This window comes from Ptychodera flava, chromosome 22 (genome assembly GCF_041260155.1).
Source record: "Ptychodera flava strain L36383 chromosome 22, AS_Pfla_20210202, whole genome shotgun sequence".
In the NCBI taxonomy this organism is placed as follows: Eukaryota; Metazoa; Hemichordata; class Enteropneusta; family Ptychoderidae; genus Ptychodera; species Ptychodera flava.
Window position 1 is genome coordinate 13917259 of NC_091949.1, and position 72089 is coordinate 13989347.

At 37.7% G+C, this 72089-nt stretch overlaps 2 protein-coding genes across 3 annotated transcripts; both read left to right on the plus strand.

Moving 5' to 3' along the window:
* The first annotated feature begins 2751 nt into the window (after window positions 1–2751).
* On the plus strand, window positions 2752–24958 carry LOC139122739 (uncharacterized). Of its 2 annotated transcripts, XM_070688417.1 has the most exons (3): window positions 2752–2863; window positions 3155–3246; window positions 17570–24958. In XM_070688417.1, the coding sequence occupies exon 3, from the start codon at window positions 17638–17640 to the stop codon at window positions 20848–20850; it is 3213 nt and encodes a 1070-aa protein (XP_070544518.1). In that variant the 5' UTR covers window positions 2752–2863; window positions 3155–3246; window positions 17570–17637; the 3' UTR covers window positions 20851–24958. The 2 variants fall into 2 exon arrangements, with proteins under 2 accessions (XP_070544518.1, XP_070544516.1); XM_070688415.1 differs by lacking the exons at window positions 2752–2863; window positions 3155–3246 and adding an exon at window positions 10734–10821.
* Window positions 24959–28626: 3668 nt separating this feature from the next.
* On the plus strand, window positions 28627–39565 carry LOC139122749 (anaphase-promoting complex subunit 16-like). Its single transcript, XM_070688432.1, has 3 exons — window positions 28627–28748; window positions 37149–37220; window positions 37887–39565. The coding sequence occupies exons 1-3, from the start codon at window positions 28649–28651 to the stop codon at window positions 37985–37987; spliced, it is 273 nt and encodes a 90-aa protein (XP_070544533.1). The 5' UTR covers window positions 28627–28648; the 3' UTR covers window positions 37988–39565.
* Window positions 39566–72089: the final 32524 nt, after the last annotated feature.

A 72089-nucleotide genomic window follows, 5' to 3' on the forward strand; every position in this document is an offset into this window, starting at 1 on the left:
ATCCCTCGCGTAAAAAACAGTAAATTATTACTTTTATTGTTGACATCAAGAAGCAAGGCATTTATTGGATCTGCCGTGTTTTGATTACGTGCGCCAATCATGAGTTCATGTTTATTTCAGATCAAAAGTTTTCCAGAACTGAAAGATTCATAATGGAGCAGGAAATAAAGTTGACGGAGTGAATGTGTGAATGAAGAAATGAATTTGTGAATGAATAAGTGAATGAATGAATGGATGGATGGATGGATGAATGAATAACAAAGTTATGCACAATTCATCTTCGAAAAACAGGTATATCGTAGTTTCGGTTTCTTTCATTAATATTCAATTAAGAGTGAATATAAGATGTCATATTTGTACGTGTCTAACACTTTGTTGCGTTGAAAAAATACCATGAATGAATGAATGAATGAATTTATTTGGCAATTAAAATAAAATATATAAAATGTACATTTGACAGTACTGCCGAGGATAACACAAGAAAGCAATTGATGCTTATTTCCATTGTGGTTCTCGATGTTAAAAAATACAAAATGACGGATTTGATTTGACAAGACGGCAATTGCTCTGCTTGATGTATTGGAATACTTTGGGAAAATGTCATGACAATCATGTTTTATAAAGTGTAGATAGATATATATCATTCATTAAAATCAGAGAAACATTCTTGACATTAAGTGTTCTTTTACTCTTTTTTGAACACACCGATTGACTCACATTGTCTTAGTGACAAAGGTAAACTATTCCAAAGTACGGAACCTGTATAATTAAAGGAATTAATGCCACAACCTTTTACCCTTGGAATCTTGAAAGATGCAACACTATTTTTTGACTTGTAACAGCTTATGTATCTTTGTACTTGATTTCTCATGTAATCGGGAGCATTGTCTTAGTGCATGGTCATTGAAGATATTATACTTATGATTGAGTTTAAGTTGGTTTACTCTGTGTTCAACAGGTAACATACCTACTTGACGGAATTCGCCCGGCCCAATGTGAGCTCTAGGCGGGACATTCAACAGAAATCTGATAACTTTATTTTGAGCCACTTGTAGCCGTGATTTAGATCGTTTTGTAAGCCCAATGGCGTCACAACTATGTATAATGGTCTTGCGATAACCGACTCGGGAATATTTGTTTTCCTGACAAATTTACATTAAAGTAAATGTATTCGTAACATTGCAAGCATTTTGTTCGTAGTAAACTTTAAGATATTAACAAAAAAATTAAAAAACGACAAAATACGGCAAAATAGTCTTACAGAATGTCAAATATGTACTATAGTTATCAACACTGTGAGTCTGATAAAAGAATGGTATAAAAGGCGAAATATAACAGCAAGATACGTCATCAGGTCATGGCGAATTGTTGCATCGATGATCGAATGAAATTTGATGTCCTTGCATCGATTGTTCTAGCCGAAGTGCGATTTGTATCGAGTTCTACCCAGCAGGTATAAGAAATAACAGTGTATTGGATAGGGAGTAAAACGTTTTTGAACGCTTCTAGGCATCCATTTGCCGTATTTTACGGTGTTTTTTGCGTTTTTGTAAAGTGCATAGTATTGTTTATGAAAAAAAATAATGCATACAATGCGCGTGCCATCGCCCGCCGCTAGACGACCTACCCGCTGTGGGGAGCAAGTTCTGTTTTATTTTATGAGACAGCAAATTGGGCCTACTTGAATGAAATTTCTAGCTCTACAGTGGTAATTGTGGCTGCTGTTTTTATTTATTGAATTATTTAACTGATGAAAATACAATTTCCGATCAACTGAATGTTAGGGTTGCCTGAGGTGGGAGTGCGATTTGAAACCCTATATCTCATCTGAACCCCCGGTGTATCTGTGTTGCACTCTTGACTTTTGGAGACAAGTCTGTTGATCACGCAACTTGGTTACACTGGGCGAATTAAATTTTACATGAACCGTGTATATTGCGCTCATTCTGATTAGAGTTTACAGTTTAACCGAAAAAAAACGACAAAAAACGACGGCGTTAACCTTTGAAGTTTGTTTGACAATCTCTTAGGTAGATAAACCTTTGAAATGCGACCTGCCAATAGTTCGATCGAAGGTCAAGGTGCAACGAGAATGTTGAAACTGGGCCACCGCGGGTCAATCGGTACCCCGGGGTAAAATCGTGAGCGATGGGGCCAACACACAAAAGTAAAAGACGGCGCCATAAATATTGAGGTGCTTTTGACAACCTGAAAAGACCGAGAGGAAATTCGGAGGATATTTGAAATATGTGGCGTATATTCAGTTGCTTTATTTGAATTATCTAGTAGAAATGTGAATGTGATGTGGCTTGTTGCAATCAGTGAACCCGAGCTCGTTGTCAAGAGACCGTTTACAGTCCAGTGAACAGAACGCAAACAGAGCGTGAACATGGTTTTGGAAATTGTAGCTTATTTTCTCTTCGAAAACTATTATTTCAGGTAGCGTTTTAATATTAACAGTATAAATTGTGTTAGTGTTCAGCGTGACTTACCGAAGTAAGCCGTTTCTATGGCAACGGCTATTATGAAACACAGTCTTGACCTGGACACAGTCTTTGTCTACGACTGAGACTTTCGTGTTATTTTTTATGGGAGTAGAAAAAAAAATCTTGCCATGACGCATTGGAAATCGCACCAGTAGCATTAATCACTTCCTCGTTTCGTGATATTTCAAGCTGGCATCGACGCACAAAGGTGTAAAAGTTCATGACTTATCGACAGAGTTCAAATGTTGACCTGTTAGTTGGGCACGAAATTTCTAGTAAGCTAGGTAGTCTGCGTACAAAGCCAAAGCCATTATTTCAACATGGCGCTACTGTCCTAAATCGTCCACATCTAAAGCCCTCCGTGAAATTTGACTCAGGTGAGAAACACTTTCCTTTCTGGTTTCAAGAAACCTTGATAATACCTAAGTGTATCATAAAGTAGCTTTTGGCAGCTCGTTTCTGTATTTTCCACCGTTTAAAATGCGGCAAATGTCGCGAAATATTAGCCTCCGACCTTAACTTGTGCAACATTAATGACCTTACGTGACCTTTTGTCTAGACAAACGAGCCGTGGTTTGCGCTTCTCGAAACTTTATGCGCCGAACGTGCCATAAATACAAACCATTTGACGCTTATGACGATGACTGACGCACCGTTCTTTTTTCCAGGTGATATTTGAAGAAGTAAAACCGGCGCGCAACGAGTGTCTGTGTCCGTGAAGCTCAGCGGGTCATGAAAACAACGACAAGCTGCATGCAAGGTAGGTGTCACAACCTCACGGCATAAAGCGGCGTTGGCCTGACCCAAATAAATACGAAATAATTTAGCCTCCAGGGCCTCTGAAACTGTCGAAAAATTAATTTTTACCTACTTTTTTCAAACTTACCTGGTTGCTAAACAATCAAAATACAAATTTCTTAGGCAGGCGCGCGAACATGAAAGAGCATTTTTTGTTTTATCGTCTGCAAGTATTATGAAACCATGCTGAAGAGTCATTTGGCGCCCTTTTTTCCGTTCTGAATTTATTTCCCATGATAAAATCACGGATGTTTTATTGACTTGTAGCGTCGCGTCGTCATTTAAACAACAGGTTAAACAGTTTCGGTCAAGTAGCTTTGTAATATTTTCTGTGCACATAACCAAACTGAGCCGTTTAACACAACTCGCAAACGCCTATTTCGACATTATCAAGAAATCGAGGTCCACATGCACAGCCAATGGGAAAAGCTGTCTAATGATTACATTTTGTCGCATCTTTTGATGAGACACTGGTATTCTGTCTTCTGTGAGTTACATAATCAAACTACAGGATATTTTAACGACTTCATTGACAACCTCAAAGGTTTCTGTACGCCAACGCGTAGCGAAACACGCGTGAAGAATCCTTCTGCTCCGAAACCTCAGAGGAGAACGTAGTGCTGAAGAGTGTGTTTCCCCGAAAATTTACAGTAATAAGGAGTTTAATATTTCTATGGTTTTGATATTAAAATATGAAAGCCAGTTTAAAGCTTTTAAAGGAAATATCCTTCATAAAGTTTTGAGGTGAGAGTGAATTTGGTTTTCATTTAAAAAGAAAGGAGTCTATTAACCTCAGGGTATTAATGTGTTCCCTCGAGTTTCTTGATAAAATTTGTAAAGTATGAAATATCAAGTGAAATATGAAAGAAAGTGCTTTTGGTTTTATTGTTACTAATCAGTAAAAATAAAATGTCAGGAAAAGGGAGAGTTGGTTGAGAGATAAAAAGTCTGAATCTTTCATTTTCTTATTGTGTTTGTCCCAATTGATTTATAACAATTATATCCCTTCATCAAAGTTGTAATAATTACATTTTTTAAGTTTTTAACTTTTCAAACTCCGTACAACAATTATCATGGAATCAATTATATGGCTGTGTACAGTTGTTGGTTTATTATTAAATATAGCTGAATGCACACGACATCGGACATTGCTGCCGGATATTAGGACATATTTTGTCTGACAGTGTTGTTGTTTGTGGTCTTAGCAGTTAATAAGTCTTTCCTAGTGCTCATCATATCATTGGAAATCACCTATAAAGTTATTTTTGTTTTTATTGCATCCATAATTTTCAAAAATGTAATTTGAATTTGCTGACAAATATTTATATTAGCATATTAATGAGAGAATGATGACTTCATTTGAAAACAGACTTATTGCGTCAGAACTGCAGGCTCAATACTTGATGAGTGAACTGAAACTGTGACAATGGGCTTCAAAAGTGAGGCAAAACGTGTGTGACTCACATCAGCTGGACATCATCAACTTAATCTTTTATGATGCAATATGAAGGCTAGGTGGGGTACCTATCTTTACAGTTGGTATCTCATGTGGAATATAGTTCTAAAAAAAACAATGTCAGCAGATTTGATATTATCAGTTGTTCTGATCACACTTCTGATGGGTTCAATTGGTTTTACTGATGAGTGTTTTCATCAGAAAAGCTGAAAAAAATACAAAGATTAGTGGCATCTTTTTAACTGGAGCACAGAAAAACCTTTATTCTGCAGCACATCCATCAATGTCCATCTCCTGGCTAAACATTGTTATCATAAAACCAGTCCTAAAAATAAGAGAAATATGTGTTACCCGGGTAATAATTTATCTATTGTTTGCAGAGATGGTTTATTTGGAGATCCTGCTGCTATGGACCTTGACCTCACAGAGTATCAGGGTCAAAGTTCAGCTAGTTTTGAATTTACTAAATATACCACTTCCATACATATTGCATATTTTTTACACACGAATTTTGTCAAATACTTTTGTCCTAATTTTAACAAGATATTCATTCATTTCATTAATTTCAAAAGGGGAGTTGTTGATAATGTCTTTTTTGAAGCATGAACTAGCTTTTCTCAGCAAAATAAATTGCATACTTTACTTCTTGTACACAGAATCTTTACAAATGTGACTTTTTACCTGCAGCGATACTACAGCATAAATCTCGCATTTGTTTGTGATACCATGTGCATTCATTCATACATTTTCCGTGCGTACATTCCTATCTGTCCATTCATCCCTGTAATTCTTTATCTTTCCTTGCCATGATCATCCATCTGCATGTCCATTCATTCATTCCTTCCATTCCATTTCCATTCCATCCATTCTGTCAACTCGCAGCATTAAACTTACAATGAAGTAAATTGACCAATCAAATAAGTTATCTACAAACCTGTACATGTGTAAGTGATTCTGTCACTGATCTTGACCGGTCATCTATCTCCCTGTCTGCAAAAACCACAAATACATCTGACTGTCATTCTTAATACTTCTCTTAAACTAAATTACATCCAAGTTTGGTTCATCCCTTTTTTGTCCTCAAAAACAAAATTTGACCTACCGTTGTGGGAATGAGGTGAAAAGGTTGTGGATACAAGAAGGGGTTTGATGGGGAGGGGCAGCCCTATCATAGAAAAGATGGATGGCTATATTTCAATGTGTCTTGTTCAATGCCACTTTGACAAAGAGGATTTGATAAATCGAGGTATCACTCAAGTGAGTGGTTCTGTTTCTACCCGCTTGTTTTTCAAAATGTGTGGTAAAATTACTGTGTACCGGATACAAGTAACCCGCATGTGAACTTAAAGACATTGATTTCAAAAAGAAAGTACGGTTCAGTAATTAAGAAAGAAGACAGCTGCTGAAAATTTAATGTACATGTATAACCCTCCTGGCCCAGTAAAGAATAGCATCATATGGGATTGTCCATAATGGAAATAAATTTACAACTTTCTGTGTTGTCAAAGAACAAAGATTCTTGCCTGTATTATATATGTATTGTACTATATAAATCAAATGACAAATAGCCTGTAAATGTTCAATGCTGGTATATAGTAATGACACAAAAGTTCTGCACAACAGAAATATGTAAGAAGATGAGGTGTAAATTGTAATCATGAAAATACACCATATATTTGCCAGTTTTCTTTTCTAAGGTTGATGATAAAATATCTGTTTGAACACATCTGTCTCAGCATCAACCAATTAATTGATATAACAGAGCTTGCCGTCTCTTCTTTTTGCCTCCATTTTTATCTTTCTTTCTGTGTCTTTTCCTGTCGTACACTTTCACTTTTCTCTGTGTTGGAAGTCTGATTGGCCGTTCTCTTAATTTTGTCAGAGAATGTATCTCTCAGTCAGCCTCAGCATAGTGTGAGTGAATACACTTTATGCACTGATGATGTGTGAGATACAGCAATGCATGGTAACATATTAACCCTTTGAGTGCCAAAGTCAATTTTTGTCACCTTTAGAAAATATACTCCAGTCAATTTTTTTCCAGATTTTTGTCAAAAGTTTGATAACAAACTGTAGCCAATGAAATGTGATGTCCATTTGGTCCAAAAGTATCACAAGATTACAGAAAAATTCATAAAAATTGGTAAAAATGTTTGACTAAAATTTTGGTGGGAACAATATTACAGCATTCCAAGGGTTAAAGGGTCAATGGCTGTAATTTTTGATGATTTTTTTCACCAATTTTGTTTTGAAAGGTCAACCATAGTTTCTTGTTCTAATCCCCACAGCATGTTGAGGTATACAGTGTTCTGACTGTCAACTCAGCCTGTACATTTGTGGACTGAATTGTTGTTGTTGACAAGTGAATTCTGGTCAGGACCAGAATTCAGATGTAAACAACAACAGTGCTAAGGTGCTGTGTGGACAAGCTAAACAGTAGGTGTTGGCGGGTAGAACAAAAACTTGTGATTGACATACAAAACAAAAATAGTGAAAAGGTCATCAAAATTTGCAGCTACTACACTGGCCCTTTAATATCAAAACAAATGAGTAATAGAATATTGTTAGATTTATTCTTCAAATTATGCAAAATAAAATGTACACTTGGAAGTATATGATGCCTAGGACAGACAAGAGATTGGCAATCAATTGTGTATTATTTTTGTTTTACATATAGTCACCTGTTGGCTGCCTGAAACACACATATTCTGATGTAAAATATGCTAATAAATCGATGCCTAGCATATTAAAGTGTGAAGCATCTTGTTTCTACTGCAAATACACATCCAGTCTTGCTTTGATTTCAATTTAAGTGTTTTAAAATATGTATTGTACAGAAAGTGGAATTTCACAGGAATTTAATTAAATGGAGGAAAAAACACGGTGATATATATTTTCCTTAAAATTACTGTCCGTATTGTTGTAATAAGACTAGACCAGGACTAGATTAATGTTTTTTTTTCTTTCAGAGCCGTAAATTAATATTGAGTACAAAAATATTCAGATTGTGAAAACAATGCAGTAAAGGATTTGCCCTTTACACACATCATAAACTACTTTAAATTATTCTACAAATCTAAAAAACATCCTGTTGTTGTTTGTCAGCTGAAAAGGACTGATGTCCTTTTAATTGAAAAAATTGGTTTGCATGATATTCTTTCCAGTATACATTCACAGAATAGTTTAGATTTGACAAGTCGTGACCTTCTGTCGACCTTATCACCTGACATGAATCTATTTGCCTTGTAATAATATTCTCAACTGTTTCATGGTTGGCTTGTCTTTCCCACAAGGGAATTCTGAGTTAATGCATATGCAGGAGATGCTACGACATAAGCTGTCATTTTCTAGAGAAACCATGAAGTTGTACTGATATTGATCAATCAATAAATATTTCCCCACTGAAATTTACAGCTGTACAACATGGATAGTGTCTAATGCAAAAATATCTTCCTACCTGCAAATGTTGTTGTTTGCCTTTTGATTTGTATCACTTTTCACTGAGATGTATGTTTTTCCTATTTTTATTAGTTTTTTGATCAAAGTTCATGTCTCTTCCTCTATATTGATAAAATTGTGTAAATTTTTTGGCACTGTTCTTGCGCTGTCAACATAGACGTTTTTGAAATCATGGTAAAAAATTAAAATTTGCAAAAACAAAAATATTGAAAGCAAAACATTTTGAGTAATACTTCCTTGAAGAGATGACAAGACTCTAAATTTAGAGCTGACTCACCGCTTTGTTGTACCATACAGCAGATGGATACAGGTATGGTATTTTAATAGGTAAACCTGTTGATATCATTTGATATTTTGAGAGTTAAGGAGTTAAACGCCCCTTATCAACAGCTCCACACCTGTCTGAGTTGTCTATCTGTACAAATTTAGGTCTGAATCAGTGGAATTTGGATGTGAATAAGATAGCCTTTGACTTGTGGATTTTGCTGACGTGACCCAAACACAACAATGGTAAAATGTCTCAAGGGGGAGTGGCATGGCATTTTTCACCCCTGTTACCGTAGTTGACGTCATTTTGTTATCAGGTAATCAGAAACGAAACTTGATAAATACAGCTACAGATTTATAGTTTTGTAAATACATGTCTCCTTTTCATGATATCTGATTGTTAAATTCTAATAGAATGTAATCCCATGAGTGATGATAGAACATATATCATTGATTTATTGTAAAATCCTAACTGAACCTACAAATTTGCAATTTTATAGATATATTTTTATTTGGAATATTTTATTCTTAAATCCCTACAGATTATAATCTTATGAGTCATCGGGAAGACTGTAGAGAAAGGGGGACATTTCTTTGTTATACAAAAACAAATTTGTATTCAAAACTAGTGAAATCAAGCTTATAGCGTTACAGGTCCAAATCACTCCCAAAAATACCATAATAATTTCTACAAAATGAGTTTTGAAATTTTGTGAACATCATTATGATAAGACAGTGAAATGAGAAATGAGAACACTCATAACAGTTGACCAGACTTAAAGATAATCAGCTGAATGGAAGACTTTGAAGAGTAACATTGCATTTTCTGTAGTTCCTGGTAAACCATTATGTTAATAATCTAATGTGTAGGATGCGAGACTAACCTCACATTGATTGCTTCACAGAATAATATAAAAGAGGTGACTCATTAATCATAGATTTATACCCTACTTCACTTGACAAATAAATTTCAGCTGTCCGTCTGAGTGTTCTGTTGTGGAGATGTTCGCAGAAAGCCTAATCTGCTTCAGTTTTTTCTCCTATTTTTGGAGTGAAGTTACTTTAAAACAGGTTTTTTACATCCATGCTTGATCTAAAAGAGGCAATACAGTGTATTATCTAGAGTGCTTGCGATACATTTTACATTATCAACACAATACTAAGAAAAAATTACGACAACTATGAAGAAAATATCATGTGCTTGAGATGATATCAATTTTTTTCCGTGTGCAACAACAACACTGTTTGTCTGTTTAACTTTTGTGCAAATTGCATCAGATATCTTTCTAATCTAAAAATGTGTTTGTTCAGTGTTTGCAAGAGGTGGCCAGTTTGCTGTTTGTACCACAAAGAGCAATGACACTTAAAAAAATTCAGGATGTGTATTGTTCTGTTCAAACTTTGACCATGCTTGTCGTCGTGAAAAAAGTTTTCGCTGACCCATGTCAGATGGCAGTAGGTTGTGACTTTTGTAAAGAAACTGAAGGGCAGCCCACATAGCTGGTGACTGTACACATTTGGAAAACATCCAACCATGGCAAACTGTATCCATGGGGACTGGGCAATTCGCGAAAACAGCACACACGGCAGATGGCCGCGCTGGAAACTCATACGCCATTTAGGTCGCTACGTCAGATATTCTTTCAGCTGGGTGATTGATTGGTGGGTAAACAGTCAGCGGTTAGGGTAAAAGGTCGTTGCATTTGTTGTTGGTCGTAACCTAGGGCAGTAGTGCTAGGAGTCGTTTGAATTGCTCACTTTGAGAATGCTTTGAAAGCTGCTGAGAACCTTTGACCCCGAATTCCAAATCTGTCAAACAAAGACCTGAAATTCACTTCTAAGGAGGATGAAAAATAAACAACCCGGATGTCTCTCTCAAATGACATGTGGTAAATTCAACCTCGAAAATTGGTTCATGTGTGTAATTCATGAATAAAAATATTTTACGAGTGCTCACAATACAGAAAAAAAATTATCAAAATACATTATTTTATCCAAACAAGCATTTCCAAGGTGTTTTTTATGCTGCAGACAAAAGTCAATTTTCCTATCAGTGTAAAACAAACAATAGACAAGAGGATAAAACAGAATTTCTTTGATTCTTGTCATTTTATGAGAACACGACCCAGATCCAGAGTGCGAATGAGGTTGCTGAGTTCGGGTCAGCCGAATCTCATCCATACAGTGTATGTAGAGGTCAAGGCCTGACCCCCGACCTTAGGGGAAATAAAAATAGGAATGTTGTCACGTACACAAAGCATGCCTCGCTTCTGACAATAAGGTAAATATTGCAAAGACCTTTTGCACTTCACAATGTATCCCTCTGTCAATCCACACGCATGCTGCATTCGTAAGGTTAGTACACTCTGTTTCTTGTTTAACTTAAATCTTTGTTTGTCAAAAATATTTCGTATTTGATATAAAATATTATATAAATGGATAACATCAAAGGATTAGGTGATAGAAGTTGACAGTTGACCTAGATTGATTATTTTTGTGCCGGTTAGATATATCTGAACTGGTTTCACAGTATGCCTTATCAGAACTTTTTTCATATTAGTAGCTTAGGCTTCTAATCAAACAGCAGCGATTCTTTTGTGATTTCAATTTCTGAAGATTTGTTCCCCCCGAGTTTTAGATTTTAGTACTTTTTGTGTCTCAATCTACAGTGACATGGTTACTCATACACTTTCAAAGCAGAAAAAAAGGATTGAAAGACAAAAAAAATCAATATTTGGACCATTACATCCCGGACATAATAGGAATGTCGTGATGTGGTGTTTATTTTTAGTGTAGGTGTGTGTCCTTTTGGTCACCTTCCATCATAGGTTTCTTGGTAGTGTGCCAATTTTAACATAAAATATCATTTTCCTTCCGAGACAAAACTCTTTGACAACATGTTCAGCATCTTTTTCTTTAACAATAGCTATTTTGGTTTTCTAATGTCTTTTAATTTCATGTGGTCGTTAATCAATAGAATATATAAGACAAATGAGAGATGATTATTCCACTTTCTCTAAATCTCAAAATTTGTAGTTGTTAAGAAAGGTTAGCGCTTTTTTCTCCACAATGCCCCCCTCTCTGTCTCTCAGATGTATTCATATGACTTAAAGACATAGAGAGAACCACACGAGTGCGTGCCATGAGTCAAACACCGGTCAATAGGGTGTGTGTTTACAATACTGCCTAGAACGGCTTCTGTCACCTCTGACCTATACCGCGTTAATAACAGCAGATGGCTGTTTCGACATAACCATTTTTGAAAATCAATTTGCTAAAATACTATCATGTCCGCCAGGTGTGAATCAGAATGGGTTAATATTTAAATATGGGAACTTTTGCCCAATTTTTCCTCCCTCTTCTGTTTAATTTTTGTAACATTATTTTTGTTTTTACAAAAAGTTTTTCGAGAATTCTTTATTGCTTCACATCTCATTGATTACACTGTTGAAGAGTTTTAAAACTTTCCTTTGATGAGAACGTTGTTCAAACTGACTCCTTTGATAACATGGTTGAATGGCTCTATCTGTAACAAGTTAGTGCTTGCCCGTTTTCAACATAAGTGAATCCACAAGACTTGGCTATCAAATGTTGCCGAAAGTCAAAGGTGCTTGCCATGTCAACCAAGCAGTATAAAGTTTGTCCCTCCCCTCAATATCTACTCTCATAAGAAATTTATTGCTTCAAAATGGCCATTTGAAAAATTCATGTCATTTATTTATCAGAGTGAGATTGACCTAAACATCGGGTCACGTCATCTGATCATTTTCCCCCATGTCTTATGCTATCCCTGTACAAAGGTCTGGCTTATACTTGTGTGAAGGGTTAAAATTTAGATCTGTGCTAAGGTGAAAAGGTAACGAGAATGCTACATGATAATATTGCAAAAACGTGCCTGATATTTTTGGCCGGAGGGTCATACATTAATGATTTATGAATGTATGTGCATTGTGTCATCGCCGTTTTGAAACTGTGAAATTATGACCAGTTTACTCTGCCTTCTTTTCAGTATTGAAACTTGAAACAGTCAAAACTGAAAATCTATTGACAGATCTTTTTTCGGAAGGTACAACTTTCCAAATCAAAAAATACCCCCATAAGCTAGAGATGCCTTTTACTGCAGTATTTAACTGTACATGTCCAGTCTCTTTTCTGGTCCAAACAATCTGCTGTTGGAGAATCTTTGAAATTTTCTGGAGTTTTGATTAAATAGTTCAAAATATCAGCAGTGTAGGGTTTTTTATTCTACTGGATTTAGTCTTCTGCCATGTGTCATAATTCATGACCATGCTTGAAAAATTAGATGATATTTCATTTAATATGACAAATGATGAAATTTTCATTTGAAAACATAAATCCCAGATGAAAAGTTCTAATTAAATATCTGGCCACGTGTGACTGTGCTTAATAGAAAATCAAGGCTCATTCCCAAGTCTGCGTCTCAGCAGACTCAGCCAACCACAGGAAACCAACGGCTGGGTCAAACCAAACCACAGGAAGGTATGGGGAGCAGAGGTTAAGGCTGTCAGGGGGCCTGTACCTCATTCAAACAAAAGATGTATGGATCCCAGCTGCCTGGATTTGCATGGAGTGACCATGACCTCAGCTGACATACCTTTCACATCAGGTGGTGATGAATTGTGGTTAACCAAAAAGTGGGAAGTGATCAAGGTCACCCAGATACATGGCGAACTTTTGTGAAAAATGAGCAACATGATAGAAATTTGTGTGTACTACATCCTTCCATAGTTTAAACTAACCATCGACAGGGAATAATATTTTAGACAGTTTTAACATATGTTACCCACAACTGAGCATCTATTCGTGGTAGTTATTTTTATTCCTTTGTCCCAGGAATTGTCCTAGATTATTCTTTGTGAACTTGCTCACATAACACCTGGCCCACTCTTTTATATGACACAGGGAGTAAATATTTACTTACATGTATTTTTTGAAGGAATTGTCTCCTCAATTATATATTTTCATACTTTAACCCTTTCACCACCTTTGTTTGGTCCAACTTCTCTGTTTTCTATGGTAAAGTTGGACCTCAACACAGGGAGATGGGGGTGACAGGGTTAAAGCAATGCTGTGACATATGGTATGGCATCAGATCATACGCAAGGAGTACAATGACCGCCAATCTCATATCATTATAAACACTTCATCTCAAACACTTACAAAAACATGAGATTGTACATGTATTTCAGAAAGGGGAAATGAGATTATAGACACGTACACACAGAGTTCCTCGGCCAACAAAGTTCACTTTCCTATCATATCAGTTGATCTATTGTATATCCTGAATTCACTCATACTTGTACTCCAGTAGCTGGCTTAACCTTTTAACAGTTCTCTGTATACAGTTCTGACCAACCCATCAAAGCAACACGATCAGTGTTAAGCTACTTTAGTCAGCTTTCCACATACAAAGCATGTTTTTCTTTGCATTTGGAAGAGAAAAGTTTGCTCAAAATTAATCACGTAGCAACCATCCCTCTGGTAAAATCCCTCAGGCACAACCTGTGAAAATAATAGACTGTTCCAGATTGTTGCCTTAGGTCACACTTCACATAAACTCAAGTTAACCTTTTTCCCTTTGGGTTGTTCTCATTTGCAAGGGATGAAAAATATCTTATTTTTTTAAGTGATGAATTTTTCAAAAGATGACATGAGTGGATGAAAACTCGATTGAAAATAATTTATAAGAGAAAAATGCATCATATCTGATAAAGAATTTGCTTTCTCACCACTTTCAAAATTGTTCTAGAAATGCTGTTAAAGATGATCTCATACTAGTATACCATGGAAACGGGTTATATTTTTTTCTAGTTTAGCAAGTTTATATACAAGAAAATCATACTGCAATTTGGCTTTCCTTCTTTGTATGTATACAGGGACTGACCCGAGTTGCCTTTGTCTGTTTTTGTACAGCGCGTAAACAACCTTTTGCCCGGTCACTCCAAAAATAGGCCACGTTCGAGTAGTTCGGTAAATATGCCCAGGGTTGGTCAGCTAATATCAAAAGAGGGCACAGATATACCACACCCAACTAGGTTACAACCGTTGTCAAAATAGTTCAGTTTCTACAAAAACACCTGTATAATCTGTCCTTCCCATCTTTTCTCACTGTTACACTCTTATGCCATTGGTGGGGATTAAAAGTCTTTTTACTCCCTAACGGATTTACAGCTCAAAAACTTAGGCCTTGCATTTAAGGAAAGAGAGTTAAAATGTTGAGACCATGGACATCTTGGTCTTGCCAACTTCTTTCTTCAAGAAGGAAAAGTACTCTTGTGGATTGGGAAGAAAGATCTGCATATCATACTGCAATGGTGAATCCTACTAGTTTTCTTTTTTTATTGTATGCAGAAAACAAATTTTCTGTACATTTTAAATCATTTGGGCAAATAGTTCATGAAATGTACTTTTGTTGTTATCTTGACAATCACTGATCCTGAACTGAGCTCCTACATTATTTTCACTCAAATTCAATGATAAAAATACTATCATGGTAGACTCGTAAAATCAATGAAAAATATACATTCTGTATTTGGTGAATTGCAGCCCCTAAATTAAATATACTTTGCACAAGTGTATGTGTAAACTAATGACTACATATGTATTTTTACTGAAGTGCAAACCATTGTGCTTCAGACATCTTTTAGCTTTCAACAATTTGTTTTTAACATTGTGTTGTGACTTAATTTTGCTTTATAATAATAATAATAATAATTTCTTATATAGCGCACATATCCACAAGTACATGTGCTCAAGGCGCTTTACAATTATTATTACCCCTGGTCACTGGACCTAATATGATACCACTCAACTCCCTGGGGAGCAAACTACAGCTCACATGTGCAGCCAATCAGCGCAGCAGAGCTATATGCACACATTACAACCACTGTCCTACCAGGTACCCATCACTCCTGGGTAGGGAGAAGCAATGAGGAATAAAGTGCCTTGCTCAAGGACACAGCACCATGGCCATGCCCCGGCTCGAACGCACCATCCTGTGATCGTGCGTCCACTGCTCTAGCCACTGGCCCATGATGCCTCCCTTTTGCTGTTATCCTTAAAAATAGCAACATCCTGCGTCAACACATGATTTGACCTCTACACACTGTCACCAACAGGTCTCTAATGAATTTTTGTACTGTTCATGTGAAATTTTTGTAACTTGGTGAATTTATCATGAAACACAACATTGTCAAGTTTTTCTATAGTTTTTTTTTTCAGTAAACTGTTAATAGCAGGATATGCAAAAATTTAAGGGTTGAGATCGTCAGATGTTTAAGCATTGTCAAAATGTACTCAATTGTATTTCCATGAAAATATTGATAAAAAATCTACTTCATCTATCTTATCCAATTTCAACCGATTCATTGAAAAAAGTATGATCTGACCTATGCACAAAGATATAAGGAGTGCTTTCAATTTGTAAAATCATGATGGCAATTCCTACGATGTACTCTATGCAAAACTAGCAAGTACAGTAATAATTGTATGTCACAGCAGTCCTTGGGGACAGTCTGTATGAAGTATTTTTTAATACTTTGCAAACTGAAGATTATACAGTGAGTTTTTTCATTTATTTTTTATTAGATACCATAAAGACTTGCTTAATAAAATGAAAATTTATGGTGACACAGAAAAATGTTTTACTTCGAGATATGTTTGGTTTAGCCTTCACATTAGGCACACGATAGATGTGATTGTCTATCATGATTATCGTTGGTGAATTTGACTGCAAAATCATGATTGTGCAAACTGAAGACACCCAAAGGATAGGGCCTGAAGGATATTTCAGCCATAACACTTTGGGTAGTCTGGACCTAGGAGTACAGTCTGCTTTCATGAGCTAATTTGAACCACCACTGACTCTGAGAGTGTCCTCTTTGACCGTAGTGAATTTTATATCGCATTTATTGGTACAGGGATGCATTAAATTCTTCAGTAGGCTCTAAGTGTTCACAAGTCTTAAAAGTAGAGAGAGAACACTGTGTGCATGTTCTGCAGTGCAGTGGTTGAAATAGCAGTAAAAACTAAAAACAAACAAACATATGAAAGGAGGCTTGTATTAGTATAAGCAAGCCAAGCTGAAAATTTCTTTGACCTATTGGTGAGATTGGCTCAGTATTTGTAGTACTCATTCGGTTATGGTTGCTAACAACATAACTGCATGTTGTGCATTCATGATCATTTATCAACGCAACCTACATGTACTCATTAGAGACAAAAGTTCACTTGGGGTCAATTCTAGCTTGGTATAGTTCCTCTTTTGATGTGGCATATAGTGGAAAACAACAGTTGATATCGGTACTATCATGACCATACCAGAAAAACAACTGCTTGCTAATAATAGGTAACTTGGGTTTGTTTTTAGAAATTTAATTGTTTTCATTCTGTTTGTATCAGTTTTAGTTGTCAGTTCAACTTTGACCACAGCTTATACTTAAATATGGATAAATTCACACTGTGCTTTTCAGACAGGTCTTACGGTGGTAATCATTTGATTTTGCTGGTATATGAGTTCTTATCTTTTTTTCAGTAACCAATGGTTATTGGTCTGTCAATTCAGCTCCATAAAATGATTATTTTTGTGTTGAATAAGTGTAGCATTATCTGAAATTTTTTTCACATGATTAATTATTTCCTCACAACTTTTCAAATACATTTTTTCAAACTCTGTTGTTTTCACCCTTTCTTTCAAGTGGTTAGAGTTCACAACTGCCTGGTTGAATTTGATCGGCAGCATGTGCAATGTTCATTGACCTTGCTGCCAAGAACATCCTACAAAATTCAATTTGATAAAAAGTCATTTCTTCTGTGCCAATCAACTCTACATGATCACATTTGTTGACATCGTTTGTTTTGGAAACATCAAAACCACAAGCACTATCATGATTTATTTTGAACTTGAATTTGTGTAATGTTTATAGATATGTAAAAGGCGTGATGTAACAGACATATGTAACGTTTTGTCAACAGAAAGTTGCAAAATTCAACCTGTTGGAAAAAAGGATTAAGATTTTGAAAATGACTGGTGGCGATGTCATTCTACAATTTACACTTTTTCCTTTTTGTTGTTGTATTGCAGGTGGAAGAGTTGACAGGATTTCCTATATAACACACAAGATATAACCATTACCACAAAAGTCATTTGCAATGGAGGTGGTAAACTCGGACACTGTACAAAGACCGGAGAAGACCACTGTAGAGATTCTTCACAGTGGCAGCGATGGACGAAGGGTATTGATGTCTGATGAAGTTTCCTCCCCAATTCAGTTAGGAGTGAACAGCCATGATGTTGCCATGGAAACAAGTGTCTCAGGTTACGGAATGAACAAAAAACGTGGTGGGAGAAGACAAAAGAGATTAAAGTCGATGAAGAGGTCAGGAGTGATGTCAGAGACTGGAATGATAGCCAGCCAGTCAGTGGACACTGGTAGCCTTGGGACTGGCCAATCACAGGACATGTTCAAATTCAGTCGTGCTCTGAAAGAGACAAGCCAGAAGAGACTAGTGGATAAGAAACCGGAAGATTCCGACAGCCAGATGGGATCATTTAGCAAAGCACTTGTGCATCTGGCAAATCTCACCACTTTTAAACAAATACTGTCGGGAATGAAAACCAGTGATGATATGTCAGCTGAGCTCATGAGTTCTAAAAATATTGAGTCAGCATTGAGTGGAATTGATAGAAAACCAGTGTCCAGGTATGACTTGTTGGACAACTTCTCTCCGCAGGGAAGTCAGAGAGCGGCTGATAAGTCAAGTGCTAGTGAGACCTCATCAATATGTAGTGATCATACCGAGGGTCAACCAGCAGAAGATCCTATTCGGGAAAGATTCCCCAGTGATACCCAGATGTCAGGAAGAGAGAGTCTGGAAATTAAGAGTGTCAGGGTCAGTGGAGGTCTTCCTCAGCACATGACCCACACGTCTGCCACCACTGTGTCAGATAGTAGGCCTGACGTCCAGAGAAGAAGTCCGGGTACAAGTAATATTCCAGTGGACAGAACAACAAGCAGCAGGGAGGCGAGAAGTTTGGGCAGTAAGGATGACCGTGCTGACGTTACAGCACTTAAGATTCCAACTTTACCATCGCCTCAGAGCACTATTGGTCACACCAGATTTGACCAAAATCTCAAAAAGGAATCCTCACAATCAATTTCAACAACCCAAAAGAAAATAAACAATTTTGACAATAGTATGCAAGAAAGATCAAATTTTCGTCACCATGCCAACAGTTACCACAGAGCTGAACCTAGCAGCCACAGTATGGCATCGCCAACTCCACAAAGTAATCTACAGAATCAAGCGTTAACACCAATAAATATTCATAGAGGTTTCCATGGTAACAGTAAAGAATCTGCTGATAGAGGTTTCCATGGCAACAATACAAGATCTGCCATGGAACAGCTTCCCAATGATCAATATTCCCAACAATCTAGAAGATCAAGTTTTGCATCGTCTCAAGGGACCTCACTTCATGCACTTCTCAGCACAAATTTATCAGACAGAAATACAGGTAAACCTACCAGGAAATTGTCAGCAAAGTTACCTGGAAGCCCAGGCGTACTCCCTAGCATGGCTAGAAAGTCAGCAGATGAAGACAGCAAAAAACTAACCACAGATCTACACTGGCATGAGTTCAAACGACTTTTGGAAGAGAAACGACAAAGTGAGGCAAATATGAGCCCAGGACCAGAAAACCTGTCATCTCCTAGGTCTGCTGCAGCCTCTCCTAATCTGGAAAGCCCAACGCTGCTCAAAGCACAGACGCCAGCCAGTGTTTTCCAGTGTTCGTCGTGTAACGTAAGTTTCCAACATCCCCAGGCACTTCACATGCACAGCATCCAACAGCATGTCAAGAAATCTCTGGAGTGCCCAGACTGCGGTAGAAAGTACCGGCTGTACTGTGGGCTTAAACGACATCAGCTGACCAACTGTCCCAGGAGGCCATTAAAGGGTCCCCCCAGTCCACACATTGGTCCAAGCTACCAGGAACCAGAAACTGTCTATGGTCCACAGAAACCCAGACATAACTGTCACAATGATGATAACTCAGAGTGCCAGGTGTGTGCAAGAAATATCAACATCATACATGGTGCTTCAACCAATCAGAAAAACCCAACACCATCAGCTGACCTCAGCCAGGGTCATTTCACATCCATGGCAACACCTCAGGCAGGGCAAGCAGTCACTGTAAACAAACCCACACCAGAAACAACACAGACAGATATCAAGCAACCAGGAAGTGAGCAGTCCAAAGCCAGTGGACAACTCCATGCACTGCTGAATAAAATCACTCCAGAAAGGGAAGGTCTTGTGCCAGGTGTAGTGAGTCCTAATAGAAGTTATGATCTTACAGGACACCAGCTGTGCCAGCAAAGATCAGAAAACCAACCTGTGCACCCCACTGCTGCTCTGCGGGAAGATGACCCAGACAGGACACTACATGACTTTGTGACCGTTGTACTTGATGCAAATGAGGTGCTGGAAGGTCAAAAGGTCAAGAGGCCATTGTCGCAAGAGGAAACGAACAACAGTGCAACAGACAAGCAAGACAGGACAGGGGAAGCTGAAGAGGCCACCAACAAACACACAGGCAGTAAACAAGAATACTGCATAGGTGGTGCTGTGCATTCCGTGGGTGTGTCTGATCCAAGGGTTTCCATTCTGGCAAAGAAGGTTGGGTCAGGTGAACACAGTGCTGAGAATGACCCTAAGGCATTACCTGGCCCTTGTAGAGACAACATGGACAGACAACCACCTGTAACCAATGCTGTGAAAATCACAGACAATCCTGCAGATTGCCACAGTGGCCAAGATCAACCAGCTGATAGAAGCACAACTCCTGCCAGTCAAGGGGGTGATTTGAATAAGGGGAGGGAAGGAGAGAAGCCCCCCAGTGCTGCTGGGGAGGGTAGCCCTGATAGTAACAGCAAGGTAGAGATGGAAGAAAGGTATATTGAAACCACATTGGAGCAGTTTGTGGCAACTGTGGTTTCCAAAGCCCTGACAGGGAGATTACCAGAACTTAACAGCTCTCTGAAGGAGTTATCTGATGAACGCCGCAGGTTGAAACGTAGCAGAAGTGGTAAAACAGAGCTGGGAGGTAGCAGCAGTGATAGCCATGCCGGAATACAGACAGATTGTGAAACATCAAGACTGGGAAGAGTCTGTGAAAAAGATTCAAGAAGAGGTGTGAATTCAGATGAGGTTTTACCAAAAAAGGCAAGACTGCGTACTTCATCTGAAGCAGGTGAAGCTGGAAAGAAAGGTGATAAGCGAATGTCATTAGGAGAAAGAAAAAGTAGAGTGTTTCTACGAATAATGAAGAAGACAGACATGGCGGTTCTTCACATGTTGTGAATTCAAGGGATGGAAATAATCAGAGCTTTCCGACAGGCAAGTCTGAACCTAATCGCCTGGATGGATGGATTGGTCGCATGTGTCAACAGACTCTCCTGTCTTCTTCGCCATCGCTACGGCAACCTGCCTCCCCTGGCAACCAGCATCACATGACTCGGGCAGTGCCACAGCAAGTGAGAAACCTGGATGCCGTGACAAGGCCGCTGAAACTGGGAACAGTTATCGATAATTACTTTGCTGAGGAACAGTTAGAACCTCTGGATCTGAGTGTGAACAAGACACACGTCCCTTCAGTCACACTACAGGGAAAATCAAACCACGGCCTGCAGTAATATGCTACCTTGAAATGTTTCCAGAAATTTGACTGGAACGAAATTACTTTGATGTAATGCAGCTGCAATTGTCTTTTTCAAATTGTATTTTTTAGAAAAAAAAATTAAGAATTTGTCAAAACACCTTGGGCAGTGTCCTGCTTTATTCTACCTCAGATAAATGCTAGGCAGATAGCAGTGTAATGCCAAACTTGTAACATTTTTGAAGCAAGTTATCATTTAATAGCAATCACTTTTTTTAAGAATTTTCCTTCCAAATTGTATTCAAGTTCTAATTATGGGAACCTAATTCCTTCCCCAAGCCTGTACATATTACTGGTTTCCTTATTGTGAAAAGTTTTGTGAATTTTTAATATTCTTAGTATTTTGATAAAATTTTCTCAGTGATTCAATCAAAAAAACAATGTGTAGTTTAAGATATTCATAAGTGGGCGCTATTATAATCGCTGATTAAACTGGGATTTAAAACTGTTTAATTTCAATAAATTTGAAATAGCACAAACTATATTTTGTTCTTCAGGGAGTTAAATGTTTATTTTGAGTCATGTGTCCTTTTCAGGAGCGTTTTTCTCGGGTGAATACTGGTATAATTTATACAATTCATTTATTTCTTTTTTCTTCTTAAATTTTAAGTGTTGAAAGATCACCCACTTTTACCATTGATTCAGTTTGAATAGCTTAGCAGTTTTGTAATTTTTTTTTATTCAGAAATGTAAATGTAGGCAGACATGCCACCATGCCACTTCCAAAGTGCTTTGTCTGCAGGTCCATACAAACTACAGATAACGCTTTGGATCAGATCAAATTTGGGTTGTGAAGGGGGTTTGACTTTGAAGCTTTTTTACTCCTGCCATCGTAAGTTTTGACAAATCATTAATATTTTGGGCTACATGTATTAGTATGGCTTTTTACAGAACATCCATTTCACATTTGTACTGGATTTTTTCATTCTCCAAATGTAAAAAAAACCATGATGTGTTAGTTTCATATCTTTTGTTTGAGTTTGCATATGATGTCCAAAGAGCTGACTTGTGGAAATGTTGACTACATCCATAATTTCCAAAAGCAGACGGTGTGTACCTTGAATTGAAACATCCCGGAGACCACACTGTTTGCCCCTTTTCAATATTATTAGCTAGACATAACAAGCATTTTGAAGAAAGAAATCGAACAAAAACTCTTATGTGCAGATACATGCACAAGAAAGAATGTCAGTAGTCATGCATATAAACACTATGCGCATATACACATGATGTGCACCCACACACGTACATGGACACTCAAATATGTAAATACGCTGACATATATATCTATGGTGTCAAAATTATTAGCGTTAGGTGTGAAACGCAATGACTCAACATTTCCTGTTACATTCATTTGTTCAGTGACCCCTTTCCTTGAAAAGCTCTACATGAATTGCAACTTCTTCCTGTTGTGAGTGATAGTTCCATGGGCCTCGCTCTCATTGCATCTCTGATCTGAAGAATCGAATTTTCAAATCAAAAATTTCTCTTCTGACGTTTTATTGAGACAAAATATCATGAGAATTAAGGTAGAATGCGCCTTGGGGACAGATATTCAGACTCAAATTTCACATTTCTTTCCTGAGCTACCATTTGTGGGGGCTCATTATAATGCTCTTGGAGCAAGAAAAATTTTCACCATCTTTGATTTTGAAAATTTAAAATTTTATTCCCCCATAGAGTTGAACACAGGGATGGCAGCCATTTTGAATTTCAAAGGTTAGGAAATTTGTTTCTCAAGTATCAAAATTCGCATGGTGGCCTCTGATTCTTTTTCCTGCTTTGTTTGGAGAATTGTTGAAACTCATTGAGGAGAGTTTTATGCAAAAGTTTAAGTCTTTCACTTTCGAGGTGCATACTACCTTACCATGATATTTTCCATTGTGAATATTAGGGGTACTTTTGTAGATGGATCTGTCCTGTGCCATATGAGTGTAGTTACATTCAAAACTACTGCTAATCTCCAATGTTAATGCCCCACATATCATACATATATATGTCAAATTGTCAACCATACCACTGAAAATCGTATTTAATCTGTTTATGTCAAATCACAAAGTCATGACAGTTTCACAGTGCTTCTTTTTTCACCAGTGAAAAAAAAACTAATGGATTTTTGTTACTGTTATATTTGACTTAATCTTTCCAGCACCTTTTAATTATATGTTTGTAAAGTCTAGCTTATTGAAGATCATGTCAACTCTCTGTTCTAGAATTCAAGATTTAGAGATCTGATTTGTGTTTCAGTTTTGTTTCCAAGTGTGTCCAAGTTTTGACTACCTCATTCACTGTTGGTTAATCAGGGTGTCGTCCTTGACGGTATAAGCAGCAATATCTCAGTTTTGTCATATTTGTTTTTCTGTAGTGGTAGTGTCAAGAATGTTGCTTCTTCTGTTTATTTCTATTTCTTTTTTTTTCCATTTCACTTTTCTGACATTTTGTCCATTATGTTGTAGATTGTCCTAAAATGACATGCAAACTGACCTGCAGTTTGCACATCATTCTGAAAAAGTTGTTTGGAATGTTAGCGATATTCTCTGTAGCAGTATTCTTGAATTGAAGACTGCTGTTCTTTATAAAGCTTAAAAAAAAACAGGTGAAAATATCTGTTCTACAAAGTTATTTGGCTATATTGAAATATATATTTAGAAGTAATATTTACTGAAAGAATGAATAACTATGTGAACTTTAACCCTTTGAGTGCCAAAGTCAGTTTTTTATACGGCCATTATAAAATGTGACCCAGACAGTTTAATTCAGATTTTTTCCAAAATTTTGATCAAAAACTGGAGCCAATGAAAAGTGATGTCTATTTGTTTCAAAATTGTCGTAAAAAATTACAAAAATTTTGTAAAAATTGGTAAAATTTTGCAGTGAGATTTTGGCGGGAAAATTTACAGCACTCAAAGGGTTAAGATTGCATCAGTGCAAATGCTTTAAATGCAACTAAAAACTCTTCCTGAACCACGGATTGCCAAACCCCAAAGTTTGAATTTGATGTAAGCTTTGCTTTTCATATTGTAACATTTCCACCATCATGGAAATTAGAGATCTCTATCAGACGTAAGTTATCAAAACATTGATTTAGTTGGAACAGGCCTGTTACATAGAGTGAATGCACTTAGCAACTTATTTTCAAAACAGTGAAAGTCTGTGAATTGTTCCTGGTATTTAAATATATGGCTATGCAAGCATTTTTGGAATTATCCTGAAAGAGCGGTGCTCAATTTTTCTTTCTGAAGGTTCAGAAGAATGCCTTAGTTTTTTCATATAATTTACTCAGTTTGTCAGCTATTTAGATTGGAGATACTTTTGAGGTTATTCAGTTTACCAATATAATATGTGGAATTTCACCCCATTCTTCACTAACTCTTGATATAAATGACAATGTAAAGTTGCCATCAGCAAAAAGTATGATCAAAATTTTCAGCTTTTATATTTGGATGCATACTTTATCAATGTAAAAAGTTTCAAAAAACCCCTACCAAATCACTGATTTTTAAACATGCTCACAAACCAAACAATTTATTCAGCTGTCATCTGTGGACTTTGTATGTGTGTTATATCACCTTGCAGTTTTAAGTTTTGTTTTCCATTTGCACAATTAATTCAGAGATTGTAAATGTAACAATACTTGTCAAAACGACAACACCTGAGTAAAGGTAGCCAGCCAACCAATCAGAATCAGGGATCTATATTTTCTGCAAATTTTATCAGATTTGTTGCCTTTAATAAAAAAAAAGATAAAAAGTTTATCACGTAATTATTTCTATTTATTTGTCATTTCTAGATGTTGTGATATGGGGTTGTATTTTTTTTAAGCCCATAGTTGTTTTGTAAGTGGTGAAAGATATTGCAGTTTTCTTTCTATACTGGTACAAGATGATTTTTATGTTTGTCGACACTTCAAACACTTCATTTTTCAAGCCAGTCTGCTAATATTGCTTGTTACTTGAGGGAGTCTCCATTTAGCAGGGAGGATTTTTTCTTGCTTTAGTGCAGTCTGAATGGTTGTGGATATTTTGCCTGACTTGAAAAATGTATGCAACCCTATACCTTCACATTGTGTCACGATTTTAGTCGTAAAATGTGCCTTTGGACAGGTTTTCACACTCAGATTTACACAATGCGTGGCTGTTCTACTGTTGTAGACTCAATTTGAAGCCTATGCAGCAAATTAAGTTTTCACTATCTTGCTTTTAGTGAAAGTTGAAAATTGATTTTTTTGTGCATAGAATTAACATGGAGCAATAGCGACCATGCATTTTGAGTTTCAAATTTTGTCAAATTTGAGGTAATTCCATTTTTATCAAAACTTACCTTGTGAATCTTAATGTATATTCTCGGTCATGACAGAGAATGTGGTTTACAGTTTCTAGAAGAAATTTGACCAAAATTTAGATTTTTAGTTTTTAGGCAAGTGATACACACAGCTGTGAAAAGCAGTTTATCCATAAGCCAAAATATCAACTGAAATTATCATATTTTATTCTTCTGTCCAATATCACAGTGTTCAATCACTCTTCCCCACTAAAAATGTTGGATTACTGTTCTTCACCCATCAAGCAAACTGACAAAGTTATTTTTTAAAACAAGCTGTGTATTCAAGTAAAGTGGTAATAAATGATATGATTGATAAGTGCCAGGTATTGTAACCTCCATGATCACACTATGCTCAGGCTTGTTAAACCCTGGCAGTTGCTAAGGGTACAGATTCCTCATCTATCAACATCAGTAAGGACAGGCTTGAAGCATTCATAGTCCAGTGCTCTTTCAGTGTTGTTTCCAGAACTCCATTTATGAAAATTTCCCTCTCAAATGACACAAAATGGACAAAAATAATGTATGAAAACTCTGACATTATCCCTTAGATGCCTTGTCCTTATTCCAAGACCAGCCGTTTCCAGTTACTTCATTGAGATTGAACAAAGCTGTATCAATAAAACTACCATTTATCTGCTTTATCTGAAAGCAAAGTGACAAACTTCATAAAAATTTCAATTTAAACAAAGGAATAGCACCATGTAATATGTCAATGTCAACAAGAACTAATGTGAGAACTAGGGATTCAGGACTGCTGCTTTAACCCTTTCACCCCCAGTTCCCTGTATACAGGTCCAACTTTACCATAGAAAACAATGGATTTGGGACAAACCATGGTAGTGAAAGGGTTAAAACCCTCTCCAGGACACCTGAACAACACTTGGCCATCTCTTCAGTATGAAAACAATTGACTTGTTAGGGGCCCTCCCATAGATTTTGAAATGGTTGATTCCCCCAGGATAATGTTTATTTGTAAAATTATTCAGTACTGGCACAGACGTCATTAGTCTTGCTATATCCCCCCCCCCCCCCCCACCAATTATTTCAATAGCATTGACAATATTTTCTCACATATATGTTTTTAATTTCTTGGATACTGTCTCAATCATGCTCATGATATTTTGCATTTTCGTGTCAAATCAAAGACTGATTCAATTTCTCATACCAAGTTTCAGATGTCTCTGAACTGTCTGAGGAATTATTTGCAGGTAAGGTAAATTTGATGGAAACCCTGACAGTTTGTGATATCCATGTGGAATGACTTACTCATGGAATGTTACTGTTGTACATGACAAAATTACAGTGACAGAGATACCCCCAGTAACAAGCACTTATTCAGAATGCTGGCAAAATTTTCGATTTCTGATTTGTATATAGTGCTTTTGTTGATTCTATGGTGTGTCACTTAGATATTTGTGGAAATTGTTTTTGTTGTAATTGTTGATGATTCTAAATTATTCATAAATGTTAATTAGAAATTATCAGATGCTGTTTGTCTGAAAGCCTGTCAATGAAAGTTGTGAGTGTGATAACAAATCACTTTCGGTGCAGTCCTTATATTTTACTGCCCAAAATTTTTATATGATTTTGTTTCTGATGGTACTGTATTTCAAACTATTGCTGATTTTTATTGATTTTCGTTTGAACTTTTAATCTGACAGTTAATTCAATAAACTTGCCATAGTGAAAATAAAATTGGTAAGATATGCATGTGATGGCTCTGAAAATGTCAGTTTTGTTGACCTGTGTGCTGAGGGCTGACACGGTTTTTCCGATGCCTGTGGAGATGATGGACGATGATAGAGGGCGCTGTTTGCCACCTTGCGTGTATACCTATTTTCCCTCGTGGGCAACTGGCACAACCAGTTTTACGTCCCTCCACTTGACAGTGGACTTGGCATGACTACTGCACGATCAAGGCTGTGTAAGAGTCAAATTTGATTAAAAACAGACGCAGAAATTTAATTGACTACGTCTTTTACCTCAGCATAATTCTTTCTTCGACTGAATATTTTTTATCAAGGACTTTTCTGAAATGATACACAAATCTACAGTTGTAACATATGTCCAGAATGAACCAGATGGATTGAAAGAACGACTCCTAAAAGAGAAAGTAGTACCATTGTAATAAATTAAGTGTTTTTAAACTGTTTTCAAGATTCGCATGAAAAGAAAGGGGAAGTGAAATACGTGGAGAATATGCCAACATATTAATGCATAAAATTCAAAATCCTTCAAAAAGGTAGATCATGACATTGCTGGTATGGCCTGTTAAAATTGTTAACAGTTTCAGTGGTGAATGAATATGTGACCTATATATGTTAAAACCACAACTCTTTACTTTGAAAAATGTGGCCAGCGAGTTTTATATAGAGAACATGATATTGATTTCAATAAATGTTATCCCCCACAATGTTTGCTTTTAGAGTTTAGAAACCGCCAAAACAGTTTATAATATTGGAAAAGGAGAGAAATATGGAAATTTTCCCTTTGGTGCTTTAAAAACTTTACTAACAACTTACACAAAGTTAAGCAACAAACATATTTTGATACTGTTCCCATTTCTGTTTTGGCAAAAAAAAAACAAAAAAAAAACAAAAAAAAACTGCTAGGCTGTTCCGATAACCCGATCTGCCCTATTTTTTACCTGCCGACCCTAAACTTTTTGGAGCTAAGTAAACACGGAAGTAAGAAAAAGGAAAGAAAAAACCCGTAAAATCACGCGTTCGTTACTAGGCATTTGATTTTTGCTTGAACGAGGATTTCTTTTGTTTTTTCCTTTTATGTATGATACATTTTTTCTGGAAATGTTGTGGCCAGTGTTAGACCACCCTGAACCCCTGAAAAATACATACTTAAAAATAAAAAATATTTTGGAAAAAAAATTCTTGCCGACCGACCTACCTACCTCTATTTTCGAAAACCATGTTATCGGAACAGCACAATTTATTTATTTATTTATTTATTTATTTATTTGGCCTTAATGTGTGGTTCTGTCTTCACATACTTTAATTCGGAAGATGTGCCTACACGCACATCGTTGAAATAAGACAGCGTTGAGGGCGCCTTCTGAGCGGCGAAAAAGAGGAAAGAAATACCAACACTTGATTTGTTATAAACATGGCGGCGAGAGGAACGTCGCGGACCTCTCCAGCGAGGAATGAGCCAAGGAAAGCTTTATTTCGCTCTCCAGCTCCCTTCGAAGACACACAGTCATCAGGTAGCTTAATTTTCATGCTGAAATATTATTCAAAGTAGTCTTCCAGGGTATGGTAGATCAAAACATTTTCAGCTCTTCACGCTTGCCGAGTGGAACATACTGTACACGTTTCCGTACCGTATGATATTCATCATTTCATGCACACTTTGTGTGGCTTACGACTCGATACACGGCGAGGACACCTGTAATCAATAGAAAGAGAGGCTTCTAAGGTCTGACAGGGACCCTTGCTGTGTGTATCGAAGCACAAAGCGACCGTAGTGGGTATACATTTACACACTGCGCGCATGTTGAGTTTTGAATCAAAATAGTCCACAACAAGCACTTTGCTGACAATATGACCACAACCTTTTTAGGCTAAATTTTTATGAACAGTAAACTGTGCCGTGTTTTATCCACTCAAAGTTTCTCAGGCGCTTTTAAAACGAGATTTGAGACCTCGTCCATGGATGTGTAGGAGCTTCTACCGTGGTGCTTCATCACATCACAAAGGTGACTTTAGGGAAGCCATACATAATAAGTTGGTCATGTGGTAGCGAATTAGCTGCAAAATTGTAGCTCTACGGTGAGGCGGTCGGTGAGTTTTGTTTTTTGTGACATCGCTCTCCAGTAGAGCTACAATGCCGAAGGCCCTGAAGCATACAAAATAAGCACGCTGCACATGGCGCGGCATTTTGATGTAAAATCCCATATATTTACTGCATTTGGTAAAACTGATTTATCACTACTGAAGATTAAACACTATACTACACTAACCTTGTCGTGTATGGGGTTTGGTATTTGTTCAAATACGTCGATCGCGTTCCAAAAACATTTCTTGGAGCCGCCATTACCAACTTCCGGTAATGGCGGCTCCCAGAAACACGCTCAATGTTTATGGAACGCGATCGACGTGTCTGTGCAAATACCAAACCCCATAAACGACAAGGTTAGTGTAGTAAAGTGTTTAGTCTTCAGCAGTGATAAATCGGTACGACCAAATGCCGTAAATATGTGGGATTTTACATGAAAATGCCGCGCCATGTGTGGTGCGCTTATTTTGTATGCTACAGGGCCTTCGGCATTGTAGCTCTACTGGTGAGCGAGGTCGCAAAAAACAAAACTCACCGACCGCCTCACCGTAGAGCTACAATTTTGCAGCTAGTAGCGAATACGTTGTTACTCCTATATAGGAAAAAGATTTTCACGTGTAGAAGGGAGAAGCAGCTTTCTGGTCAATTGGATCCCAAGTCAATTGGACCCTTTGATTAATCATAAGATTTTATGAAGTGAAAACCCCTTGTTGAACCAACCAAACATATTCTGTCATCGCTTCTAAGTTCTATTCAGCATTTGAGCTGCTATGAATTCACAAATTCCTCGATGACTGTAGTATCAGCTGTGAACTCCTACTTTAGTAACACAAACCGCTCCATGCAAACTTACCATACTTCCCTGTGCCATAGGCCACGCTTCCTTTTTCAGTAGGTAAAAATGTATCAAGCACTATTGAAATGAATTATGTTGCCAAGTTTTAAAGACATTTGGCAGCTTAACTTGAAATAAACAAAACTATACAATCTGCAATATCATTATATAGTTAGGGGCACAAAATCGACTGTGCAGATTTTTAAGTTGGTGTACTGAGATTGCAGTCTTTGATTGTAACATTTACATGGCGGGGGGCAGCAAAGCATTTATTTTTCTACTTAATCACTTCTGGTATTACACTTATCAACTTACCTCGCGCCAGTGCCATTACACTTATCATATGATCTAGCATTCGAGACATATAGTGTAACCACAGATCAATCAGTCGAACGGTAAACTAATGATACTTCAAGTATAGTTAGTCACCATAAACCAAATATAATTTCAAAATACCTAATACTGTGTTATGATAAATCATTGTGTTAAGGTTTCCAAGTGTTTCCTCAAGAATGCCAGATTTTGAACATTTGAGCTAAAAATGAGTGTTGTTAAAGTTTTCTCACCCCGAACCCTCCATATGATATACATGAAGCACTAGTTCAAACACATAATGATACCAACTATCATACATGATACAAAATCTCAATCAAAGCACTCATTGAAAGTTATTTAAATTTTTAAAAGTATATCTCTTATTTGAAAATGTGGTGGCCCTGAAAATGAAATATGCCATTTGGTTGGTGTTTTAAGGTCTTTAGTGTATGGATGGATTGCTACGCCTTCCAAATGGTTTGTCAATTGAGTTTACTGCATGTCCTCGGTAACTTTGAAGTGGATGTATCCATCTGTGTATACTTCTGCCACAGTCTGAACAGATGTCCTTGCAATGTTTTATACAATGTACGGTGATAACGGTGCAGTTTTCCCTTCATTACGAGCTTCAGGTTCAGTGAGGTGAGACCTGCTTTTTGGTGAAGGAGAGGGACCAACAAACAAAGCTGGAGTTTGCTGCAACCTGCTTTAGTGTTGATTCTTTGATGCCAGTCTTCTACATCATTATTTGTACGGATAGGACTCATGAATACACTCCATGATGAAGGTGGCCAGGTGCTGCTCTGAATCCAGTTTGATCTGAAGGACATTGTGAAAGGTTGAAGGTCCGGTGTTGCCCTCTCTGTATGGGTTTCAAATGTAGCTTATATGTGCTCATGTGGCAAGAAGGGTAAAGCCATCAGTTGTTTGATGAAGTTGTGTGTGGCACCATTCTCCATGAACAGAACTTGTAATCCAAGCTGTTACATCTTTCTTCACAGAGCTTGGGTCCAGTGAAAACAACAACCTTGGAAGCAAGTCTCTTCCACAAGCCAATCTCCAAATCCATTATAAACTTCTCAATCTGGCAGGCAGGCAGATAGTTGTCTCTTCATGGCTCGTAAAATCTTCTAGTAGTCCTGTTTCTCACGCCTTGACATAAGAGCAAACACCAAGGGTATTTGCTTTGTGTTACCATCTTGACCTGTGAGGAAATGGGTAGATAGAGAATATCTAATAAAATGGCTTGTTGAATATCTTAAAGATGGAATCCGTGTACCATGATTTTGCATGGCTCAGGACCTCCCTTTGCTCTGGTATAGAGAAAATAAGGTGATGGGCACAATGCATAACAATTTACTTCTTAAGGAAATCTGGAGGAATGAAGGAGTTGGCTTCTTCAAATTTTAGATCTTTGGGCTGAATTCACAAATATTGGTGATAGGGGTGGACCTGGAAGAATCTTTATTTAAATCTTATTTTTTCAGCTCTCCTCAATACTTGTGAAATTATTTAAATAATTTTGAATCCTCCATCTATATTATCAAAATTTGCAAGTCCCCAACCCCCCTATCATGTAACCAAATATTTATTAAGTATGTACGTACGTGGAAAAAAATTAAACCTGCCACTTATGCGTCTGTTCCAGCCTTTGACGTCATTGTTCGTGCAGACACTGATGTACACACTCCATGAAGACAGAGCCAGATGCTACCTTCAATCCAAGTTGAACGAGTGTAGGATACCAGAGGTTGGGTGTCGGGTGTACTTGCGTCTTTTAGTTGAATGAAGGCACCAGGTATATATTCATGTGGAAGGAACGGTGATGCTGTAACGTTTCTTTATGTACTCATAGGTTGCCCCATTTTCCATAAAGACAACTTAAAGACCAAGCTTCTATACCTTGTACCAGACTGCCTGTGTCCAGTAGAAGCAGCAGCCTTGCAGGGTCTTCTCTGAGAAAACAAAATGAATCACCTATGACAAACAGTCTTGAAGTTCATTACTAATATCTGAAGCCTTGTGGTTTATAAAGATCTGCTTATTGTCTTCAGATCTTTCTTGTAATAGTGTTTTCATTTTTAGCTACTATAGACTTTAGTCTATAGAAGCTATTGGGATGGGTATCGTCCGGCGTCCGTCGTCAGTTGTATGTATGTATGTATGTATGTCCGTTTGTGAGGCGTCCGTCCACTCAAATATCTTGAGAACCACAGTACTTACTGATTTGATATTTGTTGTGTAGATGAAAAATATGATTTTGAGAAACTATTTTTTTTAATTTTTGATATTGTTGAAAATAGGCAAATTAATGCCAAAAAAGGCGTTTTGGTAAAAAATCTTCTTCTTCATAACCGCTGGTCAGACAGCTTTTTTATTTCGTATACAGGTCCCTAGGGATAACCCAACTTAGATTTTTAAAATTGTGATGAAATATGCAAATGTGTATTTTTAAGGAATTTTTTGTCATTTTGGTCAAAATTTGACATACATTGTTTGTAATTCTTGTACTGTATAAACCCTATCAATTCACCAAGAAAAATTAATTAATGTGATTTTAAATAATTATATTAATTAGAAATCATCAAAGCCAAAATAATTTTAGTATAGAATTATCAGAAAGTTCAACTTTTTTGACAGTTCATAGTGAAATGCTTACCATCTTGGAGGATTAAGACATGTAAAGGCAACTTTCCTGAATCCCAACTTTGACATATTCTGAACCGTCATTTATTGTGCCCTGTATGTTATCAAATAGTTTGTCATGATAGGGTGGTCAAATAAATAGAGATATATAGAGAAAGTTCTAATTTCCATTTATGGTTGACCTGGTAAGGATAAAATAAAATTACTTTTTGAGGAAAAAAAATAGAGTGGTCACTTACATGTAAAAGAGTGGTCAAAGTGATAGGGTTTTTATGGTAAAGCTGGGCTGTAAGATTCCTCATGTCGCTATTTATAGCAATTATGCAATCTGTGTAAACAGCGCAATGAAAGTGTTACATGATTCCTTATAATGCTTTTGATGACCTTGAACTTCTTAAGTTACAAACATTTGTCTCTTCAGTGTGCTTTCTCTGAGTATGTACAGTCTTAACTTACTCAACAGAACTTACTTACAATGTTATTTGAAAGTTAAAATGTGCTTGGTAATAGGATGAAAATACTGATAAATATAAGCAGCTTAAGATTCTTTATAACCTGACAGATATGCTGTTTTTTCATGACGTAAATCATGATTTAAGCAAGAGAATGTAATTAACTCTCGTTTATTAGCTACTATAGACTAATATAGTCTATAGAAGCTATTGGGATGGGTATCCCCCCAGCGTCCACCGTCAGTCTGTATGTATGTATGTATGTCCGTTTGTGAGGCGTCCGTCCACTCAAATATCTTGAGAAACGCAGTACTTACTGATTTGATATCTGTTGTGTAGACACAGGCCTCATAAGTGCCTATTTAAGTCAATATTACAGCGTTTTTCTTTCTTTTTCAATGTTACAAATAATCCAGCTGAAGAGCACAACTTGTGTAGCTGTCTTTTGTGTAGCGTGTATTGGCATGTATAGTGAGTCCTCGTAAATGTGACCTTTAGTTCCGTGACCTCTAGGCCCGGCTCTAGCCATGCCTACTTCCTGCCCTGCCCTCGCTATGCTTACTGTACTAATGTACAGTAAACACAGAAGGCATGGCCAGAGGAATTGGCTAGAGGTCACGGAACTAAAGGTCGTATTTACATATGATCACATTCCCCATTGAGGGCGCACTATACATGCCAATACAAGCTACACAAAAGACAGCTACACAAATGTTGTGCTCTTCAGCTTTATTTGTAACATTGAAAAGAAAGAAAAAACGCTGTAATATTGACTTAAATAGGCACTTATGAGCCCCTGTGGTGTAGATGAAAAATATGATTTTGAGAAACTGTTTTTATTAGCTCATATTTGGTTTTATATATAAATACCAAAAAGAGCTTATATGATGAGTCTGAGTGGCGTCTGTGTCTGTATACTAGTATTTGTGGGTATGTGCGGATGTATGTCCGTCACACACAAAGGCTCCCATACCGCCAAAGCTACCATCTCAGTATTTGGTGTACAGGTAGATGTAGGGGTTGAGATGTGAATTTGTTCAAATTAACACATCAGTGTGAAAAATGTGCAAATGAGGTAAGAAAAAGGGAAATACTGCAAGTGTGCAGGAGTGGTGGCAGTGAACTGAATCAGCCCACACATCTGAATAAGAGGATTTTGACCTTTAACGTATTTGTATGCAGGGTACCTATTATGTTTGGGAGTGATAGCAGTAACTGAAACAGCTAATTTGTCATTTCCTGTCATTGTTTATGAACTGTGACATATATTAACAGATCTGCTGAAACCATATGGATGTCTATTTTTGTACATCCATGGTAGAAAGATTCTCTGCTATGCATGTTGCTAAAGTTGACCTTCAGTACCTAAAGTTTCAGACCTTATTTACTTTTGTCATTCTTAATTTTCTGGTTTAAATATTTCTTGTTGTTTTTCTGGTTGTATTTCTTGTTGTTTTTCTGGTTGTACTGTGCAGAAATTGTCATAAAATCAATGCATAATTATCTGCACTGAACAGATAGAAATAACACTTATTGTTGATCTTTGGTATGTACCAATTCTGATCAAATTTGAGCGACACCGTATAATTGCGGTATTTTTAATTTTTGATAACGTTGGAAATATGCAAATTAGCACCAAAAAAGGCGATTTTGATAAAAAATCTTCTTCTTCATAACCACTGGTCAGACAGCTTTGTTATTTGGTATACAGGTCCCTAGGGATAACCCAACTTATATTTGTTAAAATTGTGATGAAATATGCAAATCTGTATTTTTATGGAATTTTTTCCCCCATTTTTTTCAGGCCATCCTGAAATGAGCTATCAAAGATATCCACCTTCTTTATCAATACATGTGTCACAAAAAGTTATTCTCTACATAACACAGCAGAGCTCTGTCGACTGTTGAGTCGCTTGTTTTTTCAAAACCGCTGGTCAGACAGCTTTAATATTTGGTTTACAAGTCCCTAGGATGACCTTAGTGAGATAATTTCATACAGTCAGGAAATACTTAATTTTGTATCCATGTCTGTAGTAGCTTCAGGGACTTTGGCCCTATGTTTGAGACATCAAAACAAACACACTACAGGGACTTACTTGATGTTGTCATGGGCTTTCCTAAATGTGTGGATGGAGCATAGTTGATAGAATGGTTGATGGACGATCTTGTAATTTTCATCTATGTAAGAAGTATTTGCCAGATTAAGGACAGCTACAGTAGTTGTTCAGGAGTGTAGAGTATCAGGTGACATACTCCTGCCCCCTGCTCTGACTTCATCTTTCTGAAGGAACGAGGGAGAGGAAACTTGTGTGCAGGGTGGAATGCAGGTCTGTCAGCTCATCAGCGCACATGTTCTACTTAAGTCAGTTGGCTGTTTGGATCAGGTTTATGGGTTGCCAATGGTTTTGTAGCAATTGGTTTGGTGTGATACCTGTGATGAAGATGTATTCGACTACATTTGATGCGGACTGAAAGATATCACTTGTGGCTGTTTTCTTCACCTTAACATTGGTTTTTAGCTGGAAGGCAGTTCCTGGTTGTGGTTTGTGAATGTTGCAATTCACTCAGTTGCCATGTTGTCTTTGTATGCTTGTTGCTCCTAGCCTGGTTTATACATCCATTGCTGTCGACTAGCGAAGGTTTTCCACTTTGTGATGCACCTATGATCACATCATAAGTTATGTCCTGCTCTTCACAGTTAGGTAGTGAGCTGGGCATTGAATCTTCTGGCAGTGTATTTTCTTGCAGGGATTGGCATAGGGCAATTGGAATATCAGTGAATGAATTGCAAACAAAACAGACAGGGGCAAAAGAAATAGAGATGGCTTTCAGTGATAGGCGAGATGATAAGAAGTTTGTTGGAGGCGTCAACAGAAAGCACTTCAAGTTCAGACAAGGTTGGCTGCAGGGCAAGAGAACAATGGCTGCTTTCAATGATGTCCTGTCAAGCAATCAGGACAACAATGTAGGCATCAGCAGAAGGCAGTTTTTCAAGTTCGGACTGGACAGGCCATGAGGAAAGAGATAGATGACCAGTTTCAGTGACAGGCAGTTGAGACATCAGCCAAAGGCAGTTCTTTGAGTTTGGACAGGACATGCTGCGAGGAAAGAGATAGAGGACTAATTTTAGCAATTGGTGAACCACAACAAAGAGTATCTCTTCCCCAGAAGGGATGGGGCAATTTGAACAACACCATATATATATATATATATATATATATATATATATATATATATATATGAGAGAGAGAGAGAGAGAGAGAGAGAGAGAGAGAGAGAGAGAGAATTATGTAGTTATATAGTTATTTATTTATTTATTTGTTAATCTTTATCATGGTCAGTGTTTTTACAAAGGTTCTGGAACATAGGTAAATGATTCAGGAACACCTGTAACAATCTGCTGTCTCCTAAAATCTGATTTCATTGATATACCAAGGAGAACCCCGGTAAAATGACTTTGAAACCCCTGTAACATTTACCTGCTTACCATCCTTCACAAAAACATTGATTTTAGAGTTTTAAAGTTTATATCTGTCGGATGATATTCTTTCTAAGGTTGATGTGTTCTGTACTTTTCTAGGTATTGATCTGATCATAACATGCCTGTGTGTGGAGAGAGAGATGGATCAAGGCATTAAAAACACACAGAAAGGTAAGCATTGTGGTTGTGTTGAGTTTACTCTAGTTAAGCTGTCATAAGATGCAAGTTTTGAAATGACAAATTACCACAGGGGTAAGCAAGCACCTATCAGGAGTCTCACCAAGCAACAAACCACGTCATGCAACGAGTGTACCACAAGATTTTGGTCAGTTTACGACATCCACCCACGTGCAATGGTGAATGCTAGACAAGTGAACAGGTCAAAACAAGTGATATACCCAACACTGGAGTGGTTAATTGCTATTAATTATATTGTATTTCAACAGTGTGAAAAATTTAGAAATTTCTCTGACTGAAAGTTTAGATAAAATTTGTGTTGTTATTTGGACTTTTCAATACAAAAAAATTAGTTTTCTGTAGAGGTGCACTAGTGCCTGTGAGATGTACTCTCCTGCTGTAGACAACATCGCAAAGAACTCAAAAATTTCTTGTGCCATCTTGAAAAATAACTAGTTTTTAATTTTTAATCTCATTTTATTTATTAATGTAAGTAAATAAATAGTTTCTTTTTTTAATAACCTCAAATTTATTAATCAAGTATTGAAATTATAGAATATTAACATCAACTTACTAGCTTTTTTATGCAGTCTTACATATTGTGTTTTGACACCACAACAACCATGAATTACAATTTTTCCCCTCCTCCCTGTGTTTCAGAACTTCATAAACAGAGGCTGGTTCAGATGAAGGAACTCTTGGCAGGTCTGCAAGAAAATGAATGGAGATACAAGCCGATTGACAAACTCATAGGATTATGATAGTCTCCTTGAAACCAAGATTGTAATTTATTTGATCTCCGAAGAAAACTCATATTCTTTGAACTTTAGAACAAACTTGACTTTATTTGAAAGGCTAGGCAAGGTCACGACATGGACCACTTTGCTGCATACTTATGTTTATCAAGATTTTGCTTTACCTGGAATAAATGATGCCATGTATTCGAAGACGCTACTGCTATGACAACCAGTGTAGCCATGGTATCGTAAGCTTTGTGTATTTGTAAGCCTGAACAATTCTCAGTGACTGTAGTTGCCATTACAGATTTCAGTGCTATGAGTGTGTGAAATATTTCAAGATTGAAAAGTAGTCTGTGATGGCACCTTTCATTCTTCAAGCCATGCTTTTTCAAACCAATGATGTATTCGATAGCGGATGGATGGCATGTAGAATCAAATTCTAAAACGCACATAGCTTCGTATTTACCAACATTTTGTCAGTCTGTGTACTTTGAAGGCAGCATTTCACTTAAATTTTCTATATGGTGCATAAAAACTTTTCATTTTCATGACATGGATGACGTAGGAATGAAAAAAGATTTTCAAAATTTGCCAGTTTGATCTCAGCATCGCTAAATTTGCATGGCAGAGAGAGAACACAATATATGCCACAACAAGGATTTGTCTGTGTTCCTTGCTATGTCATTGTTTACTTCAATTGAAGTTGTTCCCCTATAGGCTATTCTATCATTCCTAGCTCTGTCAAATTATCAGGTTAACCAGATGAGTAAGTAATTTCAACTGCCATTCACCATAGCTCGTATTGCAGGCGTAATGACCAAATGTCTCAGACGCTCAACGGCAACATGGATACACACATTATTACTAGTACATGTATGTCAAAGGTTGTAGTGTCGTGATGTCACACTCAATTGTACAGTCATTTACTGAACATATATTCTTTATGAAGTGAAAAAAAACAATAGTGGAAAACTTTGACACTGCCAGAGCTATGATGTCAGTGTTACTGCCAGAATAATTTCAAAGAATTCATGAGATGCATTCAGCCACTCTGTGTGTACACTAACTCACCATGGCTTTACCCACAGTTACTTGACCATGCCTACTTTAAGAGTCTCCATACACAAATACTTTATAAGCCTTGGAGTATTTGTGATCAGTGATGTTAAAGGGGCACTGGTTTGTTATCAGATTTATGCATTAAAAGCTAACTGATAAACTGGACATGGCATTTATAAGGAGAACAGTTGACTGACATACACTGCACACAGTCAATGTCAACAAGCATCAATGAGAGAACCAGTGATTGGGGACTGCAGCTTTCAACAGTCTGTGTTAGGGGCTGTGGATAATTTAAACAAGCACATGACAAATGAAATTTATTGTGTATAGGGGAGGGAGTATTGAAACTTCAAACAACCCAATTAAGAAATGTATCCATGTTTGGCAAGAGTTCATATAATAATATTTTCATCTTATCGTCATACGGTACTTCCAGACTTTTGTTCAGAGGATGTGGGTCAAGGTCAAATGCAATGAATTTTGATTATCCATGGTTACATGATAGTTTCAGTTTTCTGAAAAAGATGAAGAAATGTTTTGAAATGTGCATTGCCTTTTTTTTTGTATGCCTGTGAAATATATGTTGATTTTTGGTGCAAATTTATATTTTTTATTATGATATTCAAAAGAAAAAGTAATTGAAGTTAAGTAAACCATCATTAATTGTGAGCTTTAAGATGATACTCATGTCTGTCCTGCTTGTGTATTTTTAGCTCACATTTGGTGTACCAATGTGAGGTTATCGTATAAGCTGAATCAGTTCATTTGCATCTGATTTGCATGTCTGTATGTCTGTATGTTTGTGCGTATGTGCAGATGTATGTCCGTCACACACAAAGGCTCCCATACCGCCAAAGCTACCATCTCAGTATTTGGTGTACAGGTAGATGCAGGGGTTGAGATGTGAATTTGTTCAAATGAACACATCAGTGTCAAAAATGTGCAAATGAGGTAAGAAAAAGTGAAATCCTGCAAATGTGCAGGAGGCATGCCAGTGAGAAACAGGCAAACTCCACTGATCTTGACTCATTTCCTGTCATTGTTTATGAACTGTTACATATTAACAGACCAGCTGCAACCATAGACAGTAGATGGGGGAAGACCGTTTATACTAAACTAAGAGGGGCTTGTTTCTGCTATGCATGTTGCTAAAGTTGACCTCCAGTACCTAAAGTTAGACCTTAATTACTTTTGTCATTCTTGTTTTTCTGGTTTAAATATTTCTTGTTGTTTTTCTGGTTGTACTGTGCAGAAATCATTGCCATAACATCAACGTAGAATTTTCCTCCACTGAACAGATAGAAACAACATTTATTGTTGATCATTGGTAACCCATACTGGTATATACCAATTCTGATCAAATTTGAGCGACATCGTATAATTGCGGTATTTTTTGAAAAATGCAAGAATTTCATTCCTCATTTGTCAATATTCAAATGGTATGTGCAATTTTTTCACTGATGTAAGTAAAAACCAATTGCTGGTCAACAGCTTAGGAACTGTTACCTGACTGGGTAATAGTTCGTACAACTGTTACCTGGATGAGTTGAAAAGCATCATCTTTCAATGAACACATCTTAGAATATGTAAATGAAGATGGTGGTGTTGTCTGTGACCAAGGTGAATGATGACAGCGAAATTTTCAGTGGGAAAATGGATGAAGTGTGTTACAAAACATCTTTGACTGGTCATATTCATATAACAGCGCAGGTTTGATTCTGTTCCGGTCCATGAATTGCCAAGACACTGGTTTTTCTGGGCAGTACACTCCTGGCCTGCCAATGAAAATACTTATTATCAGTTTGTTGTTCCACTGTCTGTGATACTGAGTTTTGTATTAGCTCTCTCCACTGTCATTGCATGTTAGTTAGTTCAGGATATCGGTATTATGGTAGACCATTTTGGAAATTGATTACTGTATAGGTAGAGCGGTTTTTAACTCATATTTTAACTCATATTTGGTATATATATAAATACCAAAAAGAGCTTATATGGCGAGTCTATGGCATCTGTATGTCTATGTGTATGTATGTATGTGCGAATGTATGTTTTGAAGTATTGTTAAAAATATTTTGTCATTAATCATACAGCAAAATATTAAAAAAATTATTAGCACTCAGCAGTGACTGTCTTTTGCCACTTATCCCCCTGTGGGTTTGATGAAGATGCATGTATAATGGCGCATCAGTAGGTAAGGATATTCTGACTTAGATAAGCTTTGTTTTTGTTTTATACAGATACTTGTGTGTACTGTACATCTCGTATACTTGACACACATGTGCCCTATAGGTAAAATACATGAAGACTTACCCCTGAACCACGGAAATTCCCTCTAATACAAGAAAATTGTACGTACTCGCATGTACAGGTATATGGCTGAAGCCCACACAATTTGACATACCCACATGTACAGGTGTATGGCTGAAGCCAAGAAAATTTTATGTGTTCACATGTACAGGGGTATGGCTGAAGCAAAGATGAATTTTACACATTCATATGTACAGATATATGGCTGAAGCCAAGAAAATTTCACATACATGTAAAGGTATACGGCTGAAGCAAAGAACATTTTCACATGTACAGGTATACGGCTGAACCGAAGAAAATTTTCACGTGTACAGGTATATGGCTGAAGGCAGAAAAATTTGTTGTATTTGTATGTACAGGCATATTGGTGAGGCAAAGAAATGTGCAGAAATTCTTGATACAAAGATTTTTTGAGTCCAAGGGCACCTGCATCTTTGACGTACAGGTCAATCTCCTTTCTGGCAATACATGAATTTTGCATGGTTTTCAAAACTTCTCTTTATAAAATACAATATGCCACATTTCCACTTCTCCAAGATGAACTTAATATACTACAGCTGGCCTAGTCCCCTATAAATTTACTTTGCCAAATTATGTGAAAACAGCAATCGACTGCCGTATTTCGGAAGAGACGCAGTGTGACCAGTGGCATTCCATGAAATTTGTTTGCGTGACAGGGATAACTTGCTAACTGTGCTACATCAGGCTTCAGCTAATTGCACGGTATAGAACAGTGCTGTTTGAGAGATTCTGTCTTTTTGTATCGTGTGTCATTGCAATAATTTTTTAGTTTCAAAGCAAAGTGAAAATTTCTTCGCGGTGCAATACTCACTGTTTAGTTCTGGACTCCGCAAGAGACCGTGATAACAGCCGACCACTGCTTCCCGTAGGGCGCCCCCATGAGGCAACAAACGATTATCTACTATACCTAGCTTGTCTGGCGTTGAGTATTATTGTTCGTGTCGCAGCCACGATTTCTTTCACCGTGCTGTCAGGATTCATACTCGAGGAAGCGTTCAAAAAACACTTGTTATAATTCAGTCTTTATCCATACTCCTCCATGACTGTGTGTCAAAACAATCTTAAGCAATCTTCATCATACTCTTCCATGACTGTGTGTCTGTGAACAATCTCCAGCATATACATTGACATTGTTTGCATTATTCATGTTGGTACACTGTATGAACTGCAATATTTTAATAGCCTACTCTCAGTATTCTTGCTTGGTACATGAACTACAATATTTAGCTCACTCCCGAATGAGATCTAGCATATCACAACTGGTGCGTCATACAAAACTTACAGATACCGAGGCCAACACATGTTTTGAGGACTGAACAAAATATTCTTCCGAACTTGAACTCTTCCCACGTTTAAGATTTAAGCATTAGCCGTAGCTTGCTGCATATGCATCGCTAATCTTGCGATTTCGTTTAATAATGTAGAATATTAATGTAAATTTGGAATGTGTAGAGATTATGTAAATTGAGTTTTTGGTGTGAGTTGGTCTATCATAAATTATGTATAATATTACAAGTGGACTCATCTCATATTACATTTCAAAATTATTTTGAGAGCACGATGCCTCGTCACATAGCAGCGACCACTGTGTGAAGGAACGATAGGAAAGCGCGAGTGACTCTCAACCATACAGAGTCAGGTTTAATAAAAAATATTTTACTTATTAATTTATTATTATTATCATTTTCTTGTTTCTTTGTTTCTTTGTTTGTTTAAATTAATTTGGCCATGGGTATCTCCACCAGACAGCTCGACGCAGTCTCTTGATGTTGTAAATTTACATAAATTATCGGTAATTTCACACTTTCCAAATCGCTGATTCTGTGAGAGGGGTTCTAAGAATACTAGTACTTTAATTGCATTATATTTAACTCGATAACATTAACTGTTGTTCCGACTTCTTACACAATGGTGTAGACACTCTAAAAAAGTTTTTGGAGAGAAGGAGACAAAAACCCATTTGCCAGGCTACTCTTTTATTGTGATTTGCCCCAAACTTTAATACCATACCAAAACTGTAGAGACCTGAGGTTGAAGACCATAAAGTAAAATTATGTATTTCAGCAAAGTTGCCATATCAGGAGGTTAAGAATAAGCTTAACTTCTGGGAAAGTTTCTATAATATGCGAATAAGCATTAATATTTAATTCAATGGACGATTTCAAGAAAACAACCCCAGATTAGAAAACAGTGGCGTGGTATATAGAGGCCTGTGTTGCAGCACTGCCCACAACTACTACAGCGCCCTCAATAGGGCAACACCTGGCACGTTCCCAATACACCTAGTACCGAACTCACTGCATACGAAATAAGAAGAGAAACATTCTCCTCGTTCGAGCAAGACTTGTTTCAAATTCAGTTTATGTCACGGATTTTCCCATTGGAATAAACTTTATTTCTTTGGAAGATAAAAATGTGTGTCATACAAGATTTAAGAAGACGATAAATGCTCCTTACGAACACGGACTGAAATTACATAGGGAAAAAGACAGGTTGTGTATGGGCAGATTTACGCAAACGACTTAAATCGCATAAACGCAAAGAAAATCTCTGTTAACAACAAGTCATAAAACGCATGGAGGGGACATCAAACCTACTGATCCGATACATCAAAGAGTCGGTGCTTTTCCAAATAGCCCAGCTGTCACAGCCATATTTTCCGTATTAATATTGATTATCTTCTTTATTGAAAGTGAAACATCGTTACGAATCATTTACGATATCTGCTAAAGCGCTCCAATTTTCTGTAAATTAAGTCATCTCGTATATATTAATTTTTGCCGCAAATCGCCTTCGACTGGCAATCTCTCCTGCTCAAGTTTTTTTTATTGGCGCCGATGATTGGGCGTTTTTACGTGTTGCCAGCGATTCTACGCGACAGGAGATGAGCTCGGTGTGTGCGTTTCAGCTCTCCGAGCGATTTTCAGTGATTAGTAAGAAATGCCGCCCGTCCGTTGCTTTCTTCTTGACTGCCATAGTCTTCTCTCATATCCGCTCACCGTTTCAGCCACCGTTTGAGAAGCACCGCCACCTCGATTAACAGATATTGCTCAAAGACCCCTTTTTCCTACGAGATGTAAGGCTTTTCACTACTTGCGGCATCAGCGCGCTATTTCGTCTCATTTTCGAGTAATTTGAGACGATGAAACTTTTCTCTTTTTTTCGCGACTACAGGTAAATCTTCCGATGCGTGAAGTCAAAGAAAGAGCGGCGCTGGTTGAATGGCGCTCACTCGCTGACAATCAAAGCCGATTCGTTAGGGGTCGTCTCCACAGGGAGCATTATTGTTCACGCGACAGGGGAACGAGGACATTAAAGAAGCCAAAACCCAGTTGGACAGATTTTCTAGATATTCACATTCCACCAGTTTACACTGTATCCTACCGCGATGCCTGTATGAAAAGTATGTCTACTTTTAACGATATAGACGTTCATGGTCACTGTGCGCCCCTCTTTTTCTTCAGACCACTCCTCAACACAGTCCAATGACGTCATTTTCATTTTTGTTTGCCTCTTCCCGATTGGCTCAGTAACTTTAAATCATTGCATTAAAGCTCTATAGGCTACAACTGTCGGCGTGTTTTACGCTATTTTTGTTCTGTTAGTTATACAGAGCCGTGCTGTACCAAGTGTTCAAATTCCCCGATACAACCCAGCACCGTGGAACGCCCATTATTGTTGACAACAGAATTTTAATGTACAATTGAGTCATTTGTAAACAATAGCATTGCAGATGTAACACACACAAGCCTTGTGCGTGCGCAGCTAAAACATGTATTTTGTATTTCAGAAAATTCCAGCGCGAAGATGAAAATATAAATATAAGAAAACATTTAAAAGTTACCGAAATTGTCTCTGTAAGAGCAAGACATAAAACGACCGCATTTTAGTCTCGTTTTCTGCTGAAATCTCAGAACTTTAGCAAACTTTAGAAAAATTCTAAATTTCCGCTCGAATCGGAGAGCTAGCCTCATCCAAATGCAGCGCTTCACCGCACCACGTATAGTTTGCCAGGCCAATAAAACCACGCAAATATGGTAAGAGAAACAATGCCAGAGAATTTATCACGATCTTTATATGATGTCTACACATTTTAAAGTATTATTTCAATAACAGATACCTTTGCATGGTAAAAGAAAACATGCATAGGGCGAGTCCAACCTCCCCTTTCGAAACAGTCTCCCCCTCTCGCTCCTCCTTCCGCCCTTTACTGCTGTTTTCAACTTCGTCTGTATTCTCGAACGAAATCCCTCCCACAAAACCTTCAAAGATATTCTGGTGCATAGATTATTTATTCCCAGGTCTGTTAATCTTGTCTATGCGCGTTATGTAGTGTTGCTAGATAGCAATACCGTCAGATCATGGAGGTACAGGGCTCCATGGTAAGATGCAGCAGAAATCTGTATACGCTCGATTTAAGACACGCTCGGAGCATGCGAACTTCCATCCTAGCCCCTTGGATAATTTTCAATAGTTGGGTATTCCTTTCATTTCCTGTCATTGTTCATTCGTTGTGAAGGGAATCCACTGTCGCTGCATCTTTAAAAAAAGGGGGTAATTTTCCATCAATCTGCAAAATGCCACCAAGAACGGGTCCTCGATGCTCTTCGCTAGACCACAAATGATTGTAAATTGCTCCGCTTAGCAGTGAGACGGTATCGAGAAAAAAAGCAAACTGTCTTTAATCTCGGTGTACTGTTTCAGAAAACCACTCATATGAAGATTACAATTGGTTCATTTCGTTCTGCCGGCGATGGTATATGATAACGCGCAGGCCCATTCGCTGGAACGGTGAAAGAGGATGAGAGAGTGGAGGGTGAGAGACGTATCTGATATCAAAAGAAGCCGACAGAAATAGAAACAGGGCCGAGCAAAAGAGAGCACGGCGCTGGTGATACCTCCAAGGATTATTCAATATTCAAGGAAAGAATATTATCCCGAAAAGGATGAAATTCCACTCCTATTTTTCGGCAGCCTTGACATCGTAGGCGATGAAAATATCAGTACAGCTTGTTGCAGATGACAATCAGTGCACATATTAATATTTTGCGGTTTGTCTCTTGTCGCGTAAATCAAAAGTTTCCATGTCAGCTACTTATATTTTGAAAATCATAGGAACTCGACGGCATCACACGAATCTGTGTGAAATTGCCTCCGTTCTTGTTAATTGTATTCCCTTTTTAAAGTTAGACTATGCCCCGGGGACAGATATTCGGACTCTCAAAACTGTACAATACAATTTTGGTCTACCACATGTAGGGGCTTATTTTGAACCTCGTGGAATATATAAAATATTCACCAGCTTATATTTGTGAAAATCGACATTTTCGTTTTTCGCCATATGGTTAACACGGGGATGGCGGCCATCTTGAATTTCGAGTGTTAAAATATTGGGTAATTTGTCTTTCTAGTAAAACATTTTGCACCGTGACCCCTATCTTTTGTTATTTCGAAACGTAACGAAGTGGTACAAAGATTCCGTACGAAAAGATTGAGCAAAAGTTTAAGTCGTTCAATTTCAAGGCGCGAACGTTTTTGTCACTTAGACATCGGCGGGTGGTGTTAACCTTTTCACTTTTCTGTCTGAGTGTCAGCTTTACAACGAAATTGTTTCGGTTTTTAACATCATTATCTGCCAATATGTTTCTTTATTCTGTGTTATACCGTGGGAGCATTTCCTGTGCGTTCTCTCGTGTGTGTTTGTAGGCTGGTGCGCACGCGCGGGCATGTATGCCTGGCACTTGAAAGTGTTGAAAACACGGCGGGGGGACTTGTAGGGCCAATAGCTTTAATTTTTGATGATTTTTTTCCCCTTCTTTTTTTTTCAAGGTCAACTCAAGTTTCTTATTCCTCTCCCAAAAGCATGTTGAGATACACAGCATGAAGCTTTTCAACTCAGCCTGTACATGAGTAAATTACATTGTTTGTTGACAAGTAAGGTTCAGTAGAAGATATTCAATTTTCAGAAGAAACAAAATTGGAGGGAAAATCGTCAAAACATCGTGTTCGTGCTACCTTCATGGTTTAATACATTTTAAACCTAAAACTCCCGAAAAGTCTCTGTTTGTGCTACAAATTTATGTAAAAAAATGCGCCATCCCCCCCGAAAGTCATCGTATATACAGACTCCCTCAAAGAATAACGTTGGTGTGGGATACTGAGAACAAGCCTTGAGCCTGATTGAGCTCCAACCTCGACGGGCAGTATTGAATGCTTCAGCTTGCTCGTTTGCATGCTATTCCCGTCGATGTTACCATCTCTCTCTCTCTCTCTCTCTCTCTCTCTCTCTCTCTCTCTCTCTCTCTCTCTCTCTCTCTCTGTGTTGTTGCTGTACGGCAGATTGAAGGTGCGTTTATCGACATCTGTTTCAAACAAAAACTAACTTGATCCTCTGAAGATTTCAGATTGACGAAAACAAAATCAACGGCCAGCGACTTGTAAGTGTTGTGGGTAACACATTCATAACGTAAAACTCAGCCATAGTCTATTCCGTAAGAAAGATTTTAGTCCCTGTTTTCATTTAGGGTTTGTGTCGAGGAGGAATTATTTCAAAGTGTGAGTGGTGCCTTGTGGAATAATACTTATAGAGAAATGACATTAAAAACGCCTGAAAATTGAATAGCAACATTCCCGCAATTTAAGTCCATTTTTTTGAATCTGTGTTTCCCCCCGAAGCTTGCACTCTATATTAAAATGCTACTGTTCTGTTAACGCATACGTGACAGCTTAAGTTCTTGAGGGAACTGATATAAAATTAGTGGAATAAAATGCGTCTGACTTCAGGTTTCGCATAAGAGACAATATCAGTTCTGTAATATTTTCCGACCGTGTTCCGTGAATTCTAATCTATCATTTCCTTTGACAAATTGTCGTTCGCTGTGGCAGGGTACACAAGCCGATGCCCTGCTAGGGTACAGCCATTTTGTTGTGCCGATGCCAATCGTCAGCTTTGCTGTCAAAATATTCACCAGCTCAAAGCTTGTCAACTTCACGCTTCACCCGCATGGGAGGGCGCCACCTGTCGGCCATTATTGGAGAGAGTAATAAATTTCGGCAAACGTCAAAGGAATTGGTTATCTGGGCAGACCAATATATCTTAGAGGGTCAATATGACCCCTTGACCTTGACTCATAAATCAGTCCCGTGGCTGTGTTCGCCGGGTGATTTGTAGACACCAGAAGAGAGATTCGACGGGTACGCAAAGGAAAGCCGACCATGCGTGGAACTCTATTTGGCGAGATAACAGGCGTAATTTGTGACTCGATGCGCTTGGGCCTGTCAGTTCACAGAACGATTGATGGCACTCCACAGTGTACTATTTTATGAGTATCGCTAACGGAACATATCATTTATAATCCCTGCTAATATTTCTTCTCCAATCGTCTATTAGTTATCGATCCGTGCCACCTGGCTGTCGTGAGATATGTTAGAGTGAGTGTTTTATGTGTGTCAGACACTTTGGATGCAAGTCGGGGCACACTAGGTTGTAAATCTCAGTGACCACTGCCGGTGTCTATGCCTTCTCACTCCAAACGTTGCATTCTGAGCCGCAAACTTGTTCGGTACTACAGCATAGTATGCCAGTGCTGCCCATCATCCCAATATGATGACTAACAATTTGCGGTTTGTGTTAATCCTTCTCACAGAACCATATGTAGGGTCGCTTTCAAAACTAAGCCGATTTTTAACCGGCAGAATGTTAAATAGCCTACCCTACATTTACAGGTTCAGGAACCATTCAATTTATCTCGACATCGCTCTGGTTATTGGTCACACGGGATACGTCTTGGCCTACGCAGTGCACGGTGACTATCCCGCGCTCGTGACGGGTCTATAATTAACGTATCTGTCGCGCGGAAACAATACCTTTTGTATGGTGACCCACGTCGCCGGTGGCGCTCGGTGCGGCTTTGATTTCAAAAACCGCGCACAATCCCTGGAACGACTCCGCGTTCCGGCTTACTGATAGCAAAGGTTGCAAGAGTTCACCCTCGACTACCTTGATCTCAAGGGGGAAGGATGCAAGGTCTTAAACTGAATGATTGAAACACTCCAGTAAAAGTGATGGTATCAAGTTTCACAACCTATGAGCAACTATATACCTCATTATTACCCGTTACCATGGGCACTAAACTGGTCGTATCAAATGCGACAGTAATCGGGCAATTTTCTTCATTTTGTCGTGCCTGCCAGGAAAGGCCCACGGGGTTTTCATTTTCGCATTCAGGGTGAACCATTTGATGTTGAAGAGAGAGCTGAACTCAGCGTACGATCTAACCCTCGTTTCTCAGGCCACGAAGCAGAATTTTTTGGTTATTTTTCATTTTTTCCCCAGTAAACGTTTCACGAATAACGGATTGTCTTTTTGAGAGCAAATTACTCTGATCTTCAAAACTTGTCAAAAATTCTCGAAATGTAATAGGCGACTATGCCAATTTGTCTGTCTGTTTGTTGTTTGTTTGTTCGGTGTTTGTATTCAAAAATAGCAAAAGTTATTTTAACCGCCTTCCTCAAAATGACAAAATAATTTTAAAAACTTGGTCGTTTTTAGTTCTACGGAGCAGTTTCCATCATGACAACCGATTTTCCCTAAATTTTGTTCCATTGAAATTTCGCGACAAGGTTTTAAAGATTTGCGGAGAAGGGAGGGATGCGTCGGGAGGGTTGAGGGTATCTTTGGAACCACGGTCCCTTGTGATTGGGTACACGGTGGATGGCCCCTCTGACGAGGCTCCTCTGTCGTTTTCTATGACAGAGAGGCGTTCGCCGTGTACCTAACCGCAAGGCCCCCGCAAGGCCCTTCGTCGTGCACCTACACACGAGCGTCTATATTCGGAACGGGTTCTGGTCCTGGCCTCTGAGTATATCCATGGCTAATAAAGCACGCCCTCTCCTGGACCAAATCACCCGACCATTTAAAATTTCAGTGAAATGTTTTTGTAAGCATAGGCAAATGAGTCGAATATATTTGAGGAGCATTATTTCAATAAAACTGTCAAGTTTGGATATTGTATTCATGGCCTTTGACCCCTAAAATAATCCTTATCTTTGATGTTGGATGCTTGGGAAGAGAACTACAGGCAGTGGAAATGTTGCCGGGGGACGGATAGGCAGGTAATAGGATGATCAAACCCCCCTACTATCCCATTGTAGTAGACGGCAAATATTTCAGATGCCACTTTATAGCAGCGCCATCGTTGGATCCACTAAGGTTCCAGTTGATTCCGGCGTGTATTTGAGATAGTTTTTGCGAGATGCAAGTTTTCAGTGAAATCATAATTTCAGTGATTCTCAGTGATAGACTGCAAATGCACGTATGCGAAAACTTTGAACTCTGTGAAACGTATTAGGCCCTCTGTAAAGCACAGACTTGACTTGCTCCAAGTCTGTGGGTATAAATTGAAGGAATAAACTTCAGCTGACTTCCCAGGCTAGGCGGTGATCCATAGATCGTGGGGTGAACGCCTTGCTTGGCCGTACAGTAACTGCTCTGACGAGACAAGCCAAGCGACTCGGGACCAGTCTAACCACAGACAGAACCAGATATGAACTGTTAAAGCCATTACTTGGGTATAAAAGGCAGCTGTGTTTCATTATATATTGCAGTTATGTGTAAATTGGAACCTTTGCCACATGTTTGCAACTTCATTGAAAGTGTTGTGATCAACATAATGAATAATATTCACCACAGATTAATTCTAAATCAAAGTATATATATCCCCAATCAGGAAAGTTCATTAAAATATGCAAATTAGGAATTGACTGAAATATTCTCATTAAATATGCAAATAAGGAATTGGCTGAAGTAAAAATGTTAAATGACTTTCAATAATGTCGCATCATAGTATCTTTAATGTACAAAGCAATTCGTCAACTTTGGTCTAGTCAAGACAGATAAATATCCTTAATTAGGAAAGTTCATTAAATTTGCAAATAAGGAATTGGCTAAAGTAAAAATGCTTAATGACTTTCAATGTTGTATCATAGTATCTTTAATGTACATAGCAAGTTTCGTCAAATTTGGTCTAGTCAATACAGATAAATATCCCTAATTAGGAATTGGCTGAAGTAAAAAAGTTTAATGACTTTCGATAATGTTGTTTTATAGTATCTTCAATATAATATGTAGCAAGATTCATCAACTTCGGTCGAGTCAACTCAGATATATATCCCTAATTAGTGAAATTCATTAAAGATGTAAATAAGGAATTGGCTGAAGTAAAACTGCTTAATGATTTTCAATAATGTTATATCATAGTATCTTTAATGTACATAGCAAGTTTCATCAACTTTGGTCAAGTCAATTCAGATATATATATATATCTAATTAGGAAAGTTTATTAAATATGCAAATAAGTATTTGGCTGAAGTAAAAATGCTTAATGATAATAATAATAATTAATAACAAGGCAGTATTGCTGAAGGCAATGAGTACTTGGGCCGTGATAGAGTAATTTTGAGGACAATATATACTACTATTCAAATATGGTCTTGAATTTCCTCCTGTCAATGAGGCATTTGATTAACTGGTTATTAAACGAAGCAATGGCATGACAACGGCAAAATATGTCTAGCAACTTTTGTGGAGTTGAGGCAGGGGTTCTTTATTTATAGCGGGAATTGCTTAAACTCCTTAAATATTCAAATTACAGCAAATTTCTTTTGTTCTCGATGGTAGATGTCTAATATTTAGATGGGCATATTTAGATTTCTACCTATAGTTATCCCTATATACCAAAAATCGGACATCCAGCTCTATTGGCTTGCTCAGAATTAGATATGCGCATAATTAATGAGGTACAATATGTGGTGTCATAAGGTGTCCCATCATACCATTTATGAAGGGTGTAGCACTTGTGGTTACTGAGTTGTGGACAATATATATATTTGAGGTCAAAGGTCATCGAGGTCACGTGACATTTTGTCAAAATAATTGTATTGCTAAGTTATTCCTATATACCAAAAATCAGACCTCTAGCTCTATTGGCGCGCTCAAAATTATATATGCGCATAATTAATGAGGTACAATATGTGGTGTCATAAGGTGTCTTATCATACCAAATATGAAGGATGTAGCACTTGTGGTTACTGAGTTGTGGACAAATATATATATTTGAGGTCAAAGGTCATTGAGGTCACGTCACATTTTGTCATAATAATTGTATTGCTAAGTTATTCCTATATACCAAAAATCAGACCTCTAGCTCTATTGGCTCGCTCAAAATAAGATATGCACATAATTAATGAGGTACAATATATGGTGTCATAAGGTGTCCTTTCATACCAATATGAAGGGTGTAGCACTTGTGGTTACTGAGTTGTGGACAAATATGTATATTTGAGGTCAAATATGTATATTGAGGTCAGTCATGAGGTCACGTGAAGTTTTGTCAAACAAATTATATTGTTAACTTATCCCTATATACCAGAAATCAGACCTCTTGCTCTATTGGCTCGCTCATAATTAGATATGCACATAATTAATGGGTACAATATGTGGCGTCATAAGGTGTCCCATCATACCAAATATGAAAGGTTTAGCACTTGTGGTTACTGAGTTATGGACAATAATGTATATTTGAGGTCAAAGGTCACCAAGGTCACATGATATTTTGTCAAAATGTCTGAGATATCTGCGTGAACCGATGGACTCACTGATGGACTCACGGACGGATATGAGCCAATCTATAAGCCCCCTGGACTTTATCCGTGGGGACAAAAAAACTGTGTCACTGCATCCTTTAGGCAATATGAATACGATGAGAAACTAAATTTTTATTTTTCTTGGCATCATACATGCGAATCTATGGAGAACTGCCTTATACATGGGAGTCTATGGAGGTGTAAACTAAAAAGTCCTCTAACACGGCCAAATTTGAAAGCATTGTGAAACAAATCGACGTGCATCTGTATGGGTTGGGTACTAGGCGTGAACGGACGCACGGACCTCGGACTTCGTCCGTGGTGATTAAAAACAACGCAACAGTTATTACAGCTACACCGGCGGTAGGTTCATATCCAGAGCCCCGTACGGTCTGCCGCCGTCGCTTGAAAACAATCTCATGCACCCGGCCATATGGGCAGCTGGCCGGATGCATGACTTCCCGGAGAAGGCGAGCTGTCACGTTCAAGCTCAGGATTATTTGTCGATCAAATTTCAGTAAATTTACCTTACCTAGATGAAATTTTGTCTATAGGCTGAAATTTCGCCGAAGTTTGACAAAATTACATCGATTTTTCAGGTTCATATGCGACATTTTTGAGTTTTGAGTGCAGACAGAAATAAGTTTTGAGGCAACATGGCTGCGACCCCATGTTGACCCTAGCCCTGCGTACGATGCTATGTGCTACAGCTAACACACAGCATCGTACGCAGGGCCAGCGAGAGAGTTGCCGACATCGACGGTTATTTACGAGAAGTGAATAAAAGACTGTCATTTTTGGAAGCGATCGAGTAGCTGAGGTAGGCTGGGATACGACTTGGGCCCAAGAACGCTGAATTTCGGCAGTAATTTGGCTTTTTACGTCAAGTCCCAAAATGGATTTGAAGTCACCGACCCAACGTACGGGTCTTTGCAGGGCTGTGGTGTGCGGGCGGTTAGCTGTAGCGGAATACACAGCATCGTACGCAGGGCTAGTTGACCCCCAAGTGAAATGTGTTCGCGATCAAATCTTCCTATATTTTTTCAGAATTTTCAACAAAATCATTGCTTCTTACATCTTTTGTAAAATATAAAATACTAAAATAAAACTGCGATGTGCCATGTCTCCAGATTTCTAAAATATCGTTCGTTGACCGTTCGACGCAAACTTGTGACGCAGTTGAAATTCAATACTGACCGCCAAATAATCTTAATGAGACGAGATCAGTCTAGACATCCTCCAAATTATCCAACCATTCGCATTGGAGTTCAGCTCGCTTAGAGTATCATAACATTTTTCGGCTTCTTTTAGATCGACCCTAATATCTCCCATTTAGGAAATAAATACACAAGCTACCTCGACAAAACTTCGTGCACCATCCAAGACCAAACGCACTACAAATCTGTCTTGACGTCATCATCTCCTTACATGGTAATCGGCATACCGTATTTTTTAGCAAAGGGGAACACAGAATACGTCGGAGTATTCAGTTTCAAAACGTATTACATTGTGTGATGTTGTCAAAAAAAAGTCATGTTACTGCAGTGGTATAAATTACAAAACACAAAAGTTCAAATCAGTTTATTTTGGACTGGCTTTACCCAACATTTCATATTGTTTCTTATGCCAGATTTGACCACGTGCTTACTGGCGACCCCTTTTCATGCAAATTTTGTGTCAAATGATGTGTTCCCCTGGAAAAACAAACGTACGATTTCTAAATGAAGGAGGCGAAATTTGCCCTCAAGACGCGAAACCACCCCTTTGGGGTGTACCTAGCTATTTTTAACGAGCTTCTCGAATCTGCAGCTCTATTTCGAAATGATGGTCTGGTTTTCTCAGCTCAAGGATAAGTGTTCTCCATCGCTGTGGGCATTACTATTCTCAACCGGGGTACAGTTTCCAGTCGTAATGTTTTTCATTGTGTCCGGGATATAAAACCTTTCCTTTTCAAACTTTCTCTTTGATTAACACTAATCCACATCTTGTCAGTGATTAAACATGTTTCAAGTTTAAATGTTAAATTCTGGTCTCGAGCCCTCCTGTTCGACCAAACCGAAATTACCCCTCCCACTTTGGCTCGTCCAGTGGGTGTAGCAGGGTCGTGCCATCGCCTAGGAAACGCAGGGTGCATTAATTGTTGCATTTCGATGCACATTTTGATTATATTCAGAAGATTTTGTGGCCAAAACTCAGATAGAGAAGCATTTATATTCACATCTCACTTATTCAAGACTGGCTGAGAGCAGCACTTCCATTCAGTTAACATCATTACGCCATTTATTATGCCAAGAAAGATGAAGCCAATACATTTTGCCCTCCCTGGTCTCAGCCAGAAATGGTTATACCTTACAGTTTTTTCCCACGGAATGAAAACAAATGTACTTGGGCTGAGGCCCAAGTACAATAATAATAATAATAATAATAATAATAATAATAATAATAATAATAATAATAATAATAGTCTTTATGTCGAGAACAAGCTCATGAAATGTCCACTAGACTGAAACAACAAAACAGAACAAAAAGGTACAATATACATGTTAAAATAAGAATTCTATTAACGTCTTAAAAACAGTCATTGATAACTCTTCTACAAAAAACACTTTTTCTAAATACATCAAAAGATAAAACTGATTTAATCAGAATATTGTCACTTTCATTCAACCTACAATAAAATCTCGATCGAGTGGTGCGTTGTTTGCTGTCAAAAGTCATAATACAGTTGTTTACAAAAGTTTGAGAGATGCTTATACGCCGTCTTATGCCAAACAAAATTCTAAAAGCATTGTTTTAAGAAACTCGTGTTTCATTAATACTTTTCATATTAAAAACACTCCACAAGTGAGCACAGTACATTGCAGAACAATGTGCCTTAAACAGATAGACTTTTACGGCGAATGAACAATTGTAGAAATTACGAATTAAAGAATTAGCACTGGCATAAAAAGTTTTCATTTGCCGTCTGATGTCATCACCATCATTGGCCAAATAGTTGAGAACAACTCCAAGGTATGAATGGCTTCTTACAAATGTGAGGGATACATCGTCAAGATAGACATGAGGAATTTTAGTTATATTGCAACAATTAGGCAGAACACAAAGACACTTTGATTTACTTGCATTAAAAAGAATGTCATGTGACCTGGCATAGTGACTACAGGTTTTTAAAACACTGTTCAAGCTTTTTACAGAAGGGCAAATTAAAACAATATCATTAGCATAAAATAAATTGTTGATGCATTTGCCCGATATATGACATCCTATATTATTCATACATAGAGAATCACTTAATTTGTCTATGTAGAAATTAATGACTTTCAAAAATGTTATATCATAGTATCTTTAATATACATAGCAAGTTTCATCAATTTTTTGTCCAGTCAATTCAAATATCCCTAATTTCAAAAGTTCATTAAATATGCAAATTAAGAGTTTGATGAAGTAAAAATGTTTAATGACTTTCAATAATGTTAAATCATAGTATCTTCAATATACATACCAAGTTTTGTCAATTTTGATCAAGTCAAATGAGATATATATCCCTAATTTCAAAAGTTCATTAAATATTCAAATTATCCATTATCTTTTATGTCACCCCTTAATATCTTTCACAGCTGATATATCTTGGTGTGATCAACATTTGTAGCAAATCTCATCAAATTGTGTGCAGTCGTTGTCAATATATATCCGTTTTTTCTAAAATCATTAATTATGCAAATGAGCAAAAGTAAGCAAGCCACACCCACCAAAAACTAATCATTTCTTGCCATTTGCAAACTGAATCTATGTACCAGATTTGATTCTGATCTGATGAGCCGTTTTTGAGATATCGAGCACACAGACAGACAGATAGACAGACAGACAGACAGACAGACAGACAGACAGACAGACATCGCTGCGACATATGCTCACGTGTGTGAACACGTGAGCAAAAAAGACGAAATCTCTACAAACTGAAGACAGTTTTATAGACTTCCATCCCCTACAATTGCAAATTTCAATGGTGCCAGTACTTGAACAGAGGTGGCAAATAAATGGTAGCCTTTAATTCAAACATGCATAGCTTCTAGATCCACTACAAATTAGTGATTTTCCCCGACAAAAAACCGATTTTACACATCTTACAAGTGTTTGAATAGTAGCAGACAAGTGCCTCTCCCATTTCTAGACTGCCGACAGCCGCTTGTGCCGTGTTTACAGTGACGCAAAATTCTGCAGCATTCGTCTGTGCTACTTGGCCAGTGTCTTGGCAGGTTAGACAAATTGTAAGTAATATCATGGACAGTAGTGTCTATGGTTAGACCATGGACACTACTGTTTATGGTTATACTTAGACACTGCTGTCTGTGGTTATACCATAGACACAGTAGTGCCTTTTGTATAACCATGGACACTACCGCCTATGGTTATACCATACACTGGTGTCTGTGGTTTTACCATAGACAGTAGTGTCTATGGTTATATCACACGCTGTAGTGTCACATGGTATAACCCAAGACACTACCGTTTATGGTAAAATCATAGTCGCTCGACTCATATGGTTTTACAAGTTTCCTTAGGACCGAGTTGTGCAATTACAACTACATACTCGGGAGCAAATTAAAGGAAGCATCTCTGATTTTTAGTCGTTTGTTTTGTTTGTTTTTTTAGTTGTTTTGTTAAACTTTAAGGACAGATTGCGAAAGATCTTACAACTGATGAAAACTTAAAGTTTTTGACCTGCCAATGTAACTGGTTCATGAAACGATATGCAAAGTAGTAGTGTGCACGAAATGACGATGCCACTGTTCATCATCATGAACTATGACGTCACTTTTTGTGTTCGGTGTTGGTAACATTAAGGGAAAGCATTATACATACATACACAAATTACTGTCACGTGGAACTTATCATAAACTTGTCCAAAGTCGATTGAGATGACTTTCACTATATTCACGAGTTGAAGTATACGAGATCACAGTTGTCGACCGGTCTAACTAGTTTAAGCGGAAAGGTATGGCTTTATTTTGACCTGACTGCATTATTAAGCTCAACTTTTACATAATTCTTCAAAGTCGCGCCTTTTTTCATTTCAGATAAGCTATCCTGCCCCAGAAAGGATAATGCATAGTCCTGCCCCTAAATGTGCGCCATTTGCGCCGGGCATTCGTTGTCAACCATATTGAGTAACTAATTACCATTCAATTCGGATTTGATAATTTCATTCCTATACTATAGCTATAGCTCGGAAGGAAAATTCCTCGCACCCTGACCTTTCTAACATTTCAAAATTCACTCGTCAAATGAAAGCTCGTTCATGGGTTTTTAACTCGAGCAAGCGGTTCATAGTCACTTTAATGATATTCTTTGACTGGACCGGTTTTCGTCATTCCTAATCTGAATCGGTTTCAAATACACCGAGACCAACGATGACCTACAGCTTTAACCGACAATGAAGTCTTATGTTTCTAAAAAGAGAGGTTATTTTCATTCCATATTGATAGATTCGGCCTTTGATTCAGTACGACTCAGACCGGGATTATGGCGGATTTAGGGAACTCTAAAAAAGTTTCGTCACAAAGTTCAGCTTGTCCAAGGCTGCCTTTTGATTTATCGCCCACTTCTCCAGAATAATTTACAGCCAGGGAGTGATGTGATTAAAACCCCGTAGGGGAGGCCACAAGTTGTCGTTTGCTCGCCGACAATTTTTTTGTGGTTTTCCGACCTTGTCGAAGACGTCGTAAATTTTCACTTTCAAAAGCTTATCTGTCGAGCGCAGTATGAGATATACGAGGCAGGACACACTATTTAACCCCAACTTTTCACGTTCCGTCTCCCAATATGGATTGCATTATAGGCCACAGAAAGGCGCATGCCTCGATTAAAATATGAGCGAAGACACGGATTGAGCGAAACCACTGTAAACACATTTCTCCCGTCTTTGTCATCGTCTGTAACGACTCGGCATTTTTTATACTTTCGGCCTGCGTCTCTCTCTGTGGCGGCCAGAGTTCTTATAGTCAATCATTGTCACGGTGCGTGGTTTATCTCTGTCTGTCTTTTCGCTTCCAAGCACATTTCACCTCTGTTTCTCGTTACAATCGGCTGGTTGCGAAAGACTTCCCCTCTCGGCAAACTCTGTGTATACTTCACTGAAACCGATTCCCAGACCCCAATAATCCGCACCTGGCAACCCGTCGACAGCGTTGGCAAAATCTCATTTTTTTCATCCGTATTATACGTTACTAGATGTCTGTTTTCAACTTCTTGCGATAAAATAAGTTGCCGACCAGTATTCAGTCCGGCCTTTATCTATAATTGCACGTCCACCTTTTCTTTTTCTCGCTGACCACGACTTTTTACCACCCGGACAATTTTTGTGTAACCACACTACACTTTACACATCGCAAACACGAGAGTTAATTATTTTCACTTCGGCGCACAATTTTCTCGGGGCGTTGTTGTACCACGGTTCAATTTTTCTCGCGGCTATCTTACAGACATGACTCAATTTGAAAAGGCAAAAGACAGCGCGGTATAGTTTTGGTTGGTCGGCGATCTACGAACGACAGCGTCAATTTAAGAGCGCGTGTTGCCACCTTAGACCAAGGGAAGTTTTAATCTCTCTGGCTCGTAAGTTTTAACCGTCATTACAATAAATTGTTCACTACCAAGATGAATTGGATACATTAAGAGAGTAGAATAGCGACAGAGAGACTTAAAATACTTAGATTGTAGGCAGGCAGCCACACTCAACCAGGGCATGGTACAGTGGTACGGTTGGGTCAGCCCTGGGTGCGTCGACCAGAAGCGTGAAGTATGAGCGATCGGCCATCAGTAATTGAACGCGACTGTCCTCTGTCTCGTGCAAAACTTTTTGGGAAGTGCGCACTTGACGGTATCATTTGCGCTATACTGTTAAATCGTGAGATATATAACGTTATCACATGGCTGGGACACAATGCATTTTCCAAACCTTGACAGACCATTTGTCGGTTCACTTTTGTACATCAACGTGACATTCAGTTTCATACATGTGACATTTTCATAGTAACTATTTGTAACTCACCAATATTGTCCACTGTTATGTCATCGCGTTGTTTATGTTATGGTTATACTTCTCGCAAGACTTCGCCCAACAAAGAAAAAATACACATTCTCTCCAAATTCGAACGGCATCTCAGTCATTCTTAGAATGCAGTTTCAAATTGGGGGTCGGAAAAGATTTACATTCAATTGAAATGATCGGGAGAGTAACAATTCTTCAAGTTGTTAAAGTTGACCTTTTTTCAGACTCATCGGTCTTCGGATTTAGTCCAAAGGACTCGAGTAGGTTCAGGGAATGGTAATGAACTCCGATTGAGCTCGTAAACTGAAGGTCAAAAAATCCAGGGTGACCTACATAATCCAAAACAAAGGTTAAAAACAAAACAACTTCGAAACCCACGGAGTGGGGTCCGCGTTCTCGTCTCACTTTGCAATGTAAAGCGGGCAACTTTACGACAGGTTTGGAAAACACCACAACTACATTTGAGTTTTGTGAGCAGTTTTTGACTATATCTTGATCTTGTTAATTCTCTGAACACTGCTTTGAACGTTGTTGTATATGTGGATATGATTATCATATGACAAAGACGGCGGTGTATAGCCTTCAATGTTTTGAAGTTTACGCGTGCGTAATATCAAAGCAATAGTCAGTCCAACAATATGCAGAAAATGTTGAGAAAGTTGAATGCATGCTGCATTAATTATACAAAATAAGAAATACACATTATTTATTCATTTATTTACAAAGGATACAATGAGTGTATACCTATGCCAATCTTGCGAAACTTTGACTTTGTTCAGTATTACGTCATAGTTCAACCAACACGATGTAGGATGCCACTTCCTTCATACCAGTTTTCGAGACGACTGACTCATTCATTCAAGAGACGCTGCGTGTACGTCCCAAAATGCGAACTCTGACAGTCATTGTGTTCACAGTGCTGAAATGGCGGGATACGCAACATCACCTTTCGTAGAAACAAAGATACTATGAATGACTGCATCGTAAACACGTTTTTCAATTCAAATTATTGGAGGCTTTCTGAATGTGAAAAGTCACTTGGTTCCTATCAGAAGGAGTGCGGATGAATGTCACATGGGATGATACCTGGATATCACATGGGATGATACCTAGATATCACATGGGATGATACCTGGATATCACATGGGATGATACCTGGATATCACATGGGATGATACCTAGATATCACATGGGATGATACCTGGATATCACATGGGATGATACCTGGATATCACATGGGATGATACCTGGATATCACATCGGATGGTACCTGGATATCACATGGGATGATACCTGGATATCACATGGGATGATACCTGGATATCACATGGGATGATACCTGTGATCACATCGGATGGTACCTGGATATCACATGGTAGCAGGAGTGTGGATGAATGTCACAGGGAATGATACCTGGATATCACATGGGATGATACCTGTGATCACGTCGGATGGTACCTGGATATCACATGGTATGATACTTGGATATTACACGGGATGATACCTGAATATCACATGGGATATTACTTTGGTATCCCCTATGATATTATTATGGCAAATCACACTGTCGCTCGAAAGAAAATTCTCTCATATCCTACAAAAACCTTCGGATATAGACGTGTGTGAAGACCTCAAAGTGGTCCCTGACTTCAAAGTGGTCCCCGTAGTTGTAATTGAACTGAAATTTTACGCAGTCCAGGGATTTTTCCATTCCTATATTTGCATAAAGTTGTTAAACTTTGTAACATTGCCAATACTAATCTGTTATTTTGGTCCTTTTTGATATATGCGCTCACTTTTATTACTTTTTCTAAATTCCGATGCATTTTACCAGCCCAAACTGCGCGTCCAATTGTTTCACCTGGTTAGGGTGTCTCATATTAGCATCATGGGAGATTGCGCTCCACATGGCACGGTCGAGACCAGCGACCGCGACCCACCGATCACTGTACGGATATGCGGATGTCCATATGGCCTAGCAGTTTACTGAGTGAGTACCAGCTCAAACAGTCATTAATTTCAATCTTGTCGCTCGACGTTATATTTCATACTCGCATACAGGCGTTCTGTTTACTGGGTAGCTCTGCATGGCAGGGCCGAGTGTTACCGGCGTTATATGGCCTCCCACCACATGTGTTGGGAGGTCGTATAACGCCGCGCCGCTACGAACACACAGCCCTGCCATATGGCCATATGCAGAGCTACGTTCCGACCATTGTTCCGACGTTCTGTTCCGTAGACTTTTACGGAACAGAACATCGGAACGTAGCATAAACTACACTTATACAAACTATCCAGTAAACATAACGCCTGTGTGCGAGTGCTGATTGTCTTCGTCCAAAATCAAATTACACTGTGAACTTACACAGAAACATCGCACAATTAATGATGGCCCTGCGTATGATGCTGTGTTTCCGGCGTTATATAACGCAGAGCTAGAACTGCTGTACCTCTCTCGGGGGGAGGGGGAAGTACTTGTTCAGAGAAGTGGTAGGGTGTGCGGCCGCAGGTATAAAAACCCAGGGCCCATTTTAGACCTAAAATCTCGTTGTTTTAGGACCCCATTTTAGACCTTTATGACCTTTGACCGAGGTCAACAGTCATAGCGTCAACATTTTTAAAACGGAAAAAGCATGTATTTGCCCCGGCAAAGCCTACCACTGTAAGCTTATACTGCGTTTAGAGCTATTTTGTTGCTGGCCAAGCCATGATTCCGAAAAATCATGAGGAAATACCAACAAATTTTGTGAAAGAAAATGCCTTTCACTCTCACCAAATTTTGGTCCAGCTTCTGCAAATTATCAGTTATCTGCAGTAGTCTGAGTGGTGTTTTTTTTTAAATTACAATTCACAACAAACCTCGCTGTTTGTCTGTAAAGCAATACTAACTTCATATGGCCATGGTTAACCTGAATAATACTAGGAGCAGTAGAGCCACTTTGTTGGGTATTTCTATTGGGCAAAAATCTGCCATATGTAGAGTTCTGACAAATCAGTGACAATGTTTTAAAACAAAGTCCATATTTACTTTAAGCCAGGGGGTCTCTGTAATGGTTCCCCTGCCGCAGAAAAGATATCCATGCTTATTGAGTGCAGCTCAGAACCCTGCTAGCGAGATGGGAACAGACTGTTGAAATTTGTTCTTGTGTGGCACTCAAACTTCAACCCCATTTTAGACCATGGTTTACAGTGGAATTGACCCCCCCCCCCCCCCTATTTTGGACCAAGTTGCTGAAATACCCACCCCATTGGGCGGCGCATGTTCATATTGGCAAGTAATAGAAGTGACCCCCCTCCTGACTGCTCTTTGCCAACTTAGATTTTTTTACCTGTCCGTGGTATTTTGGGGAAAGGGTTTTAAACACAGTTTGTCAGGAATTTATGATGATACTTGAAAGAATAGAAATATACTCCAACACCCGACCCTGGCCCACTAATCCCCAAGGCTGTATCATGCACGCACAGGAAAGCAAATTTAGCACTTGGAGGCAGCCATATTGTCTAGTTTCCATGTGTTGAGTTTGTACTCTACATGCCTTGACATTGTTTTCATTGTAACTTAGGTCATTTCACATCATTGGTACAACGTACATTTCAGTGACTTTGAATGACAAAGTTCTTTTACGTCAAGGACTGTGTCATCAGTCTTAACTGATGTCTAGCTGTTAATTCAAGCTGACAATCTAAACTGAATACAAGACATGGAATTTGTGTCCATACACTTTGTAATATATTGTGGTTTCAGTCGGATTTGAACTCACAACGTATAGCACCAGTCACCTAGCGCAGAAGCCATAGATAAACCGCTGAGCCAAATCCCCAATCTCAGCCTCATGTGTGTTCAGCACACATTTGAGTCTACGGTTACACCTATAGTGTACTCATTTATGTATTTTGTTATGTCTCCATTTCAATACTTACCGTAGTCATAATTTTACGTATGTGCTTATAATGAACAGACCTGCTTTGAGTCAGTTTTTAGCTCATATTTGGTGTGTATATAAATACCAAAAAGAGATTATATTTGTGTTCTTTCTTAATTTGCATACATTTTATCTTCTGATAATGATGACTGGATTGATTTGCTTACTGGTAATAAATTTTTCAATTTATTCTCTCCAGATAACAGAGTTCTCGGAAATGATGTGAAAAGATCAGAGTTATCACTGCTTGCTGATTTGGACCATGCCTACACGTTTTAACAGGCTGAATAATAAACTGGTGACGTACTCAAAAATTGGCGACCAACAGAAAATTAAAAAAAAAACAGCATTTCCCCGCACATACACACCATGATCATACCAGAAACAAGCATGATGCATTTACTTAATGCACAACACACGAATGCCAACTTTTTGTTGTAATCTTTATTTTCCTGTCATATGATTATTAGTCCCCAAGGACACCGTTCCTGGGGGACTTATAGGTTTGTGCGTCCGTGCGTCCGGACAACTCAGTAACCACAAGTTCTTTACGCTTCAATTTTGATAGGATAATAGACCTTAAGATGTCACATCTTGTACCTCATTTATTGTGCGCATATGTATTTCTTGGCTGGCCAATACAGCTAGAGGTCTGATCTTTTTTTCCCGATTTAGAACCATAACTTAGACATGCCTCTTGTTTCAAATTGGGAACAATGACATAGACCTATGTGCCCATAGATCTGAACATATACACTCCAGTGATACTTCTTAATGACCACATTTCCCTGCCCCATCAAGACTAATACTCCTATTACAAGTGGGGACTACGTCATTGTCAATGACTTGTTTTTTGAAATTCTCGGAAAATCTAAAATCATGTTAAAAGTTTGAATTTAATGCTACTTCTTAGGCTATCGACAGTGTTGTACACTTTTTTGGTCTTTAATGTGTCTTACTTGAAGAAAACCCTTGGAAAACTGACGATAATTTGAGATTGGTTTACAACACATTTGCTGCTGTATGGGGCTTTAAGGTTGGGCTGAAACAAAATAGAATTTTTTACACCAAAACCCCTTGTCTGACAGCACTGATATTTGTTATACAGATTCATAGGGATGATCAAATTGTGAAATATTCAAATTTTGATAAATCCACAATTTTCTATTTTCAGGACAATTTTTAGCTCACATTTGGTGTATACATGTACGTATATTATACCAAAAAGAGTTTTTATGGTAGGTCAGCGGTGTCTACATTTATGTAGGTTAGTATGTGTGCATGCTACCTTCGTGCACATCGAAAACTCAAAAACCGCAGCACTACCATTGTAGTATTTGGTGTACTGGTGCACCTGGGGGTGGAGATGTGAATTTGTTCAAATGAAAGTGTCAGTCTTCAAAATATGATGATGAGGTAAAAAAAAGAAATGTGGTAGAAAACAGAGAAAATCTAGCAAACGCTTAAACTCTGTAACGGCAGTCTAGATTTTGTTGAAACTCTGTATGCGGGATGTTTATGGTGATTTTCGTTAGTATTGTGGCGAAATTTTCATTTTTAGCTACTATACGATAGTCTTTTGAAGCTATTGGGATGGGTATCTGTCCGGCATCCGTTGTCAGTATGTATGTATGTCCGTTTGTGAGGCGTCCAGTCACTCAAATATCTTGATAACCGCAGTACTTACTGATTCGCTATTTGTTGCGTAGATGAAAATATGATTTGAGAATATATTTTTTTAATTTTTAGCTCACATTTGGTATACCAATGTGAGGTTATCATATAAGCTGAATCAGTTCATTTGCATCCGATTTGCATGTCTGTATGTCTGTATATTTGTGGGTATGTGCAGATGTATGTCCGTCACACACAAAGGCTCCCATACCGCCAAAGCTACCATCTCAGTATTGGTGTACAGGTAGATGCAGGGGTTGAGATGTGAATTTGCTCAAATGAACACATCAGTGTCAAAAATGTGCAAATGAGGTTAGAAAAAGTGAAATGCAGCAAATGTGCAGGAGGCATGTCAGTGAGAAACAGGCAAACTCCACTGATCTTGACTCATTTCTGTCATTGTTTATGAACCGTTACATATTAACAGACCAGCTGCAACCATAGACAGTAGATAGGGGAAGACAGTTTATACTAAACTAAGAGGGGCTTGTTTCTGCTATGCATGTTGCTAAAGTTGACCTCCAGTACCAAAAGTTAGACCTTAATTACTTTTGTCATTCTTGTTTTTCTGGTTTAAATATTTCTTGTTGTTTTTCTGGTTGTACTGTGCAGAAATCTTTGCCATAACATCAACGTAGAATTTTCCTCCACTGAACAGATAGGAACAACATTTATTGTTGATCATTGGTAACCCATACTGGTATATACCAATTCTGATCAAATTTGAGCGACACCGTATAATTGCGGTATTTTTCTGAAACCACTCATCTGATTATTTGAAAGTTTGTATACATGTTCCTCAGGATGACCTCAGTCAAGTTTATACAAATTGAATTGAAATTTTATATTTGTAATTTTAGGGCAATTTTCCGAATTTTGGTCAAAAATATTTTATTCAAAAACAACAAATCTGATAGCTTTGATATTTGGTATACAGTTTCCTCAGGTTGATGAAAATCAGTTTTATGATATTGTGAAGATATCTCGAATTTTGTATTTTTGCTGAATTTTTTGGTTATTTTTCTCATTTTAAGTAAAATTTCTTCTTTTCAGAAACCGCTAGCCCAATTGCTCTCAAATTTGGATTGGATGTTTACAAGGGTGTTACCTTCTAATTGTTGAAGTTATGACAAAATTGGAAATATTACTGTTTTGGGGCAATTTTTGTCATTTTTGGTCAAAAATTCTTAAAAATATTTTCTTTTTAAAGCTCCTGGACAGACAACTTGTTCTCAAAATTACTTGTCTGATAGCTTTGTAATTTGTTACAAAGTCCCGAGGGATGTTATTTGATAAATTTTCTGCTCAAAGTGTTGGGAGACCCAAATTTTTATATTTTAGGTAATTTCTCAGTTTGTGACTTTAAATGACCTACTCCAACCCAGGATATGTTGTGAGAGAGTTTCGAAGGCTGTGAACATAATTTTGTCATATTTAATATCAATTTGTAGTAAAATTTGATCCAGAAAACAAAGTTGAAGTAAATATTTTCATTGCGAACCAATTTTTTCAACTTTTGCATGTTAAGACACATAAGAACTGATGAGAAATTAGGATCCAGGATAATTCCAGATGTTGTAATCCCCCCACAGTGGAAGGCATTTCGCTATCTGTAACTGATTTAAGTGTTGTTTACATTTGAATGATAGCACTCATAGCATTAATTAAAACATCCCAAGGTTGTAAATACATTTCATGTCAGCTGGTTTTATGTAAGGGGTGGAACATTTGATATTCAGGAGGGGGTAGGGGCTAGAAGATTGATGAGGTAGCATTACTTTTTACCAGATCCCTTGTACATTTTTCCCACTCTTTATTTTTTCCCCACTCTCCCACCTTTTCTTTTTGTCAAGCTTCTCTTGCTAATTTTTTTGTTGACATTGCTTTCTGTATGTAGGATCTGCTTGTCCGTCGCTATAGAAGATGATATGCATGTTCCCAAAGACGACCTCCAGTACCTAAGTTGCAGACCTTATTTGCTTTTATCATTCTTGTTTTTTCTGGTTTAAATATTTCTTGAATTTACCAATTCAAACCGAATGTGAGCACACTGTCCTGACGGTATTTTTGATATTTTTGAAAATATGCAAATTAGCGCCAAAAAAGGCGTTTTTTTGTAAAAAATCTTCTTCATAATCGCTGGTCAGACAGCTTTGTTATTTTGTATATAGGTCCCTTGGGATAACCCAACTTAGATTTGTTCAAATTGTAATGAAATATGCAAATCTGTACTTTTAAGGAATTTTTTTTGTCATTTTTGGTCAAAACTTTATTTCATCAAAACCGCCCGTCTGACAGCTTTGATATTTGGTATTGGTATACAGGTTCCTACAGATGAACTAAATATGATATCTTGAATATATGATGAAATCTGCAATTTTGTATTTTTGGGGCAATTTTTCCAGTTTTTGGTCAAAAAATGTTTTTCTCTCAAATTTCTTGTTGGATTGCTTTGAAACTTAATACTCTAGAGTTGTTTTCTATATGATTTCTTAAATTGTGGTGAAATTTTCATCTTTGTGTTTTTGGTTTTTTTTTGCATTTTGGGGCAATATTTTGGTCAAAAACTAATTTTCTTTGAAGTAAATGTTTTGATTGGTTTGAAATTTGTTTTTAATGTATCTAGAGGCAACCTCGGTTGAGTGTCTTCAAATTTTTGTGAATATTTCATATAGGCATTTTGCGCAACTTTTCCCATATTTGGTCAAAAAATCATTTTCTCTGAAATCCCTCTTCCAATGGCTATGAAACTTTGTATGCATGTTGCCAAGGGTAAACATAGTTAAGTATACACACTGTGGCCTGCCTCATCAAATCAAATGAGAGCCAAGTGTCATTGATGCTATGTTTTCCATTATTGATCAAAAAATCTCTTTCTCTAAACACTACTCATCTCATACCACTGGCTGATTTGTTCTCAGGGATAATCTTACTGTGATGTTCAAATTATAATAATATTTTCAATTTTGTATTAGTGGTAATGCAGCTTTTTTGACATTTTTTGAAATGTGCTATCAAAGGTATCTATCTTCATAAACATATGTGTCACAAAAAGCTATTCTCTACATAGCACAACAGGACTGTATTGGCCTTTAGGTATTATGTGCTTTTATTTTTGTGAAATTGATGCCCTTATCTCATTTTTCCGGTTATTGAAAGTAGTTATTTTACTTTATAGAGAAAAACTGCTCTCGTGCTTTACTCTACTGTTAAAATTTATGTACAGTTAAATAAAGATTTTTTTGGCTAAATAATGCTCAACGTCCATTTGTATGTGTGTATGAGATTGAGTTTATAAGACAGAGTTACTTGTAGGATTATTCTACATTTCTACTGATTTATCACACATTTGGTATTGTATTGAAAAAATACATATGACACCAAAATGTCCGTAAAGGTGCCCACGGAAATTCCACTTGATTACATGCTCCATCTGCTATGTTCAGCTTCTTTTAAGGAAAATTAAAAAGAATTGTTGACTTGAAAAATGAAACATGCCAGCTGTGAAGTATCAGGTATAATAGGCCTATAGTACACTTCCTGGGATTTTTGTCAACTTTTAGTATTGAATAAAGAAAATCAGTTTGACTCCAAAAGTGTCCTTTTGACTTCAAAGTGGTCCCCGAAAACTTATGATGATTTTACGGTCTCTCTGCTGTATTCCACATCGTTTACGTTAAAGAAAGAATGTGTTGACTTGAAAAATGTAACATGCGACCTGTGAGATATCAGGTATTAATAAAACTATAGTACACTTCCTTTTTTGTCCAACTTTTAATATTGCATAAGGAAAATCAGTTTGGCTCCAAAAGTGTCCTTTTGACTTCAAAGTGGTCCCCGGGAAAATCGAATGATTGTACACTCTGTCTGCTTTATTCAACTTCTTTTGCGTAATTGAAGCAATGTTCTAACTTGAAAAATGGAACATGCGACCTGTGAGGTACCAGGTATTAGTAGGACTATAGCACACTTCCTTGGATATTTGTCAACTTTTAGTATTGAATAAAGAAAATCAGTTTGACTCCAAAAGTGTCCTTTTGACTTCAAAGTGGTCCCCGGGAAAATCGAATGATTGTACACTCTGTCTGCTTTATTCAACTTCTTTGCGTAATTGAAGCAATGTTCTAACTTGAAAAATGGAACATGCGACCTATGAAGTATCAGTTATTAATAGGACTATAGTACACTTCCTTGGATTTTTGTCAACTTTTAGTATTGAATAAAGAAAATCAGTTTGACTCCAAAGTGTCCTTTTGACTTCAAAGTGGTCCCCGGGAAAATCGAATGATTGTACACTCTGTCTGCTTTATTCAACTTCTTTTGCGTAATTGAAGCAATGTCCTAACTTGAAAAATGGAACATGCGACCTGTGAGGTATCAGGTATTAATAGGACTATAGCACACTTCCTTGGATATTTGTCAACTTTTAGTATTGAATAAGGAAAATCAGTTTGACTCCAAAAGTGTCCTTTTGACTTCAAAGTGGTCCCCGGGAAAATCGAATGATTGTACACTCTGTCTGCTTTATTCAACTTCTTTTGCGTAATTGAAGCAATGTTCTAACTTGAAAAATGGAACATGCGACCTATGAAGTATCAGGTATTAGTAGGACTATAGCACACTTCCTTGGATATTTGTCAACTTTTAGTATTGAATAAAGAAAATCAGTTTGACTCCAAAAGTGTCCTTTTGACTTCAAAGTGGTCCCCGGGAAAATCGAATGATTGTACACTCTGTCTGCTTTATTCAACTTCTTTAGCGTAATTGAAGCAATGTTCTAACTTGAAAATTGTAACATGTGACCTATGAAGTATCAGTTATTAATAGGACTATAGTACACTTCCTTGGATTTTTGTCAACTTTTAGTATTGAATAAAGAAAATCAATTTGACTCCAAAAGTGTCCTTTTGACTTCAAAGTGGTCCCCGGGAAAATCGAATGATTGTACACTCTGTCTGCTTTATTCAACTTCTTTTGCGTAATTGAAGCAATGTCCTAACTTGAAAAATGGAACATGCGACCTGTGAGGTATCAGGTATTAATAGGACTATAGCACACTTCCTTGGATATTTGTCAACTTTTAGTATTGAATAAGGAAAATCAGTTTGACTCCAAAAGTGTCCTTTGACTTCATAGTGGTCCCCGGGAAAATCGAATGATTGTACACTCTGTCTGCTTTATTCAACTTCTTTTGCGTAATTGAAGCAATGTTCTAACTTGAAAAATGGAACATGCGACCTATGAAGTATCAGGTATTAGTAGGACTATAGCACACTTCCTTGGATTTTTGTCAACTTTTAGTATTGAATAAAGAAAATCAGTTTGACTCCAAAAGTGTCCTTTTGACTTCAAAGTGGTCCCCGGGAAAATCGAATGATTGTACACTCTGTCTGCTTAATTAACTTCTTTTGCGTAATTGAAGCAATGTTCTAACTTGAAAAATGGAACATGCGACCTATGAAGTATCAGTTATTAATAGAACTATAGTACACTTCCTTGGATTTTTGTCAACTTTCAGTATTGCTTAAAGAAAATCAGTTTGACTCCAAAAGTGTCCTTTTGACTTCAAAGTGGTCCCCGAAAACTTGGGATGATTTTACGGTCTCTCTGCTGTATTCAACATCGTTTATGTTAAAAAGAATGTGTTGACTTGAAAAATGTAACATGCGACCTGTGAAGTATCAGGTATTAATAAAACTACAGTACACTTCTTTGATTTTGTCCAACTTTTGGTATTGAATAAAGAAAATCAGTTTGACTCCAAAAGTGTCCTTTGACCTCAAGGTGGTCCCCAAAGACTTGTGATGATTTTACGCTCTCTGTGCTGTATTCAATCGTTTATGTAAAGAAAGAATGTTTTAATTTTAGAATTGAATATGCGACCTGTTAAGTATCAGGTATAAATAAGACAAGAGTACACTTCCTGTTTTTTCAAACTTTTAGTAAAGAATAAAGAAATCAGTTTGACTTCAAAAGCGTCCTCTTGACTTCAAAGGTGTCCCATGAAAATTCGGATAATTTTACGCTCTGCCTGCTGTATTCAACTTCTTTTAGGTAATGTATTACTTCAATCGCGTCACTTTCTATGGTAGGTATTGGATATCTTTGTAAAAAAAATTAAGAAAAATATCCCCCTAAAATATTGGCCTCGAGCCCTATTCTGGTGTATTTTACATCTGTGCATTCGTAGCATAATGCTGAGGCCTATAGGTTGCATTCGTGTCAAGGGATATCGCCTCAGAACCGCTGTTAATCTGTCCATAGACCTTTTCTGTAGTTTACTACGACACCAATCGGTTTTTTTATTACCTCGCAAAATAATGAAATAGCTTAGTCTTTGAATAAATGAACATGTACCTACTTTATCTCTGACTATCTATGACTCATCTCCTACTTCCGTTAATTATGTTGAATGTGGCATCATCTATAATTTCAGCTTTTT

Coding starts and splice junctions, on each gene's coding strand:
- LOC139122739 (XM_070688417.1), top strand. CDS start 17,638: ATGGAGGTGGTAAACTCGGACACTGTACAAAGACCGGAGAAGACCACT.
- LOC139122749 (XM_070688432.1), top strand. CDS start 28,649: ATGGCGGCGAGAGGAACGTCGCGGACCTCTCCAGCGAGGAATGAGCCA. Junction 28,749..37,148: donor CGAAGACACACAGTCATCAG/GTAGCTTAATTT, acceptor GTACTTTTCTAG/GTATTGATCTGATCATAACA. Junction 37,221..37,886: donor CATTAAAAACACACAGAAAG/GTAAGCATTGTG, acceptor CCTGTGTTTCAG/AACTTCATAAACAGAGGCTG.